Source organism: Archocentrus centrarchus, unplaced genomic scaffold (assembly GCF_007364275.1).
Source record: "Archocentrus centrarchus isolate MPI-CPG fArcCen1 unplaced genomic scaffold, fArcCen1 scaffold_104_ctg1, whole genome shotgun sequence".
In the NCBI taxonomy this organism is placed as follows: Eukaryota; Metazoa; Chordata; class Actinopteri; order Cichliformes; family Cichlidae; genus Archocentrus; species Archocentrus centrarchus.
This window is the reverse complement of record NW_022060149.1, coordinates 177-71422: the sequence shown is the minus strand read 5'-3', so window position 1 is coordinate 71422 and position 71246 is coordinate 177. Positions and strand designations below refer to the sequence as shown.

The 71246-nt window shown below is 41.9% G+C and overlaps 5 protein-coding genes across 5 annotated transcripts; 2 read left to right on the top strand and 3 right to left on the bottom strand.

Moving 5' to 3' along the window:
• Positions 1-28510: 28510 nt before the first annotated feature.
• Positions 28511-36734, top strand: LOC115775315 (tetraspanin-13-like). The gene is made up of 6 exons (XM_030722854.1): positions 28511-28739; positions 30462-30629; positions 31684-31764; positions 34326-34439; positions 34644-34754; positions 35996-36734. Exons 1-6 carry the CDS (start codon positions 28677-28679, stop codon positions 36068-36070), a joined length of 612 nt encoding a protein of 203 aa, XP_030578714.1. The 5' UTR covers positions 28511-28676; the 3' UTR covers positions 36071-36734.
• Positions 36735-40307: 3573 nt separating this feature from the next.
• Positions 40308-42541, bottom strand: LOC115775317 (anterior gradient protein 2 homolog). The gene is made up of 8 exons (XM_030722856.1): positions 42401-42541; positions 41963-42087; positions 41808-41871; positions 41663-41715; positions 41359-41435; positions 41112-41175; positions 40673-40756; positions 40308-40554 (listed from the first exon to the last, which is right to left on the bottom strand). Exons 2-8 carry the CDS (start codon positions 42072-42074, stop codon positions 40505-40507), a joined length of 504 nt encoding a protein of 167 aa, XP_030578716.1. The 5' UTR covers positions 42075-42087; positions 42401-42541; the 3' UTR covers positions 40308-40504.
• A 4752-nt stretch (positions 42542-47293) lies between these two features.
• On the bottom strand, positions 47294-56736 carry LOC115775316 (serine/threonine-protein phosphatase 1 regulatory subunit 10-like). The gene is given in 24 exon segments (XM_030722855.1): positions 47294-48474; positions 48609-48839; positions 48842-48967; positions 49075-49204; positions 49362-49568; positions 49674-49749; positions 50000-50037; positions 50039-50152; positions 50154-50248; positions 50342-50359; positions 50362-50440; positions 50443-50482; positions 50612-50766; positions 51061-51188; positions 51286-51389; positions 51531-51639; positions 51724-51852; positions 51937-52026; positions 52109-52160; positions 52247-52382; positions 52663-52749; positions 52863-52971; positions 56240-56520; positions 56693-56736. Coding segments are annotated over 22 exon segments (2412 nt in total). The 5' UTR covers positions 52970-52971; positions 56240-56520; positions 56693-56736; the 3' UTR covers positions 47294-48313.
• A 503-nt stretch (positions 56737-57239) lies between these two features.
• Positions 57240-64296, top strand: LOC115775313 (28S ribosomal protein S18b, mitochondrial-like). The gene is given in 8 exon segments (XM_030722852.1): positions 57240-57296; positions 57298-57336; positions 61072-61240; positions 61316-61413; positions 61513-61581; positions 63455-63521; positions 63604-63663; positions 63984-64296. Coding segments are annotated over 8 exon segments (741 nt in total). The 5' UTR covers positions 57240-57254; the 3' UTR covers positions 64181-64296.
• LOC115775314 (ATP-binding cassette sub-family F member 1-like) lies at positions 64287-70105 on the bottom strand. The gene is made up of 7 exons (XM_030722853.1): positions 69971-70105; positions 69335-69405; positions 69217-69249; positions 67858-68026; positions 67702-67766; positions 66923-66995; positions 64287-64660 (listed from the first exon to the last, which is right to left on the bottom strand). Exons 1-7 carry the CDS (start codon positions 70068-70070, stop codon positions 64443-64445), a joined length of 729 nt encoding a protein of 242 aa, XP_030578713.1. The 5' UTR covers positions 70071-70105; the 3' UTR covers positions 64287-64442.
• Between the last annotated feature and the right edge of the window lie 1141 nt (positions 70106-71246).

The window sequence follows — 71246 nt, the reverse complement described above, 5'->3', positions numbered from 1 at the left end:
ATTGTTATGCAGATGATACTCAGCCTTACCTATCAATGAAGCCAGATGACACACATCAATTAGTTAAACTGCAGGAATGTCTTAAAGATATTAAGGCCTGGATGACCTCTAATTTCCTGCTTCTAAATTCAGATAAAACTGAAATTCTTGTTCTCGGCCCCACAAATCTTAGAAACATGGTGTTTAACCAGATACTTACTCTGGATGGCATTACTTTGGCCTCCAGTAACACTGTGAGAAATCTTGGAGTCATTTTTGACCAGGATATGTCCTTCAATGCACATATTAAACAAATATGTAGGAAATTTGCGCATTGCGCATTTGCGCAATATTTCTAAAATTAGAAACATCCTTTCTCAGAGTGATGCTGAAAAGCTAATTCATGCATTTATTACTTCTAGGGTGGACTATTGTAATTCATTATTATCAGGCTGTCCTAAAAGCTCCCTGAAAAGCCTTCAGCTGATCCAAAATGCTGCAGCTAGAGTACTGACAGCGACTAGAAAGAGAGAGCAGATTTCTCCCATATTGGCTTCTCTTCATTGGCTCCCTGTTAAATCTAGAATAGAATTTAAAATTCTTTTCCTCACATACAAGGTCTTGAATAATCAGGCACCATCTTATCTCAAAGACCTCATAGTACCATATCACCCCAATAGAGCACTTCACGCTCAGACTGCTGGCTTACTTGTGGTTCCTAGGATACTTAAGAGTAGAATGGGAACACCACTCTTGAGTCAGAGGGACTATGCTGTAGTCACACGAGACTTTGTGAATCCCGGCAGTATCGTCAATGGCGGCGTGACTCTATCTGCAAACATTTGCGTGATTAGCCTTTTTTTTCGCCAATTTATAACTAGACAGGCTTAAAACTAAAAAATATAGGTAGTTTCTTACCCTAACTTAAATTATTTTCAACAATCTGGAGGACGGTGAAGAGGACCTGGATAGTTTGCTGCGGTACATCGACGGGTGTTTTGAGCGAGTCGTCATGGGGAAAACCGACAAGACGCCGACTCCCTCCACCAGCAAAGGAACTCCGTCCACAAAAAGAAGCCGCCCCAAAGATTCCCCAGAGGCAACTTCGCCACCCACCACCAATATTGTGGGCATTCTGGAGTCCATTAATAACAAATTGTCCAGCTTTGACGCCCACTTGGCCCTGGTTGAAATCCTCCACAAGGAGTTTCAGGCCCTGCGGGAGTCAGTTGAGTTCAGCCAGCATCAGGTGGAAACACTGGCTGCTGAAAACGCTGTCCTCAGAGAGTCGGTGAATTCCCTCACCGAGGAAACGACCCGGCTCTCAGAAGAAAATAAGAAAATTAAAGAATCGATTATCGAGCTTCAGGCCCGCAGCATGAGAGAAAATCTTGTGTTTTCAGGTATCCCGGAGAAGGCAGAGGAGGACCCGGAGGCTACAGTGAAGGAATTTATCCAAACTCACCTGAAGCTCCTGGAGGACGCCGTGAAGACCATCGCCTTCCATAGAGTCCACCGCCTGGGAGGGAAGCGACCCGGAGCACGCAGACCCAGACCGATCGTGGCCAAATTCGAACACTTCAAAGAAAAAGAGCTGGTGAAGAGCCGCGGCCGGGAGCTGAGAGGGACGGACTTCAGCGTCAACGACCAGTTTCCAAAGGAGATCCTGGAGCGACGCAAGGTCCTGTTCCCCATCCGGAAGAAGTTCATGCAGGGAGGCTCCCGGGCTGTCATCGCCGTGGACAAACTGTATGTAAACGGACAGCTTTACCGCGACAAAAACACCACGCCATGGCTCTACTGATCGATCAGGTGATCTGTGTCCATATTAACGTTCTTTTCTGAGTTTTTTTTCAACTATCTAAATAGTACCATTAAATAGTCTAAATAGTCTAAATCTGTCTAAGTAGTACCATTAACGCCGACGAGTCAGCATAGTGCCGTGATCGTTTGTTTGTTCGTTTGTTCTGTTTTGTTTTCCCCTCATCTAATTTCATTCTTATGTCACTTAGGTCACTTTTTTCACGTCTTTTCTCTTTCTGCACTCAGCAATATGCTTACATCACTTACAATGCTACAGTTTACTACACTAACATACAGCGCAGACGCACACACACCAACATACAGCGCACATACACACGCACACATCAATATAAAGCGCACACGCCAACATACAGAACATATGTACACACACACACACACACACACATCTTTAGTGAGCACACAACAGTCCATCAGTTAGTTTAAATATGAGCACACTTAGATTTGTCTCATGGAATGTGCACGGAGCTGGTTCGAGGGAAAAGAGACTAAAAATTTTTAATCGGTTAAAAGACTTAAAAGCAGATGTTGTTTTTCTACAGGAGACACATGTGTCCAAAACATCTGTGTTCACTCTTTCCTCTCCACAGTTCCCTCACACGTACTCAGCCTGCTATAACTCCAAACAAAGAGGTGTAGCTATATTGATTAACAAGAAGATAAACTTTAACATTAGCAACAGTACAATAGACCCTGAAGGTAGATTTATAATACTTAATTTATCTATACAGAATACAGATTTATGTATTGCTAGTATATATGGGCCAAATGTTGATGACCCCTCCTTCTTTCATGCTTTGTTCACTTCACTATCTGATCACTCTGACACCACACTTGTAATAGGAGGAGACTTCAACCTGGTACTTAATGCAGATATTGACAGGCTCAGTACAGCAGTGAGTCAGAGGAACTGGCAGTCTGCAGACATTCTTAAACAGTACATGAAGGATTTTGGTCTCTGCGATGCTTGGCGTTCACATCACCCCACTCTGAGAGATTATAGTTTTTTCTCACCAGTACACAAGTCTCACTCCCGCTTAGATTACTTTTTAGTTAGCAGCTCCATGATGATGGATATCACAGACACTCAGATTCACCCTATCACTATTAGTGATCATGCACAGGTGTCTATGTCTCTGACACAGAAAAGAGTCACACCACCAATCAGGAACTGGAGATTTAATACATCATTACTTAAAGAAGAAGATTTTATTAATTATTTCAAAAAGGAGTGGTCAGCATACTTAGAATATAATGATATTCCAGGAATATCACCATGTGTTCTTTGGGAAGCAGGAAAGGCAGTAATGCGGGGCAAAATAATATCTTACTGCTCGCATAGGAAAAATAAAGAAAAAGCACTTGTGTTAGAATTAGAACAAAAAATTAAATCTTTAGAAACTGCCTATGCTGCTTCACCACAAGAACATACAATTATCAGCCTGAGGAAACTGAAACTGGAGCTAAATGAAATAATTGATAAAAGGACACAATTTATGTTGCAGAGGCTGCGTTTGGAAAACTTTGAGCATGGAAATAAAGCTGGAAAATTCCTGGCCAACCAATTCAAACTGAATAAAGAAAAAACAGCTATTTTTTCTATTAAAGACTCGACTGGTATTATTACTCATGACCCACAACAAATAAATAACTCTTTCAAAGACTTCTATGAAGCCTTATATTCACCACAGATTAACCCATCTGATACTGAAATTGAAGAATTTCTTAATAATATAAATCTACCAAAAATAAATGACAGCCAGGCTGCAGCTCTGGATTTACCTCTTTCATTGTCTGAACTTAGTGAAGCCCTACAGCATCTCCCAAATAATAAAGCCCCAGGCCCAGATGGTTTTCCAGCCGAGTTTTATAAAGAATTTTGGTCTGAGCTAGCTCCCATTTTTTTCAGAATGGTAACTCAGATTCAGAATGATCACATCTTATCTCCAACCTTAAACTCTGCTAACATTAGCCTGCTTCTTAAACCAGGCAAAGACCCCACACTCCCATCCAGCTACAGGCCAATCTCTCTCATTAATGTAGATCTTAAAATAATTTGCAAAGCCCTTGCCAAAAGATTAGAAAGTATTACCCCATGTATTGTACATCCAGATCAAACAGGCTTTATCAAGGGTCGGCACTCAGCCAATAATACACGTCGACTGATAAATATAATAGACTATTGTTCTATTAACAAATTAGAGACGACAATCGTGTCTTTAGATGAAGAAAAGGCATTTGATCGGGTAAATTGGAAATTCTTACTAGCAGTTCTACAAAAATTTGGATTCGGTTCATCCTTTATAAACTGGATCAGAACACTACACAGCTCTCCGAATGCACGTGTTAGGACAAATGATCTCATTTCCCAAAGTTTCAGTCTGCAGAGGGGCACCAGGCAGGGCTGCCCACTCTCTCCCTCTCTTTTTGTAATTGTCAAAATGTAAATATTAAAGGGATTCAAACTGAAAATATGGACCATAAACTTAGCCTTTATGCTGATGATGTATTACTTTTCCTTGGGAATTCACAAGGCTCTCTTTTGAAGACTATCACACTGATAGATAAGTTCTCATCTATATCTGATTACTCTATCAATTGGAGTAAATCAACAGTTTTGCCTCTGAATTGTAATTTCCAGAGAACCTCTAGGACCCCACTAAAGTCAGGAAATATTAGATATTTAGGCATAAATTTTTCCGCCAGGCTCTCAGACTTGGTACGATTAAATCATATCCCCTTATTAAAAACAATAGAGGATGATCTCACACGTTGGAACAGTTTACCTATATCACTCATGGGGAGAGTTGCTGCCATTAAAATGATGGTTTTACCAAAAATTAATTATCTATTTTCATTGATCCCTAATAAACCTACTCTTCCTTGGTTTAAGTCACTAGATTCAAACATCTCAAAATTTTTATGGAAAAACAAACCGTCAAGAATAAGCTTAAAAACTTTACAAAAGCCAAAACACAGTGGCGGTCTAGAATTACCAAACTTTTATTACTATTTCTTAAGCAGTAGATTGCAGTATATTTCAAAGTGGATCAAATCCAATTCATTAGACAACCCATGACTGGATCTAGAACAGGCGTTCTGTGGAAAAATAAAAATCTCAGATCTACCTTTCATTAGTTCCAGTATTAAACATCATAACTGCTATAAAGTCCTTAGTATAAATAGCTCTCTGACAGCCTGGTGGGAATTTTTAAAAATAACTAAGTCTTCACTTATCCCCTGTAAACTAACACCCATTTGGAACAATCCAGATATTTGTCAGAAAAAGGAAATGCTGAATTTTCCGTTATGGCGTGATAAGGGTATAAATAACTTAGAACATATTATCCAAGATGGAAATCTTATCACGTTCCAAGAACTTATATCAAAATATAGAATTGGCAACGGTAGATTTCTGGAATATCAACAATTTAAGTCCGTCCTACAGGGAAGATTTAACCTTAATCAATTGAATCTAGAAATGCCTACTTGGGTAACAGAATTTCTTAACCTCTGTACCCCAAAATTGTTATCAAAATTATATAAATTATTAATAAAAACTGATGATTCAGTTTCCCTCCCAATTGCAAAATGGGAGCGTGATCTTTCTGTCAACCTGGATCAAAATTTATGGACAGAAATATGTTTAAATATCTTCAAAATGACTAAAAGACCCCAAATACAACTTGTACAATATAAGATTCTCCATAGAACATACTACACTGGACAAAGGATGTTCCAAATGGGCCTTACACACTCAAACATATGCACCCACTGTACAAGCAATTCAGAGGATAATCATCTACACGCTCTGTGGTCTTGTGTACCAGTTCAGAGATTTTGGCAGAGGATTTGTGAAGATCTATCCACATGGTTTAGCTGTCGTATCCCAACTTCCCCCAGACTATGCATCTTAGGTGATGTCAGCTCTGCTCCTGATGTGCTTTGTAGGCGGGTGGGTGAGGACTCCGGACGCCTATGTAGCTGGTAGCCTCCTGAGACTGGAGTCCTGGGGCGACCTTCTGGTGATGTCTGTGTGCCTGTCCTGGTTGATGGTGGTGGGGGCTTGGATGATGCTGCCTTCGGTCCTGGGGTGTGGGCGGGGTGCTTGGGGGGGGTGGTGCTGGCCCTCGGTCGGTTGGCTGGTCTTCCCTGTATGGCTTGGGGGCTGGGGTCTGGGGCCCCGACACTGGGGCCGTGCCGGCTCCCGGTGGGTCCCCCCTGGCGCGGGGGGGGCCTCTGCTGTCCCGGCCGCTCCACCGGGTGGGGTGGGTTGGCCTGGCGTCGGGATGTCCAGTCTACGCTTTTGGGGCCCTGGGGTGCCTGCATTGCGGGGGGGTGGGGTGGGGGATGGGGCCACGGTGGGGTGGTTGGGGGGGACTGGGCACTGTATTTCCATGCCCAGGCCAGTATGTCCTGTCGCTTGTTTGTGTCTATTGTTGAGTGAATGGGCATCTAGGGGGAGCGGGCCGCCCTCTGCAGTGGGGGCGGGGGCGCCAACCTCGGGTGCTGCAGTGCTCCGGGATGCTGTCACCACGGCCCTGGGCTCGCCTCCCCCTGCCCTGTGCTGGGGTGTGGGAGGTCGGGGTGCCTATTGAGCCAGCGGACAGCTGGCTCTCTTCTTCCAGGATTCTTCCTGGTCATATGCCCCCCCCCCCCCCCCCCCCCCCCCCTCCCCATACACAAACACACACACACACACACACACACAGAATACACATCACTCACAGATGTAGGATGGAGAGGCCATGTGGAGAGCTGCACCACCACTTGCCTCTCCGTTTTAATTGCACTTTAGTCATTATAACTCACAACACATACACACTCACAACCTGATACACATAGGACCTTTGGGGCAGGCATGTTACTCAGAGGTTGATGAGGTGGGGCCACTGAGGTGGCCCCACTCGGATCCTCGTCACTGTCTGTCCCCAAATTTTATTTGCACTTTAGACATGGAGGGTTTTGGGGGGGCAGTGTGGGCAAGCACTGACGACCAACAGTTGGTGCTTGTGGCATAACTGTCCCCTCAATTTTAACTGCACCCTATGCACCTCATTCACTCACAAACATTAACACATAGACCTACAAGTTGGGGAGGAGGAGGGGTGGATGGGTCATCTTACACCCCGATTTCTTACACCTCGCCCAGGGTAGGGGTCGGGTGGTTCCTTGGGGACCGGGCTGGTGGCATCCTGGGGTCGCTGTTGGCCCTGGGGTGGTTTCCACTTGCCCCGTCTTCAGAGGGTGGGTAGCTATGGATGAATGTGTGTCTTTGTGTATTTGTCACCGTCTCCGTGAGTATGGGTGGGTGAGTGAATGTGTATGTATGGCATATCTGTGTGTGGGTAAGTATGTATGGGCATGTATGAGTATCTGTGCATAAATGTGTACACGGGTGTCTGGGTGTGTTTGTATGTATGGCTGGACCTGGGTCTGGGCCTTGTGCCTTGCCTCCTGGCCGCTCCTTGCTGGTTGCCTCCTCCCCCCTACCCCCCTGGGATGGGGGTGCCTCAGGGTTCCTGGGTGGGGCTGGATGTTATGGCGTGGGTGCTGGCCTGCTCCCCTTGGGGGTGCGGTGCGGGGCTGCGTTGGCTTCTTCGGCGTGGGGGGGGGCTCTGTGGAGGGTCGGGCGGTCCTTGGGTGCCGTGGGCCCTGGGGCCCTGCCGCCAGCCAGTGCAGGGGGCTGGCCGCTGGGGGGGGACTGGCTTCTCATCGCCTTGGGTTCCCTGGAGCCCTTGCTCCTCGACTGGGGGGGCTCCGTCTGAGACCACCCTCTCCCGTCTGCTGGGGTGGGTGTGCGGTTGTCTTTGGACTGAGTGGCCATGGTTCTTCCTGGCTCTTGGTGGGCTGCTGGTGGCCTGGGTTTCCGGGGGCTTTCCGTACCTGCCTCTGGCTTCTGATGGGTGGAGCTGCAGCGTTTTGCCCTCATTGGTAAGTACGTTCCATGACACAGACACAAACATGACACAGACACAAACACCCACTCAATCACAACTCAACAAAATTGTTGGTGTGCGTAACATGCTTTGTTAGTTTTGTTTTTCACACACAAATTTATTTTTGCAAGTATTGATAGTATTTTTTATGTTAAAGTGATGAACTATCTGATTAATAGACTTGTGCTCTTTCCCCCTTTTTTTTTTTTTTTTTTTTTTTCTCTCCTTTTTTTGCTCCCTTTCTCTCTCCCTTTTTCTTTTCTTTATTTTCCTTTTCTTCAGCCTGTCAGCTCTGGCTGTTACATTGTATATGAAAAAATAACTCAGATAAATAAAATAAAGGGTTAAAACATCAACAAGAAGAGCCTATTGAGAACCTATAGAGCTCATCTTGAAATAGCAAATATGTTTGGCACAACAACGCATTCAGATCACAGTTCTGCTTGCAAGATCTACCAGACAAGACAGGCTTAAAAAAAAAAAAAAAAAAAAAAAAAAGAGTAGAATGGGAGGCAGAGCCTTCAGCTTTCAGGCGCCTCTTCTGTGGAACCAGCTTCCAGCTTGAATTCGGGAGACAGACACCCTCTCTATTTTTAAGATTAGGCTTAAAACTTTCCTTTATGATAAAGCTTATAGTTAGGGCTGGATCAGGTGACCCTGAACCCTCCCTTAGTTATGCTGCTATAGGCCTAGTCTGCTGGGGGGTTCCCATAATGCACTGTTTCTTTTTATTCACCTTATTTACTTTGTTTATACTCCACTCTGCATTTAATCATTAATTGATATTAATCTCTGGCTCTCTTCCACAGCATGTCTTTCTCTCCCCTCAGCCCAACCGGTCGCGGCAGATGACTGCCCCTCCCTGAGCCTGGTTCTGCTGGAGGTTTCTTCCTGTTAAAAGGGAGTTTTTCCTTTCCACTGTCGCCAAGTGCTGCTCATAGGGGGTCGTTTTGACTGTTGGGTTTTCTCTGTATTATTGTAGGGTCTTTACCCACAATACAAAGCGCCTTGAGGCGACAGTTTGTAAAACTGAATTGAATTGAAATTGAAATTGAATTGAATTGAAATTGTTTTTAGCATTTTTTTATCCTTATGAGATGGAAAATATTATGATTTGATTTTTTTCTTTTAATGTGAGAAGAAAAAGAAAGAAAGAGACAGAGAGAGTTGGAGCACACAGAGAGCAGTAGCTGAAGAAAAACAGGATCAGAGTCCCAGTGAGTCACATCAGGACTGGGAACACTGGTCTCTCCTCAGTGTCTCTGAGACCAGAGCCTGGGAGCCCTGGGTGGCCTCACAGGTCACAGAGCCCACCTTCCCCCACTGGTCTGCAGTGAGTGTCAGGGTGCTGCTCCAGCTGTAGCGGCCGTCATTGTGCAGCACTGCGGGAGTCCTGCTCTCCTCCCCTCTGATGCTGCCACTGCTGCCGTCCATCGTCCAGGACAGCCTCCAGTCTGAGGGGAAGCCCTTGTTGGCCAGACACATGAGCGTGGCCTTCCCCTGCTGCAGCTCCTCACTGGAGGGACCCAGCACCTTCAGGGCGGGGCGCACATCACCTAGGAGACACCAATCAGCTTAGAGCACAGGAACCACAACTTGATGTTCTCCTTGAAGAAGTTTCTGCCAGATGTTTTTCTGCTCCATCACTCACTCACTCACACATTGTTTCACTTCCTTTAAGAAAGCTCTCATGCACATCAGCACAGAGAGAATCATCACAGTTTGACCAACATTTAAACAACCAGAGAGCTTCACAGGCAGCAAAAATAACACACATTAAAAAACAAAACACATTTATCTGCAATTAAAGGCCTGAGAGTAGAAATGAGTCTTGAGCAAAGACTTAAAGGTAGAAACTGTTCGGGCAGCTCTAATATGAAATGGTAAGGCATTCCAGAGACTCGGGGCAACGACTGGAAAAGCTCGGTCAGCTCTATGTTTAAGTCTAAATCTTGGAATATTGAGGATGATCTGATTAGCAGACCTCAGTGCTCTGACAGGAGTGAGAACATGAAAAAGGTGCCAGCACATTTCAGAGCTTAAAAACCATCAATAAAATCTTCAAACGAATCCTAATATTGACAGCAAGCCAGTGAAGAGAAGCTAAAACTGGAGTAATATGCTCACTGACTGAAGGAATGAGTGGAAACAAGAACAACTACTCATCAGCATCAAATGTTCTTCATAGAGGTTTCAAATGTTACTGAACAGTTCACATAATTCCAAACTCCACAGACTGCGCAGAGCTCAGTTGCAAATCTCTGCAACTCCTACAATGTCCCCGTTTGCCCCACAGTCTGTGGACTAATGCTGGTTCCACAGTTACCATCTCTGAGGGTCATTCCCACTGCTTCTGCGGCCTTGTCCTCTCCCTCTGTTTGACCCCAGTGCAGAGCTCTGGGAGGTCTGACAGTTCTCACAGAGCAGTGGTAGTTGATGTGGTGCACTCTGTGAAGACCCCTCTGTCCCTTTGGCCTCACTGCTCCTGCTGCTGCTGCAGTTGTTCCTCTGATTTCCCTCATAGTCTTCTGGGAGGTGGGAGACAGTCGAGATCTGAATCCTGAGACGCAGATAAACTTTTTTCAGTCTTGTAGTAAATCCTTTTATTTTAGCATTTATTACTCCCCTCTCTTTTCTTTTATAAAAACATTTTCTTGATTTCAGATCACTAGGCTCATCATCCTATTGCCAAGTTTCTACTAAACCTCAGTGAAAAATATGTCGAGACGTCTCTCAAGATGGCAGTCAACCCAGTTAACCCTGTGACACAAAGACAATAAGTCTGAGATGATTCAACTTTTCGGGACCACTTAATATGGCTAAATTATGCAGTGACAAATCAACTGACCTGATCAGGCCAATCACAGAAAAAGAAATAAGAGAAACCATCCAGAAACTTAAAAATAACAAGTCTTTATAAATGGGATCACCTGAAGTTTATGTAAAATGATACACAAGAAACAGGAGAACTCATGTTGTTTCCCCCCTGGACACACTTGGTCTGAGCTCCTCACTCTGACACGGGGTCCTGAACTTTTTAACAAACAGGAAGCAGACGGTCCGAATCCACGACATCACCTCTTCCCCATCACCCTCAACACTGGCTCCCCTCAGGGATGTGTCCTCAGCCCTCTGCTGTACACGCTGCTTACTTATGACTGCTCATCCACATTCCCGAGCACCCACATCATTAGGTTTGCAGATGACAGCAGTGGTTGGACTCATCTCAAATAACAATGAGACGGAGTACCGACTGGAACACTTGGAGACCTGGTGCAAGCATAACAACCTTTGCATCAATGTGGCCGAGACCACGGAGATGATCGTGGATTTCAGGAGGAACATCATCTGCCGTCCCGCCCCACTGTGCATCAGAGGAGCAGCAGTCGAGCTTTTAAATATCTGGGGACTCACATCACTACCACCCTCACCTGGAACACGAACTCTGGCTGTCTTATCAAGAAAGCCCACCAAAGACTCTACTTCCTGAGGAAGTTAAAGAAGGCTGGCCTGGGGACCAAAATCCTCACCACCTTCTACAGGTGTGTGATTGAGAGCATCATAACATCATGCCTCAATGTGTGGTATGGGAACTGCTCTGCTTCTGACAGGAAGGCTCTGCAGAGGGTGGTCAAATCTGTGTTGTACCCTGCCTCTCACCCTGTGATAGCTGGGATAGGCTCCAGCCCCCCGCGACGCTGAACAGGATAAGTGGAAGAGGATGGATGGATAAAAAGAAAAAACAGCAACTTCCACTGGAGGGACCTCAGAAACTAAGTTTTGTTCCTGTCATGTTTCACATGAGAAGAATGACAATAAAGCTTTTTGAATCTAAATCAATGGGAAATTGCTATTATAGTAATAAAGGAGGGGAAGGAGCCCACCCTTTGCACAATCTACAGAACTAAAAGTATCTGATTTGTGGATTTAAAGATTTCAGCAAACATTCAAGTCAAAATAAACTAAAATTCAAGGCAATGCTATCTGGAATCTGACGACTGCAATTCAATGATCTGCTGTTCTTCAGACGCTCCCAGCAAAGCTTTGAATACCTTGGAATTACACTAACATCTAGCTCTACACAACTATTAGATTCAAATTATAAACAGCTAATAAAATAAATAAAAGATTTAACAAGGTGGAAGATTCTTCCACCTTCTCTCTTTGGATCGAAACAGTGAAAATGAACATACTGCTGAGGCTCCTATACCTGTTTCACTTCAATCTTGTATGCGTACCTATGTCTACTTTTGCCTTGTTAGATAAACTCGTATCCATTTTTTGACAGAATATTAAACCCAGAGTAAGATTAGAAAGACTGTGCTCAGCTGCTGTAACTTAGTTCACAATGAGATCAAAAGAGATAAAAAAGGTGGATTCAGACAGAATGTAATTCAGTAAAAGGTATTTGTGTGTCAGCCTCGCCTTTCCTGAATGAAAAACACTGGAATAAACTCAAAATAAGGAAAAAATAGATCAGGCACACCCACTGGCAGGGGTGGTTCATTTTAATTGACCCACAGCAAGTTCTAAAAATACACTATAGTGCCAAACGTATTCACTCACCCATCCTAATCATTGAATTCAGGCGTTCCAATCACTTCTTTGGCCACAGGTGTATAAACACGAGCACTTGGGCATGTAAACTGTTTCTACAAGCATTTGTGGGTCGCTCTCAGGAACTCAGTGAATTTCACTGTGGTACCGTGACAGGATGCCAGCTGTGCAACAAGTCCAGTCATGAAATTTCCTCACTACTAAATATTCTATCATAAACTCTTAGTGGTATTATAATATTACAACTCAACCATGAAGTGGTAGGTCAGCAGATGCTGAGGTGCATAGTGCACAGAGGTCACCAAGTTTCTGCAGAGTCACTCGCCACAAACATCCAAACTTCACGTGGCCTTCAGATTAGCTTAATAACAGTGCAGAGAGCTTCATGGAATGGGTTTCCATGGCCGAGCAGCTGCATCCAAGCCTTACATCAACCAGCGCAATGCAAAGTGTCGGATGCAGTGATATAAAGCACGCTGCCACTGGACTCTAGAGCAGTGGAGACGTGTTCTCAGACGTGAGGAATCAAGCTTCTCGGTCTGACAGTCTGATGGATGAGTCTGGGTTTGGTGGGTGCCAGGAGAACAGTACTTGTCTGACTGCATTGTGCCAAATGTAAAGTTTTTTGAAGGGGGTATTTTGGTGTGGGCTTGTTTTTCAGGAGTTGGGCTCAGCCCCTTAGTTCCAGTTAAAGGAACCCTTAATGCGTCAGCATGTCAAAATCCTTTTGGACAATTTCATACTCCCAACTTTGTGGGAACAGTTTGGGGATGGTCCCTTCCTGTTCCAACATGACTGTGAACCAGAGCACAAAGCAAAGTCCATAAAGACATGGATGAGAGAGTTTGGTGTGGAAGAACTTGACTGGCCTGCACAGAGTGCTGACCTCAACCCAACAGAACACCTTTGGGATGAATTAGAGCGGAGACTGCGAGCCAGCCATTAACACTCCTAAACCCTGTGGAAAGCCTTTCTAGAAGAGTTGAAGCTGTTCTAGCTGCAAAGGGTGGACCAACATCATATTAAACCCTATAGATCAAGAAAGGATGTCACTCAAGTTCATATGTGTGTGAAGGCAGATGAGTGAATAGTTCTGCAATATAGTGTATAACATGTCCCATACATGAAACTTGTGCTTAACTGTATATTACTCCTTTTTTCACTAGGTGGAGCTGTTGTCTTGAACAAGGCGGCTTCTACACATAAAATAGCACAAAGAAAACTTTTGCTATGTTTGACTAAAAATTGCAGAACCAAAGTCACACTGGATTAAAAGTGAGTGCAGAAAATTTTATTCATGGGAAAATGGATATTTCTTTACAACAAACTGGGAAGTTTGGGTATTTGATTTGCCATGAAACTGTCGCAGTCATGAAATATAATGTGCAGCAAACCTATGAACCCAAACATGTCAGGTGATGGAGGCTGTCTTCCAATCAGAGAAGAGGAAGACAAAAAGCAAACGTGTACACAATCAACCATCAACGTGAAAGAAATTATATAAATATACAAATAATTATACAAATATACAATAAATATTAAACATACCAATCCAGCTAATCATGCATATAAAAATACACACACACACGTACAAACACACATAAAATCAGTGCTCTCTTATAAACTATATGAGGTGGTGTGTAAGGGCATTTCAAAGTCGGATCGGAGCTGAAAATATGCCAGTGTTATTTAATCGTAGCTTCTAGGCCTTTAAAAAAGGAGAGTAGTGGAGAATGCAATTAAGGTTAGAAATGGTATTTCTAGGCTTGGAATTAGATAAACGTTTAGTTTGAGATATACCCATAAAATGTTGGCGTGTATGCGTAATCCAACTCTGTTTATATTGTCTCTCGATAAAACGTTTTTGAAGCTCATCTGCATGCAAAAAAAAAATCATCATTGGAGCTGCAGATACTGTGTATCCTATTAAATTGGGACACCGGCAGACTTTTTTAAGAGCAGAAGGGTGAAAAGATTGCCCATGAAGGATCATGTTTCTATTTGTGCTTTTACGAGAAAGGTTAGATCCCAATAAATTGCCCTTCCTATAAACACAGGTCAAAAGCCACAAGTGTGTCAGAGCGCAGCACCTGAAGCTTCAGGATCTGCTGGAAATAAATATTCTTGATTTCTTCCTCACCGCAAGGTGTTAAACACGGTCACGTTTGGAAAATGAAAATGGGAAAGGGAGGTGTGAATAAGATCATTTGTTAAGAGCAGAAAAAGAAATAATTATCTATTTTGTTTTAGAATCATAAATGGATGGATGGTTAATTTTCTGAGTTTGGATTATCAGTTGAACATGTGCTGAACCAAAGCGTCATGGTTAGGCTGTGTAATAACCCACAGGGTTAGAGAGATTTCCAGGCTGACGCTAAGGAAGACAACAAGGGGGTACGACGTGCTCTGCCCTTTCAACCTGCAGCTCCATTAGAACCAAAGGTAAGAGTCACCTGCTAAAACAATTAGGATGGTTTGGGTTGAGAGGTTCTGTATGTTTTTTGGTTTTTAAGCTATTTATGTGATTTGTCATTTTTACATACAATAAACATCCAGATGACTCTCCAAGCATCACAGACACAGGTAAGGCTTGTGCTGCCTTTCTGAGAGCTTCAACCCCTTCTCTAGTCCTGACTTTATCAAAAACAATTTGTAGCTGCAGTATCAAAATTTTTACAATTATTTCACTTAAAAATTACTCATGCACATTCTTTATGGCAGCTAGACCGCTACTTATGGTGACACTGGTTCCTGACGCCTCAGAAACCTGTGCATCAGATCCTCATTTTCCAGGCAGCAATAACAATGATAGCTTAAGTTCCTTTGAAATATCTGCTACACAAATTCCGACACCTCTTCAAAGATTCCAAAATGTTGTGGTCCTTTCAATCCATCAAGTGATTTTCCTAGGCCTCCTACACGCTTCGAACCGCCACAGGATGTATTTATTCCTTCAGAGCTAAATGTGATTGTTTCATCTCCACCTGTGGTACCACTGATGTGGGAACACTTAAAACAAATTGCAAACACCTTTGGGGTGTTCAGTGACAGTGAGTTCACTGCACTCAAATGGCCTCACTGTCACCAGATCTCCAATAGAGCACCTTCAGGATGTGGTGGAACAAGAGATTTGCATTGTGGATGTCAGTATGGACCAGAATCTCTGAGGAATTTTTCCAGCACCCTGCTGAATCTCTGACACGATGAATTAAGACAGTTCTGAGGGTAAAAGGGGTATTAGCGCGGTGTACTTAATAAAATGGCCGGTGAGCTGTTTTCAATTTCAGTGATCTGCAGCGCCATCTAACGGTCATATAAGCTTGCGTGTGCTGCTTGGGCTCTCCACCCGTTACCGGCACACAGGTAAATAGCGTGGAATGATCAGGACCATGTAACATGTTTCTGGCTCTGGTCCTATAACACACATTTTTATTTCATTCAGGAGCGCAGCTATATACTTTCTGAGGAGTACGCAGACACACACACACACACACACACAACGCACCCTCTCAATATAACTTATATATACAGCACACAGTTGCAGAACAGTGACCTGTTATTTTACTACCAGTAACTTAAGCTAACCTGAGTATTTAAAAGCCTCCTCTTAATACAAATGAAAACAGTCGCGATCGAGCGCGTTCTCGAAAGCGCCTAAAGAAGAGCGCCTAATCAGCGCCGTGCCTCTGTTACTGATCATATCATATGCACAGCTGTTAAATACAGAAAATGCCTACTAGAGAAATAATTTCCCCTCGTCGCTTTGGCGCCCCCCTGTGCCTTATATATGCATTACATATAGTTCATACCCACTTTTTGCGCCGCTGCTGCTGAGGCATATCTGTTGCGAGATGCCCCTCTTCAGATTAAGGACCAGAATAGGAAGTGCTGGCACAGCTGTTAGAGGGGACCTCAAAGTTACTGCGTTTGGCAGTCGGTCTTCAAATGGATACCTTTTAAATGTTGTTCAAAATAAATTCAATGAAATATAATCAAATATTTAAAGTGTTTACAATAGCTGTTCAGTTTTTTCATATTATCTTTACTTTACTGTTGCTCAAAAAGTTAAATTATTAGTTTAAACTAGATATTTTTGTTGGCTTGTCATTTTTTGCATTATTATTAGTATTTGCAGTGAACTGGTGAACAGTGTTCTGCACCGTAGGTCAAATGTGTACAACATGCAGTAGGTGGTGATATTACCGATTACTACTATAGTGGTAGGCAAGGAAATATATGCACCAGAAACGAATGGGTATTTGGAGGCATCGATCCCGCTACTTCTCGCATGCTAAGAGAGCGCTCTACCATTTGAGCTAATCCCCGCGATAAACAGCAAAAGGCCTGAGGTCAAACATCTCATAAGGATTTAAAAAGATTCTTTATCACCCTAAAATAATGCAGTACTGAGTGACTGAAATGTTCTGTGACACCTTATATAAAGGGTAGTATTGTGTTGTTAATAATAATAATAATAATAATAATAAGCCAGCCTCCAACATAACCAAACAAGTGCTTACCTGGAACCCCCAAGGCAAGAGAAACAGAGGATGGCCCAGAAAATCCCTGTGCCGTGACCTTGATGCTGACACCAAGAGATGGAAGCAGCTGGAGAGAAAAGTCCAGGACCAGGATGGCTGCAGATCGCTTGTTGACGGCCTGTGCCCCAGCACGGGTAGTAGGTAGAAGCCATGTTTGTAGGGTTTTCCCTTTCATTGTGCAAAATGTCTGGAGCAGAGCATGGGTTTATGGCAATTTACTGCAAGCTGGGCTCCATTTAGCTCTGATAAAAAGCATGTTTAAAGCACCACCAGCCAGAATTGTTAATACGAGGTATGATGGATCCATACTTTCATCTTGTTTATGCCAAATTCTGAACCTACCATCCGACTGTTGCTGCAGAAATCAAGACTCATCAGACCAGGCAATGTTTTTTATCTTGCGTTATCCAGTTTTGGTGAGCCCGTGTGAATTGTAGCCTCAGTTTCTTGTTCTTATCTGACAGTGGCACACAGTGTGGTCTACTGCTTCTGTAGCCCACTTGCTTAAAGGTTTGATAACTTGTGCATGACCTCTGTCATCAGCAGAGTGCCATTTCCTCTACCGACATTATGTGCTTTACGTAACGAAAACACTAGGTGGCGCAAGAGCTTCCGTGACGTCAGTTTTATTCAATATATTCAGACTTTCACTCAGTATATTCAAGTTTCATTTTAATATATATATAATATTTCCTAAGCCTCATTCCATTATTTATATATATATATATATATATATATATATATATATATATATATATATATATATATATATATACTGACTTTCAGACTTCTACTTCTACATGTTCATACAATGTTATCTGCTGCACAACAGAATCATGGCTAGAGATTAATGCCTAAAGCTGCTCTTTTATTCCTGCAGCAGGGTTCATATGCCTGTTTCCACGGTCTCTGTTTTTATTTCAGGTCTGAAAATATTTGTAACAACCACTGCTGGCTCATTACCGATAACATCAGCATCACCGAGAACAGACTGCCTCAGCACCATGGACAGTGTCTGTAAAGTCATGCTAGAGACACCGTGATTTAGGATTCGCTCTTTCACACACGCGCGCGCGCACGCACGCACATGCACACACGCACACACACACACACAGTCAGCAACATGCTCGTGAGACTTGAAGGTTTTTCAAAAAAGAACTCAAAAGTGCGACTGCAACTTAAATCTCTGTCCCCACAGCAACACTTTCCATCCATTTTTTTCACCTTGATAAGTAACAAACTGACACCATGTGTTTCCCAAAACTGCAACTTTGAATCATTTTCATTTAAAGAGAACATCTTAAAGTCTGGTTGAGAGCCCTGATGATGTATAAAGACTACAAGGACACTGGTTCAGTCTTCACACACAGTATGAGCACACGCATTCATAAAACTGCACACCAGCTTAGACACATATCTCCACAGTGTAGACGTACATCTGTCTAATATTGTGTTTCTCCTCTAATCTCGTTACTCTCTGTCTCTTTCTGTGTATCCAGAGAGTATTCAAGCCGTTTTAGCAGTGAGGACACTCTCTTATTTTGCGTGAGAGTCATGGTTGGAGTCATCTTTCTGTATAACCACGTCCACCCCAACAGCACCTTCAACAAGTCCTCCAAGATAGACATAACACACACACACACACACACACACACACACACAGTAGGATTTGCAGCTTTTGATTTGCTGACAATATTAATTTGTTTTCAAAAGGCTGCATAAAAGTGCTGAAGGACCAGCAGCAGACATTGTAGAAGGCCTCCTGAATGCACTCAAGAAGGTTAAAGAACTCTGCTTTGGATTCTTATGTGGGTTTGCTACTTAAATCTCAACGTGCTTCTGCCAAGGTAAGGACAAACTGTAACCATTTTCACACTTGTGTTGGAGGCAAACATCCAGTTGGACACTGGCTGGTCTTTAACCTCCCAGCCTCCTTATGATGATATTAGAAACTGCCATTACTCTGTTAGCAGGCTATGCTAATTTATTCTTCTCACTTTAAAAGTCAGGCCTATTTAAGAAAAAAATGAAGACCTCATGGGGTGTGAAATTTGGACCTGATGTTGGTGGACTTTTTGATCTTCAGACTACATTGTTGTTGTTGCTCTAATGTCCACTTTGATCTTCTTTTTTTCTCCTCAGATTCACCACAAAACACCTGAATGACGAGAAAACTCCCAAAAACATCTGAACACTGCTCCAGTAATATTTGTTCCTTCTTATATAAATAGATATATAAATAGATATGAAAAGGATCACAGGTCTGACTTCAGATCAGATGTATATGTTTACATTATTTAAACAGATCCAGAAAAACAAAAAAAACAAAGCTCATGTCCTACTTCAGTCAGATCTCCTTGTGCTCACACTGTAAAAGGTTTGTGACTGGAACGCACAGTTTCTGTGTGACAACCGTTTGTTTGGGGGTCGGTCAGCAGGGGTTTCTTCTCCACAGCCTAGTTCTGGGGGCAAAAAGGGCTGAGCACATCCACTAATAAGGAGCCAGCTGCTCTCAGGACCACAGTACTGGTGGTTTAGCTCTACCAGTTAAGAGTTAGGCTGAAGGTCATGAAGGTCAGCTTTGATGACCATTTTCTTCAAATGTCTGTTTTTGAAGTTTTGGCATAGAAACGTAGAAACACATTTACCATATTTTACCGTAAACCATGAATTCTTATACAGTATAAATGAACATATACACATTTACACAGATATTTAGTTTTTTTTTTTATTTTAATTTGATTTCAATGTCCTAGAAATTACATTTCTACACAACCATGTTTTACTCAGCAAAAATATAAATACATGATTCCTGTAGGAATCATGTATTTATATTTTTGCTGAGTCTCATATTTGATGCCAGTGAACTTATCAGTTTTTGGTTTAAAGACCCCCCAACAATCAGAAGATCCCCTGTGAGCGAGCGCTTGGCGACAGTGGCGAGGAAAAACTCCCTTTAAAAGGAAGAAACCTTGAGCAGAACCCGGCTCAGGGAGGGGCAGCCAGCTGCTGCGACCGGTTGGGAGGGCGTGATGGAAAAGAGGAATGGTGTTTTAACCTACCACTGATACGTTCAATGACATATTTATATAAATGTGATGTTTAGGACACGCTGTTGGTGAATGTTGTGGCCAATTAGGTAAAGCAGCCTGTGGCGCTTTTTCTTTTTAATCTCCTGAAAGGTGAAGAGATGGGAGAGGGGAAAATGAAGGAGGTGGAGGAAAGGTGGAGGAAGAGCAGCCTAATTTCTCCAGGCTGAGCTGGAGAAGCAGCAGAAACTTAGCTGAAAAAACAAAAGAAACGCTTTCTCTTCTTTTTCAGGCAGTATTCCTCTAAATCTTTGTTTTGGAGGATGAGTCTTTTGACCTCACTGAAGATTTGTGCATTCTCTTCTTCCAGTTTGGTACATCTTTTCTGGAGTTCTTCTAACTCTTCCTCCTTTTCTGAATACTTTCCCTTCAGGTCTTTATATTTCTCGTCCTGTGCTTTCATTGCCTGCCTAATCTCTTCTACCTGTTGCTCCTTCTCTCTGTGCAATTCAGCATTTCTCTGCAGTGCTTCATCAAGAGTTACCTGCAAACCTTCAGTTTCTTCCTCACTTTTCTGAAGCTTCTGCTCTGTGGCTTCGTACCTTTCTTCCACCTCTTTGAGCTTGTGTTGTGTCTGCTCATGTTTCTCCTCTAACTCTTGAAGCTTGGAAGAATAGCTTTCTTCCACATCCCGAAGCTTCTCTTGTGTCTCTTCATGCTTCGCTTTGAGGTCTTGAAGCTCGCACTCCATCTCCCTGTGCTCGGCTTCCTCTTTTATCATTTCTCTATTTATCTGCAGAGCTTCGTCAAGCTTTCTCTGCAAAATTTCATTTTTTTCCTCACTTTTTTCATACAGCTCTGCCATCTCATCAGCTAATGCTTCCACTTGTTATTTGTCTTCAGCTATGTTCTTTAATTCTTGGAGATTCAGCTGCAATTTTTTGTTTCCTACCAACAGGCCTGTGATATGCTGCTGTGATTTCTTGAGCAGAATTTCCAAACCTTCATTTAAGACCTTGTCGTCAGGCTTGTACTGCAGATCGTTACCTGTTTGGTCCTGTTGGGAAATTTCTCCAAGGTGTTTAATTTGGGCCTCCAGCTCTCTGGTCTTCTCCTCCAGCCTGTGTTGTGTCTTTCTGTGTATTTTTTCCAAGTTTTGGTACTTGTGTTTAGTCTCGTCATGTATTTCTTTCATGTCTTGAAGCTTCTCTTGTGTCTCTTGGTGTTTTGCTTTCATGTCTTGAAGCTCGCACGCCATCTCGCTGTGTTTGGCTTCCTGTTGTTGCTTCTCTTTTATCATTTTTCTATTTATCTGCAGAGCTTCTTCAAGCTTTTCCTGCAAAATTTCATTTTTTTCCTCACTTTTTTCATACAGCTCTGCCATCTCATCAGCTAATGCTTCCAGCTGTTTTTTCTCTTCAGCTATGCCCTCTAATTCTTGGAGACTCTGTTGCAATTTTTTGTTTCCTATCAACAGGCCTGTGATATGCTGCTGTGATTTTTTAAGCAGAATTTCCCAACCTTCGTTTAAGACCTGTAAGTCAGGCCTGTACTGTGGATCATTACCTGGTTGGTCCTGTGGGGAAATTTCCCAGAGGTTTTTAATTTGGGCCTCCATCTCTCTGTTTTTGTCCTCCAGCTGACTTTTCTCCTCCTGCATTTTTTAATTATATTGTGCAGGTCTTGGTTTTCCTTCTTCGTGCACTCTAATGCCCTTCTGAAGGATTCAGTGTCAGCATAATCACTCTGTCTTGGACGTGGGAAATAGAGGAAGTATTCTGGGTGATCTGAGGTCAGTCTGATCCATTGTTATAGCAGCATAATCAGAGGCACCTGGATCCTCACCTGTACACATTAGAACTGCAGTTTGAGTGCACCCCTGCCATCATCAGCATCACCAGGATTCACCATGGCAACTGGTAAATAAAGAGCAGCGCCGCTATTTGCATCCGGTGGATGGAGGTGCGCACGTGTCAGTGTGGAGCATAATGAGTCACTTTAATCATCTTGACCCACTCTGTCATCATCGTAAATTAAAAAGTTGTTATAAAAATTTCTGACCACTGTTCTCATTTACACGACTTTGAATTTCCATCAGATGAAGCTGAATCCTGATTTTACATTTAACATTAATTACTTACTAATTATTGAGCTGCAGCCTGACGGACAAAATGCAGGAGACAGAAAGTGAAGATAAAAATGTGGAGTTTGTGCAGTTTATGACAGTTCAGCCTCGCTTTATTAATTTTTTTTAATGGAGCATTTCATTTCATTATGCCATTACTGGATAAAAATGAGATTTACAGAAAAAACTATGTTTCCAATTTAACCGAATCTGATCTAAGGTCAGCTTCACATATGCACAGCTGTTAATTACAGAAAATGCGGACTAGAGAAACAATTTCCCCTCATCGCTTTGGCGCGCCCCTGTGCGGCGCTTCTATGCATTGCATATAGTGCATACCCACTTTTTGCGCCACTGATTTCATTCGCTGGTGAGCAGGTGATCTGGTCCCTGGCAATGATCAGTATGTATTTTTACTTTCTCACATTTGTAATGTGTGTGTGTGTGTGTGTGTGTGTGTGTGTGTGTGTGTGTGTGTGTGTGTGTGTGTGTGTGTGTGAACGTCACAGTCACGTTTCCGTTCAAGTAAATGACTCCTAATAATGTTTCTGGAATATTTTCAAAGGAAATTACAGCACTTCTCTTTAGCCAATCAGTGGATCGGATGTCCTGGCGTCCGTCCCTTACTGAGTCATATGTTGGCCAGGAGCTAAGTTAAAGATAAGACCACACTCACACTGGAAACCATTGTCATTTTGCCTTCACAATAAAAGCATGGATTTTCAACCTGTAACTGACCGACCAGGCACGTCCTGAACATACCATTAAACAATGAATGATTGTAAGTAGGGAGCTTGTCACATGATGTTTATACCCCAGAGGAAGACACTTCATAAAGCAGCCAAGCATCCATCAAAGTGTACTTTGTAATAATGTTGTAACTACTGCATTGTTACACAGGTATGTTCTCTGTGTTAGCCTAAATAGGACATAGGTTATTATGTCTATAGCTCCCATAACTTGTCACTTTATATCAGTTATTAGAGTTTTGTATTTTTGAATTTATTTTCATTTTAATTTTTCTTTTGAGTTTTGTTTTCAATTCAGTTCAGTTTCCAGTTTCCAGATTAATTTTATCTCATCAGATGCTTTAGAAATTAAGATGTAAGCAAGTGAAGGCAGATGCAAGGATTAAATGATGGACAATGAAGAAGGAAGAATCTTAGGCAGAGTTCAGGGAGGATGCTGGGAAAGTACAGCTGAAGCAGTGGCGGATCTAGGATTTTTCTGAGTAAGGGGCCATCAAGAGGCCACAGTATTCATAGAGGGGCCAAGTATTTGTGGTAGATGTGGTGATATACGGACCAATAAAAATTAAAGCCATTACATTAAAGTTATGGTAAATCTTATCACCATTACCATTATTATCACTCTTAGCTAACTTTGCTTCTTAAATTAATGTTTGTCAGACTTACGCTACATGACAGCTGTGAGTAAAAAGGGATTTATGACTTATCATTACCAACAAACACCTCAAAATATAGACTGGCATCTGTTGTCGGTTAAAAAACTTTCTCCGCGAGATTGTTCAAATCTTCTTTTTCCTCCGAAGCTTTATTCACGCTGAACATTCCTATTTGGCTCATTAGTGCTACTGGTGTTTCAGCATGGAATTGCATCCACCTATAATTTGATCCTCGCTCTCAGACAAAGGACAGATGAGTGACAGGACAGGGGCACTTCAGGGGGCCAATCAGATATCAGATGGGCCAATTCCCCTGTGGCCCCGCCCCTAGAACCGCCCCTGAGCTTAAGTGATAAGGGAAACTGCCAAGACGGTATTTAGTGTATACTTTGGACAGAGGAAAGAAGACAAGGAGACGTGGTGGAGGAATTAGGAAGTACAAAACAAAAAGGTATTCAAAGGCAGGTCAAAGAAAATGTGGGATAGTCAGGGAGATAAAGACAGGAGTACTGGGAGGCTCGGCGTACAGCAAAAGAGAGCGAAGTGGTGAAGGCAAAGGAAAAGACTTATAGTGATTTGTATGTGAAGCTTGACATTAAGGAAGGAGAAAAGGACTTATTTGTACTTATATTAATCACACACACTGGATTACTGGTCACATTTCATATTGTCTGTCACCTATATTGTCACACACATACTGGAACACTGCATGCTTTAGGTGAGTGGAAAGGACTGAGGCCTGCTCGGCTCAGGGCCTCATTTTTTCCCTCAGTAAAACCACACTCATTCATATTTAGAGTGTCACCTTTAAACACTGTGCACTTTTGACACTATATCACCAACTCAAGGTCAAGTTGATGGGCACTGTGTGTCCTGAAGTGGGAGCTGAAGTCACACCTGGGTTAATTTAATAATGTAAGGAAGTAAATTTGTATACTAAGATAAGACACACACACACACACACACACCCAAAAGTGTTGGGAAATTATGGACAGCTGTGTGGGGGATTGTTTCTGTGGGAGGTATTTTCATGTGGGAAAGTTGTTTGTTTTGACAGCCTCAGAGAACTGTGTCATGGACCCTCTGCAAAAGAATCAAACTAGTAAGTTCGTAGTGGATTGGAAGCACCGCTCTGTGCCTACCAACCTATGATAAACCAAGAGGGAGGGGTGAGCTTTGGGTATAAAATGCAGTGGTAAAGTTGGGAGAGAGCTCTTCTTGTTCTTCACACTCTCCTACTCACTCTCTACCTCCTTTGCTACGGCTCTGAGGCACTCACTCCCAGGATGGCTATTTGCTTTCTTGTACGCTGTTTAACTCTGGACTTCTACTTCTTCTTTCACCCCGTTTTACTCACTTTTTCACTCACTACTTTCTTCCACTCTTTTGTACTTTACTTCTCACTTCTTGCTTTTTAACTTCACTCACTTACAGTCCTGTCCTCTCCTTCTACTCCTCCTGTTCCTACATCTTTCTCTGTCTGTGTCTCTGTGTGTGGTTTATATATATCTTAGTCTTAACTATGTTACTGTCTGTGTTTTGTGTAACTAAGATATCTAATAAACAGCCTGCACCGGAACCTGTTCATCCCAGTGATTTATTGGAAACTTTGGATTTAATTGAGTTTGAATTTTTGGCCAAAAGGAGCATGGAGACCCTGAAAAATGTTACCAACAAGGGAAGAAGTACTTTCAGGAGTTAATGATGAATGAATAAAATGAGAGAGGAGGATGGATGAAGACCGTTAGTGAATCAGGAAGTACAGAGGATTAGTAAGGAGAAAGTGAGGGCAGCTATGAAGACAATGAAGAGTGGAAAGACAACTGGTCTAGATGACATACCTGTGGAGGTATGGAAATGTCTAAGAGAGAGAGCAGCGGACTTCTTAACCAGATTGTTTAACACAATCCTGGAGAGTGAGAGGATGCCTGAGGAATAGAGAAGAAGTGTACTGTAGAAATTTTCAAGAACAAGGGTGATGTACAGAGTAACTATAGAGGGATACAGTTGATGAGCCATAGCATGAAATTATGGGAAAGAGTTGTTGAAGCTGGGTTAAGAAGAAAGGCAGTGAGCAGCAGTATGGCTTCACGTCTACAGGTGTGATGTTTGCTTTGAGAGTGTCATGGTCCTAGGACTCATGCCCAGCGTTTTGTGTTTTTCCTTAGGTTAGGTTGTGTTTTCATTATGAAGCTGTTCTTGGTTTTTTTGGTCACAGTTTTCTTATGGTTTTGATTCTTTGCTCATTATAGGTTATTGGTCCTGTTTTTTGTTGTAGAGAGAGTACTGAGAAGGTCAGAAGGTGGTGCACTGTGTTTTTGTGGATCTAGAGAAAGCATATAATAGGGTGTCAAGAGAGGAACTGTGGCACTGCATGAGAATGTCAGGAGAGGCAAAGAAATATATGACAGTGGTGCAGGACAGTCATGAAGGCAGCGAGACAGTGGTGAGATGAGCCGCAGGAGTGACAGATGGGTTCAAAATGGGGTATGATTACCTCACGGATCTGCTCTGTGCCCCTTCTTGATTGCAGTGGTGATGGACAGGCTGACAGACGAGGTCAGGAAGGAATCTCCTTGGACTATGATGTTTGCAGACAGCATTGTGATCTGTGGTAAGAGTAGGGAGTGGGTGGAACAGAGCTTGGGAGGTGGAGGTATGCTGAGAAAAGGCAAGACAGAATACATGTGTGTAAATGAGGGAGACAGGTGCAATACTAAATACCTGGGGTCAACAATCCAAAGCAAAGGACAGTACATACATAGGCGTAGGAACCGGGGGGGTGGAGGGGATGTGTCCCCCCCAATATTGGAGACAGGAGCATTTGTCCCAAACAAAAATTACACAGCAGAGGAAAAAAATACTTGATTTTGAAATCTTTAACTCGCGTGTTTTTATTTTGAAGGAAAAACATGCCCTCCCCCCTTCCTCTGAACGGCTCTGAGTGTTTGGGAGGTGGGAGACAGCGGCAGGAGTCAGAAACTCTTGAATGAGGTAAAGCAGTCTGTCGGGATCGTTGCCATGAACAGAGCCAGACTGAGGCATAGGCGACATATGTGGCTACCACCACCAGGGGGCCCCCAAGCTCACATACATTTGTAATGAAACTTTATGCTAGTGCACTGGTAACAATTACTGTATCTGTTCATTGTAACATTTGTGCATTGGTAAGTATGTACTGGTAACATTTATCTGTGCACTGGTAACATTTATCTGTGCACTGGTAACATTTATCTGTGCACTGGTAACAATTATCTGTGCATTGGTAACATTTATCTGTGCACTGGTAACATTTATCTGTGCACTGGTAACAATTATCTGTGCACTGGTAACATTTATCTGTGCACTGGTAACAATTATCTGTGCATTGGTAACATTTATCTGTGCACTGGTAACAATTATCTGTGCACTGGTAACATTTATCTGTGCACTGGTAACATTTATCTGTGCAATGGTAACAATTATCTGTTCATTGTAACATTTATCTGTGCACTGGTAACATTTATCTGTGCACTGGTAACATTTATCTGTGCACTGGTAACAATTATCTGTGCACTGGTAACAATTATCTGTGCATTGGTAACATTTATCTGTGCACTGGTAACATTTATCTGTGCACTGGTAACATTTATCTGTGCATTGGTAACAATTATCTGTTCATTGTAACATTTATCTGTGCACTGGTAACATTTATCTGTGCACTGGTAACAATTATCTGTGCACTGGTAACATTTATCTGTGCACTGGTAACAATTATCTGTGCACTGGTAACATTTATCTGTGCACTGGTAACAATTATCTGTGCATTGGTAACATTTATCTGTGCACTGGTAACAATTATCTGTGCACTGGTAACATTTATCTGTGCACTGGTAACATTTATCTGTGCATTGGTAACAATTATCTGTTCATTGTAACATTTATCTGTGCACTGGTAACATTTATCTGTGCACTGGTAACATTTATCTGTGCACTGGTAACAATTATCTGTGCACTGGTAACATTTATCTGTGCACTGGTAACAATTATCTGTGCATTGGTAACATTTATCTGTGCACTGGTAACAATTATCTGTGCAATGGTAACATTTATCTGTGCACTGGTAACATTTATCTGTGCATTGGTAACAATTATCTGTTCATTGTAACATTTATCTGTGCACTGGTAACATTTATCTGTGCACTGGTAACATTTATCTGTGCACTGGTAACAATTATCTGTGCATTGGTATCATTTATCTGTGCACTGTGATCAAGCCAGTTTGCCCACGTCCTACGATTATAAAACATATACATATGTAAATTATACATGCAATCATATAAGTGTACACAACATTATTTTTCCAAAAAACATTTGAAAAATAAGAAAGTAAAAGATCAAATAGCATTTTTTAAATGCTTTTCTCAGAGTATTTATGGATCTGTCATGTTTCCAATATGTGTCCCCCCCCAATAGGAAACTCATTCCTACGCCCCTGAGTACACATGAGGTGAAGAAGAGAGTGCAGGCATGATTGAGTGGCTGGAGACGAGTGTCAGGGGGGATTTGAAAGTGAAAGGGGAGCTTTACACACTTGTAGTGAGACCTGCTATCGTGTATTGTTTTGGAAATGGTGGCACTAATAAAAACACAAGAGACTGAGCTGAAGATTTTCATTGGGAGTGAGCAGGATGGACAAGGTTGGTTAGTACATCAGAAGGTCAGCTCAGGTTGAGTGGTTTGCAGGCAAAGTTAGAGAGGCAAGACTGAGCCGGTTTGGACAAGTGCAGACGAGGGATAGTGGATATATCAGACAAAGGATGTTGAATATGGAGCTGCCAAGCAGGAGGAAAAGAGGAAGACCAAGAGAAGATTAATGGATGTTGAGGGCTGGTATGACAGAGGAGGATGCTGGGGACAGGGTCAGGTGGCTGCAGATGAACCACTGTGGCGACCCCTAAAGTGAACAGCCGAAAGAAGAAGCAGCTTGATACGAGACTGCAGTTAGCTAAATTGCAGACTACATTCAAATTCTTCTCAAAATACTGAGGTCATGTCCTGGTGTGTTCAGCCCTGTAAGTGAAAGTGTCAGAGCGATAGTGATTTTATTCTGAAGGGTCAGCATGTGACTTCCTCTGCACTCCTGCATTGACTGAAAACCTCATTGTTTCCTCACAGGTTGGACGGATCCTCTCTCCCGACGGGGTAACGGAATTAGTAGCTCAACGGGTCTTTGTCGGGTTTAATTTCTCGTGTCGAGATATTTATTCAAACACTCGTTTCAAGGATTTGCTGGTGGACATGGGCTGCGCTGGATTCACCTGCTCCAAGCACTCCCTGTGCGCGCTCAACATCCTCTATGTTGTGAGTATCCACATCACAGTTTACCATATGGATTGTTGAAGTGCCGGATTCATCAGCACAGGTGCTGTTTTAACCGCCCTCATAGTCTTAATGCAGTGTAGGAAACGTCCTGGTAAACACACTGATGAGGTCAGACGCTGCTTCAGTCAATTATTCATTGTGGTTCCAGGATCAGTTGGCCATTCCGTCCATGATGACCCAAATGAGAGACGAAGAGTTTAGAAAAGCATCTGTATCTGTAGGTGCCGGCTTTAACTGGGCTCCTGTTTCCTCCCGTTACCGTTTTTGTGAGTGCAGAGGTTGCCCTGTCTGTGGAAGCTTTTCCTGCAGCCTTACAGCTCCGATCATGTCTGCTTTGCCAGCTTGAACTAAGGTGTCTACATGATCCCTACAGGATCCAACCAGGTGTTAATTAAACACTGGACCTGGAGCCTTGCAGGCCTTTAAAGAGGGCGCTCCACAGATTTTGCACTTCAGTAGGGACACCCAGCTGGTCCTGAGTGTGATCTGTGAGGGTGCGGGAGATACTAATGATGCCACAGTGAGGTAATCTGCCTCACCTTTGACTGAGCTCTTTAGCATCATATCAGTTTGATATGTTGGCCTTTGCCTCTTGTGTAATCTCTCTTTGTGTAAGTGTGGTACTAAAGTGTTCATCGTGTGAAGGTGGGGAGGATAAAATGCACGTATACCTTTGAGCTCATATTAAAAATTTGCTTTTAAAGAAAAGATGAAATTACTTCACTACTGGGTTGATTTCTACATTTAAAAGGCCCCTTGTTTAAAAACATCTAGGATCTGTGAATCTGCAAATACCTTTAATTTTTTAAAGTGTTTGGGTAATGCTGGCTTCAGGTTTCCAATGGACCCAGACTCTTCCAAGATAGTTGTGCTTGTGCAAATCCTGCCCTGAGAAACTTTCCTATTCTCGGTCCAAACCTTTGAAACTCTGCGTTCTGGAGGTTAAACGTCCAAGAGAAGTGGGACTTTCAGATACACTGAACGGCTGGAGATCACTTAAGAAAAATAAGTAACATAGCAACACTGTGTGTCAGTGTTTCCACATGTACTGCAGTAGATGTGCTTTGAAAAGCCATCCAGTGGGGCAAATAGGACCCTCTGCCATGCTGGTCCTAGTCTCCTGACTGCATGTATGATAACAACTGAACACAAAACATCCCACCAAAAATGTCCCCAAAGCTTAATAACGCCCCTGGATTTCCCCACTGTAGAGGTCATGTTTTTCTTTTTATCTGTCACCTATCCTCTGTATCAGTGCTTCTGTACTATAAACTGAAATTCACGACTTTATGGGTAAGGAGTATTTTTACTTTCTATTTAAAATTTTTTGTTGTTTTATGACCACAATTTGACCCAAACTGCTGACACTGTGTCACTGCTTCACACCAAGATTTCTTGGCTGCTTCTTCATGAGCCATCAGATTATTTGTGATCAAAGTCCATGCAGACAGCACGACACAGGATAACACAATAAAGCTCTCCTCTAACCCAGAGCAGAATGTGAATAGGTAATCCAGCTATTGGTCTTCCTGATAGTGTATGATAATTACAAGTGGTGAATTTTTATTTGAAGCTGCCTGCTGCGATTGATTTCATATGCTCAAATTAGTCCATATGTGATTACATATATTACAAATTATATTTACGTCTGCCACACAATCAGTGTAGCTCTCACACTCAGCCTGTATGTCTGTCCTGCAGATGGTCAGTCTCCTGATGATTGGCATCGCAGCATGGGGAAAGTGGTTTGGTCTGGTCTCCAGTTTCCAGGTGGTGGGAGGCATCATCGGTGTGGGTGTCTTTCTTTTCTTTGTGGCTCTGACTGGCCTCATTGGGGCGATGAAGCATCACCAGGTCCTGCTCTTCTTTGTATCCTTCACAGATTCGTGCTGTGGCTGCTCTGACTGTTCTTTCATTCACAACTAATATAAAACACAGATTCAATTCCATTTTATTTGTATAGTGCCAGTTCACGATAACAGTCACCTCGAGGTGCTTTATATTGTAAGGGAAAGACCCTGCAATACAGAGAGGACCCCAACAATTAGACAATCCCCTATAAGCAAGCACTTGGTGACAGTAGGAAGAGTCTCTTTAACAGGAAGAGACCTCCAGCAGAACCAAGTGCTTGCTCACAGGGGTCGTCTGATTATTGGGTTTTCTTTGTAATTATTGTAGGGTCTTTACCTTACATTATAAAGCATCTTGAAGTGACTGTTTGTTGTGATTTGACGCTATATAAATACAATAAAATAAATTGAATTGCAAGGCAAGTATAAAACACAAATTAAACATAATAATATCACATACATACAGTACAAGTCAAAAGTTTGGACACAGTCAGCGATTCCTTTGAATGGGTGAGTGTGTCCTTTATGTTGTGGGCCTTGTTTTGTGCTCATTCAAAAATCTAAAAAAAAAAAAATGATGTGATTTATTTAGAATTAAGAATGTCAGGTTCCTCAGACAGACAAGAGGGTTTAAATAATAAAAAATAACCAGAGGAGAAAACATGATTGGCATAGGTCCAGAACCTTACAGTCTGTTCTTCCCTGAATAAAATAAGTGAAATTGTTTAGATTTATCTTTGTTAGTGATAAAAATATTTGTCCTGTTTCTGACCAAAAAGCTGTTTTTAACTCTCCTACAGTATCCTGTCTTTATTACTATTTTGGGAAATCCATTCTCTATTCACGAATGTATGTGGAAGAAGATCCAGAGCTGCACTGTATTTCATAGACAGCAGAGAGCCGAGCACACACGCTCCACTTTTACAGGCCTCACGATGAGCAGATATGATTCTACAAGTCAACACTTTCAACTGTATATGCAGTGCTTCAGTAACACTGACTGTCAGCAACAATATCTGTGCTAATGTGTGTAATGTGGTCCAATTTTGTTGTTCTTTAACAGTGAAGCTCAGTACATGATCATCCTGTTCGTGGTGTTCATTGTGCAGTTCTCTGTTTCCAGCGCTTGTCTGGCTATTAATAGAGAGCAGCAGGTAAGAGGTTCAGTTCAGAGTGAAGCAGCACAAACTGCTAACTATCCAACTTCATCAACTGCTTTTCCCAGGAAAAAGAAATAATCATTTCTATGCCTACATTACAGCATATATGTATACACATTGTTACATCTGACGGTGCCATTCATAAACTGTTTGTCATTCCTTGACTTCATGCACAGTACAGTTAGATAGCTCACATTTTATTGGAGCCACAGATAAAACATCCGCTATAAAGGGTGAGGAACAGAAGGATCAGGCAGCAATCCCAAGCAACAGCCGCATTAAGAGATGAGGAATGTTTGAATCTTATATAGACTTCCACACTGTAACAATGTGTTTTAGTAAGTAGCAGCAGTGCAGCTCAAGTTGGCTGCAAGTACTAGCTAAAATCTGCTGAATGTCTTGTATTAACACGCACATAATTAGATGGTATTAGCTCAGGATGGTTGCTTACTTATTGGAAGGTTGTTGGTTTGGTCCCTGGTTCCTCTAGTCTGCATGTTGACGTATTCTTGGGCATGTTACTTAACCCAGAGTTTCCCCTGTTGTACCCATTGGAGGGTGAGTGTGTGAATGTTTGGTTAAAGGTACCTAGGCATAGAAAAAGGTGCTGGTGTGAATGAGGCTTGTAGGAAGAAAGTGCTTTGAGTCCTCAAATAAAGCAGTGGGTAAATGGACTGGGTCTTATATAGCTCTTTTCTACTCTACCTGCACTCAGCACTTTATGCAACATCTCGAATTCACACACACATTCATACAAGCACTATTTTCTGTGTCTAAGTGCAACTCGAGGTTCAGTAACTTGCCCAAGGATACTTTGGCATGCAGGCAGGGATTGAACCACCACCCTTCTGATTAGTGGACAACCTGCTCTATTTACAAAATACATTGAGAACAAAATTTATTTAAGTAACTTAATCAATATTCCTATCACTGCTCAGAGTCACTCAGATAGCCTACCATGTCCAAGCTCAGACCTGGGTTATTATTTATAATATCCTTCCCAAATAAGAGGGGTTTTTTTTAAACAGTCTCATTATTGAAAAAGAATTAGATTTAATGTTTCTTGTTGAAACCTGACTCAAAGTATGATGTATGGCAGTCAATCAAACCTGTCCCCTACAGCTTTACAAGCTGTGAGACAAGATCAGATTGCAGTTCTCCACTCTCCAACTTGTGTGTGAAATGATGGACCTTGGTGCTTTCAGTTCATTTGAATACTTAGTCATTGATTTGCAAATTAAATCAAGTGTCCTCATTGTTATAATCTATAAACAACCAAAACCACTAATTTCCTACCACAGTTCTCAGAATTCATGGCTGTGGCCTAGCAAATTTAATTCTTGGTACAGGGATGGCTTTGAACCTGGCATCAGCTGACCCAGGCGGGGAAGCAGGCAAGTGGGGACTTGATGTTGGATGACGCAGGTGGAGGAATTGGCAGGGATGCAACTCTCATCCTCAGTGCTGGGACAGATGTGACCCTGGCATCAGTCACCTTTGGAGCAGGCTGGGACTTAGCTTCAGTTAACCCAGGCAAACGGACAGTCATAGGCCTGGTATCGGTCGCTCTCGGACCAGCCGGGCCTGGCGTAGACCGACCCAAATGAGGCACTGTCGCTGGCCAGGCATCAATCACTCTATGAGAAGGCTGGGATCTGGTGTCGACCAAACCAGGCAGATGGACCGTTGTGAGCATCGGTCAACCTTCAGCGCAGGCCCAGACCTGGTGTCGACTAACCCAAGTGGAAGGACAGGTGTGGAGCTGGCCAGTGCTGAGCACTGACGTCTCTGCCAAGCTCGGCTGCAGAGAGGATGATGAACAGCGTCTCTGGGGACCCCTTTTCCTCTTTGAAGATGACAAAGCAGAGGAAGTAGCCTCAGGCAGGTTGCTAGCAGTAGCTGCAGCAGGTTGGGTGGCTTGCTGACTGTAAACTTAATCAACCCAACCTGACCACAGCTGAGGAGGGACCTGAGGACCAGGCACCTGAGAGGCATGGCGTCCCCCTATAACCACACCTTCAAGTGGGGGCTCTCGTGGCCCCGCGTGTCCTGCTGACAACAGGGGGTCTCTTCAGTTCCACGGTCCTCTTCAGAAAGAAAGAGCCACGCGGATTAAGGATCCAAAAGAAAAACAAGATAAAGAAAAAATGTAAACAATAAGCAAGCTAAAAATTAAGCAGACAACTTACTGTTGTCTGAATGAGTGTCTCTTAAGAAAGCTGCATCAGACATGTTGTGAACAGACACACAATAACAACATACACATGTGGGGGGACATCTATAACTGTAGCAACACAAAATTTATGTGCTACATTCTCCCCAAAAGTATAATTCAGATAATGCCAGAAAGATAATTGAACAATAAGTATTCTGTCACCTCCTCTTTTTTACAAACTTTATTTGTGAATGTTTCTCCAAACTCCACTCTTGATCTTTTATTATGGTAAAACTTTTTTTTTTTTTAATTTTTGCAAATGCATTAAGAATTAAAAAAAAAAACTGAAAACCCTAATGTGGTCCAAAATGAACTACTAAAATGAACCACTGTGCTCCAGGATCACCTGTTGGAGGTGGGCTGGAACAACTCTAAGAGCACCCAGAGAGACGTGGAGAAGAGCCTCAACTGCTGTGGCTTCAAACACGTGGACCCCAACAGCACTTGTGATGCTGTGAGTGTGGATCAGTGCTTTTCACAAAGTGTTTCCTATTCCCTGTTACATCTGATTAGGTGCAAAGAGGCTGCTGATTGTGCTGTTTTTCAGATGTATAATTTGACTAAGAGCAGTAAAGTTCAGTTTTGAATAATAAAATCCCTTAACTGCTGTCAGAGGCATGTTTTTTTTTTTTTTAACCACGTGCTGTCTCTCTTGCAGGCCTGTTTCTCCAACAACTTCTGTTCACCCTGTGCAGATCAGATCCAGGAACACGCTGGAGATATTCTCCGCTTCGTTGGAGGAATTGGTCTCTTTTTCAGCTTCACTGAGGTGAGCCACCACAGATAGTGCTGGGGTTTGGTACATGCTGATACAAATGTTAATACTTGTGCACATGCTCTCCACAAGTATTAGCATTAGCTGTTTCCGTACTGTGATGAATTCTGAATCCTGAATGAAACTCTTCAAATAAACCGTAACTGTGCAACTGTACAGTATACAAATAAGAATCTGAGCTGCAAAAGGCTATGTACACATCTGTGTATTGTATCCTACATCAGTTGTATAGTGCAGTGTGCGCAATTGCACATGTGCAATTTGTAAAATGTAGATAGTGAAATATAGTTACAAGTTTCAATCTGTAGCTTTGGCATTGCCTTACCACACGGTGATGCATCTGGTCAAGATGCTCTCAGCTATGCAGCTGCAGAGGCTGCTGAGGATCTTGGTTGAGATAGCAAACTTCCTCAGCCTCTTTAGCAAGTACAGCCGCTGCTGAGCCCTCTTAACCAGCTGTGTGGTGTTAAATGTCCACGTAAGGTCCTCACTGATGTACACACCCGGGTATTTAAAGCAGCTCACCCCCTCCAATTCAAGCCCCCGAATGAACAGTGCCTGGAGGCAGCTCCTCTCCATCCCCATGTCCACTCTTGTCAGTGTTAAGGGTGAGGTTGTTCTCCTCACACATGACACCAGACTGGCGACGTCCCTCCTGTAGGCAGCTTCGTCCCTGCCAGCGATAGATCCTATCACTGCGGCATCGTCTGCAAACTTTAGAACTCTTTTCTCAAACTTTTCTCTCTAAGGGTTAAAATTTTATTGGTGAAGAAATTCATGAAGTCATTACTAGTTAATGTTACTGCAGCTGCCTTCAGTTGCTCCTTGTTGGCGGGTCTCTCTGCCTTCAGCTTTGTTATATTTTATTGAACTGCATGCTTTATTGGGTTGACATAGTTGACCAACTTGGAGACTGAAGAATCTATTTGCACTGGGAAGCACCATCCAATCCATTTTCAATCCATCAAGATGTTATTTAAATGCAGATTTTCAGCTTTAATTCAAGGTTTGTTTGTTTGTTTTTTTTGCAGAAATATTATATTAACAGGTCTGATATGTTAATGTAATATTTCTGCAACAGGTCTGATGTGTTATCTTTTTTAATATTTCCAAATAATTGTGGCTTCTAAATCCTTCTCATAACATAGTAGTGTTTGGGAACAGATTTGTAAATCTTTACATAGAATTTGTTGACATAAAGAAAATCTTACCCATGTACTGTGTACTCATGTCAGATTCTGGGAGTGTGGCTCACATATCGCTACAGGAACCAGAAGGACCCCCGAGCCAATCCCAGTGCTTTCCTGTGAGACGGTCACAGCTCCGGCCCCTCAACCACCATTGACCCCTCACGACCTCTGTGGACCTTCTCTGGGCTTTAACTGTAAATACAACACTGACATGTGCATTTCCACTGACCGCTGCAGTGATGCTGTTATAACCTGCTGTGTTTGGTTTTCACGAGTGAAGTGACATGTGAGGACATTTCTGCTGAAGTGAACATGTAAACGTATTTAGTACAATGGGCACTTGTGGTATGAGAAGAATGAATATTGTCTGCTGTGTAATCCAGAAGCATTTATGCAGCCTGCCTGAGTGTTAATTCTGAACACTTATGCCAATGACTTGTCTGCACACTGATATTAAAGATTTCATGTGTGAAAGTGTGAATGTTTGTAACATGCAGATGTTTTGCATATTTGAAAGTGTGTGTGTGTGTGTGTACGTGTGCGTGTGTACACATGCATGTGTCTTTCACTGGTCTGAGTTTTTCTCTGTATGCTGTGGATTTGCCCTTTTACATGACTCTGTCCATGAAATATGAGCTACTGTATGAAAAACTGAAACAATGATTCTGTAAACTGCCCCACTGAGCCTTTGTACTGTTATCCACAATATGATACTAATGGAGTAAAAGAATTCAGTGTCTTCATCATATGTCTTCTGTATCTTGGAAGGGAACTAAATAAAGGAATGCACCACTGGAAATGACTGTATTTTTATGCTATCTGAATTTTAATTGTAGGATATTCATCAGATGATGAACCAGTATAGCAGCCTCTGTCGTGTGACATTATATGTAATCCAGACTAGCACAATCATGGGGAAACTTCAGAGTATAAGTTAAGAGATTTTTATTTGTTAAGGTCATAGGATCAAAATTCACCTTTAACCTTGTTTATTAAGTGTTTTGTCACCTGTTTTTTTTGGGGGGGGGTTTGCTGATGAATTTCACTAAAAGTACAAATTTAGGGACAATTATTTCACAGTTGTTTCTGTTACATGCATTTAAACAAATTGTTAAATTAATACACTTATCATAAATACAGATCTAACTTAACACTTGAGCTGAAAGTAATAGATTCATATATAGAGAGGGAAGTTTTTGTTGAACCAAAAAGGAGTCACAGTGCCTTTATCACAAATGACCGCTCCTCTGTCAAACGCACCCAACCTGGGGGCAACCTGACCGGGATTGTGCCGTTGGAACGATGGAGGCAGGGCAGACCAACAGACAACCTGCCACAGCAGTGAGCCCTGATCTCAGTGGCTGAGAAAACCTGTGGAGTTGTTTGAGTGATGCAGTGTGGCAGTATACTCTTCCTCCATAGATTCAGCAGCAGCTCTGGGCAGCATTGACTGAAGACTGCGCTGCCATCAATAGAAACAGCCTCGGGTCTTTTTTGTCATTACGATGTGTGTGGCATTTTTAAAAATTTCCAGTCCCATTTGGGAGACACATGGGGCAATGGTGTCAGTTGAGACTCAGTAACCCAGCAACAGGAAGAAGCCTTCAGTGCTGGCAGTGTGGACCCGCCCATCCAGGATGTTAAACACACAAGATTTTACTGATTACACAGTCGTCTAGAACAGACTCGTCACCAGCTCGTTTGAATGAAGCACATTCTAACTGAGCAGATCAGTGAGAAAAATGAGAATCATCAATTATGATTCACTGCAAGGAGATTAAACTCAACTCACAATGTTTTTTTGTTTTATACCAAATATTACCTAAACTGATCATGTAACAGATGAACAAGAGGCCCACTGTTAGCTATTTGGCATACTTCCTGGGATGAATTGCATTTGAGCAAACTGCTCAGGGACCCTTTGTGCCTTCAGTGGGTGACTCAAACATCACTCCAAATGTTAATGCTGCTCTGTGTCTAACTGCTGTCTTACCAGGCACAGTCTTGCTAACACACCGTTAGGGCTGAGGTTACAGTATTGTGCAATACTGCCAGACATTATGTTTACAGACTGCACATCATCAACAACAGGGCCACTAAGTTTATCTTATTGTTAAGCATTAGTAGGCAAATCATGTCAGTCACTGATTAGAATTGCTTATTACATTAACTGTAGGTTCTTTACCTTACAATATAAAAGGCCTTGAGGCGACTGTTGTTGTTATTTTGGGTGGTAAATAAATAAAATTGAATTGAATTGAATTACAGTATCCAAGATCACCACAGAAGACAAAGTGGAACACTGTGTTGGCTAATAGTCACAAACACATCACTGAACCAGAGTTGGCACAGAAATATTAACGGATCCAAAATTAAATTGTCTGAAAGTTTGTTTCAGTGGAAGTTTGTTTCACAGTACAGATTCAGCTTTGTGAAAGCAGAATTTGATCTGTTGATCAATCCGACTGCCTAAAATTAAATGCTGTATGCGGTGCTGTATGCGGTGCTGTATGCGGTGATGATGCTGCAAGGCACTGGCCACCCTCACAACATAAAGCCTTGAGGACTGTCAGCGGTTGATAAAAATCTTTTCTCCTTCCCCATGTCCGTTATCATCTTCTTGGTCTAATCTTTATTTACTGCAACTTTCAGGACAGTGTTGTCCGTGTGTGATGCAGCAGAGTCATAGATGAGTAGCCTCTAGTGCCGAGGACTGAGGACACAGCCCTCTGGGGCGGGCGTTAGACATCACATTTCTTCACGGTTAGATTTCCAAATTTCCAGCAAATATTGACAGTTTAATTCTGTCCAGTGAAAACAGTCAATTACGAACAAATAACAGAATTATAAGATTACATTTCAATTAATGTTATTGAATCTGTTCTTTAAAATGAGTAAAAACTAAGTGCACCACATGGTACAGAAGCGTGTAGAACCACCTTTAGCAGTAATAACTTGTAGTAATAGTTTTCTGTATGACTTGATCAGTGTCTCACATCATTGGAATAATTTTGGCCCACTCTTCTTTTCTTTTTAACCTCCAGAGACCCAAGTTCCTGTTTGTGATGCATTTTCAATTTCTCCTAGATATTTGTGATTAGATGGACCTGAAATTTATATATACTAAGCTTCCTCTTTGAACAGGAAGTTGTATTTTGTTACATTGTCGTTACATACTTTTGTGGGAAAAAAGATGTCCTCAGATGTGGGCAATGGGATTATTTTATAGCATAACACAACAAAAACAACATGACTTAATAAAGTATAAAATACTCTTGACCACCATGAAGTATAAGGTGCAGCAAAGCCAAAATGTGATGTCCTCATATGTGGACGCAGGGTCTCTTAAGCCATTCTGCTGTAGATTTATTGCTGTGCTTGGGATTGTTGTCCCAATTTGGACCAAGCTTTAGTTGTTGGACAGATGGCCTCACATTTGACTCTAGTATATTTTGATATACAGAGGAGTTCATGGTTAACTCAATGACAGCAAGGTGTCCAGATCCTGTGGCTGCAAAACAAGCCCAAATCATCACCCCTCCACCATCATGTTTGTACTGATATGCTGTGTTTGGCTTTCACCAACACAGTAAATTGATTGGTCATCTATTAATTGGAAGGTTGGTGCTTCGATCCCTGGCTGCTCCAGTCTGCATGTCAAAGTATCCTTGGGCAAGACACTGAACCCCAAGTTGCTCTCCAATGTGTTCACTGGAGTGTGAATATCTGTGAATGAGATGAATACCGCTTATATCAGCTTATTGACATCCCGTGACATCATTTGTGTGCGACACAAACACAAACTGTTGCTCCGTCAGTGTTGGTTAGTGTGTAGCCATTTCTCTTGTTGCCAGGTTTCAAACACGGGGGTTTGATTCTTGTGAAGGAGTCACTCTCATGACTCATCTAGTGACACCACTGCCTGGCCAATCAGTGGCATGCATTCTGTTACCATCACATTCAGCTCGATTCAGCTCACTTGGAGCCCCAGCTGAGTAGGTACTAAGTAAGTACCTGGTACCACTTACCTTGCTATTAAGAGATGACCTGCTCTTCCTCATGTGTCAGAGCCACAGTCACTCCCGTGGTAGCCAGATATTGTGTATTATGGCCAAATAATATGTAGCTCGTTGGTCTTGTTCAGATGCATGTTCTTTTTAGAGAAAAAAGGCCTTCTCCTGACAAGCCTTCAAAAACAGCCATACCTGTCTTCTAATTTTAAAGCCATCATTTCTTTTCTTTTTTCTTTTTTTTTTACATTTTAATTCTATCTTAGCATGAAGATTTGTAGCAGTGAGTGTTTGTGAGTTTCATGTTTGCACACAGTCTTTTGGCAAATAAGAAGGCAGACTATCTGTCAGTATGAACAGTTCATTTTTATTCAAATGATATTCCTGCAATAATAACAAAGGCAAGCATCAGGAAGGAATTCAGAGGGAACAAAACATTTCAAGTGAAGGTGAAAAGAAGAAACTTTCCAGTGCGTGGTTTCTCATATGTAAACTGTGGTGACAGCATCTGTGGATCGGGGTCAGGATGTGTCCCTCCTGGTGCTCACAGCTCAGACTTTAGGAGCTTCTTAGCCTTCTGCATGTTGCTAATCACTGAAGAAGAGACAGGAGAGTTTTAATTACACATAAAGTGATCCAGATCATAATGCATGTATGCTTCACAGTGTGTGTGTGTGTGTGTGTGTGTGTGTGTGTGTGCTGCAGCTCTTACAAAGTTTGATGTCACCTGGTTCATAGGCATACATGCGGTTAGCATAGCGGCCAGTGACGTCAGCCCTCACTGTCATTGAGGGGTCTGCGGAGAAATCAAAAAAACCTGAGCTGTGTGCATCCACTGCTGCTGTACACTTGACTTTAATGCTGAGCATATTTGCACATGACAGTATGTGGTGACTGCTAGATTTGTATATTTGTAATCTGCACTGAGGTCCATTTAAATTTCAATTCAGTTTAAAATTCCATTTTTTGTCTGAACTTATTTCCCACAGCATCAATTTTTGGGGGAAAAAGTGTTGGAACTGACATTCAATTAAACTAGTTAGAGTTAATCTAATTTCCCGGAGAAAAAAGATTCAGTGTAATAAAACCCACTGATTAATGTGAAGGTAAAGAGATATATTAATTGTTAGCGGTGTCACTGAAACACTTACCAACAAAAAGGAGTCTGGGAACATACTGTCCATCAGGAGACAGATGTTTGTCAGTAGTTTCATACTGTAGGAGAGAAAGAACACTTTTTCAGCTTTTACAGACACTAAACCAACGTGTGACTGTGAGCATGAACATTTCATCTTAGTGCTGGACCACGAAGTGTAAAAATGTCAAAGTATCAGGGCAATTTTTTGTCTTTAAATCGTTTAATTTAGCTGTTCTGATCTCAAAAGCCTTGTAACCTACCACCAGATTGAGGACAATGAAGTCCTCATCGAGGATTTTCTGGATCTCGTTGTCCTCGGAGAACACTTTCTTCAGCGCTGTGGGAGAAACAAAACTCCTGAGTTTCATAGCTCACAGAACAACAACGAGATGAGTGAGGCGACACCACAGGTGAACAAACATATAAGTGCTCACTCTTTAAACAGAATAAAATTCCTTTCTCTCACACACGCACACACACATACACACATAGTGAATCACGCAATGAGTAACTTAATAACTCAAACAATAGCGGATACTTTCTTTTTTCCCTGGAGTTTCTTACCCTGACTGTGTGGGCAGTCTTCAAGGTGAAATATGACCATCAGAGGCTTGTTCCTGAAACACAAACCAGCACCATTTATTTAATCATCAGCTTCAGTGTAGCGTTAAGCCAACATTTGGACTTCCACTGTGAAACTACTTCTTACCTTGACCTGGACCAGTAGAGACCCTCCTCATAAGTCTGAGCCCATATCAGCTGATCACCCCATCCTGGACAGACAGGGACATCGTTAGAGCTCAAGGAGATATTTCTTTACCTCAGTAATAATCAGCTTTACAGGTGGAGATGACTCTCACAGACCTCTGGACAGAGTCTGAGGGACCCTCTTTCCACTCTTGGGGATGTATTTTGCAGCAAAAGCAGAAGAAATGGCTACCAGGACCAAGAGCACAGACAGTGCTGATTTGATCATCTTGAGAGGTTTCCTGAAACAGCAGACAAACACAAACCAATTACAAAATCTGTCCTTAATAGAAGAAATGTTTAGCAGCTGTCTAATGCTTCTAAGTCCTGAGGCATCGGCTTTTTGTGCATCTATGAGCTGTTAAAACGGAAAGGGAGGCAACGCTGAAGAGACACCTTTGCACACAGACTATTTTAACAAAAAAATCTAGAAACATTTCCTGTCATTATTTTTAAGCACAGAATTATTTGACACAGAATTAACAATATTCAAAAACTCCTACATAGTAGATGTAGCTAAGGACCAAAGGTACAGGGCCAGGCTCTTTGGCTTACCTGTTTCCGAATGATCAGGTAGAAAATGTGGGCAGACCGCAGCTCCTGGACTTGCACTCTCTCTAGCCTCACCTGTCCCATATTTAAGCACCTGTTCATAGAAAGCCCGCCTTCTTCCGTCCCCCGCCTCTCTGTGCACGAATGCCACAGTGACACAAAAGTTTGTTTGCGACCCAGCTCCATAGTGAAAGTGGATTATTTGCATTTTACGTGTATTAACAAAGATGCCCTGTTGACTTAAACATTTCTATGACTCAACAGACTTTTGTAACTGGCATAAGAGTGGATCCTTTTTAAATATTATCAAAGCTAAATGTGAGAGCTAATAACAGGAATTATTTATGAATTAAGTTTCTTTCTCCCGGCTGTTCAAAGATATGTAATCTACCATTCATGTGGCCGTGTTTGGACTCTCTTAAATTATCAGAATTTTTGAAGTAGTCATGCATTTGGTTCTCTTCAAATAATGGTTGTATTGTTCGTGTGTGCTGTGAGCAATTGTGTTTCCTTTGGCCACTACTTTAATAATTGTTTTTACACATATTTTGCACACATTCAGGTGTGAGTAGGATGAGTTGGGCAGTTTGGCTTGGCTCCAAGGCCAAGTCAGCAATAAGAGCCTGAATGGTGATTGGTCTGTATGTGATTGGCTCAACACACAAAGGTGCAACTCAACAGCCTCTTTGCTGCAAAGTAGATTACCGACATAGCTGTGCAGTCGCGCTGCGTGCAAAAAAGATTGTTCTGAGCTTTTACATTACAGCCGGCCGTTTTTCTGAGGTTTGTATCCTGCCTGAGTTTTATCTCAGAGCATCTCAAACGTCCCCTCTGAACTGCAGCAGGGAATTCATGGTCACCTAGCTGCTGTCAATGGCAGCTTTGTTCGGGCTCCAGCCGCTCCTGGCCTCCTGACAACCAGCCTACCTCTCTGATTGAATCGGCCCTTTCTCCGCAGAGCTGCCTGCAGTTTCTGCCCATCCTCACACACTCGCTCTCCTCTGCTCGGTTCCAGGAAGTAGTGCAACGCGTTCATTTGAATTCACCAATAGATCTCTTTATGGACATTAACATATTACTGAAAGCAGATAGTGGATGTGCTTGACACATGCTGAAAATTTGAATTTGTGTTTCTTGTTTTCCAATAAGAGACATATTTGGGTTTTTGTTAAAATGCTGAAGCTGGTAGTGATCGCACTCATGGTGACATTCCAATAAAGCAGCTTTTGTGAAGCTTGAAACAAATGGTTTATAAACTGTTAATAAAATGCTTAATAAATACAATAAATATATTGCAGGATCGTTACCTTACAATATAAAGTGCCTTGAGGTGACTGATGTTGTGATTTGGTGCTAAATAAATAAGATTAAAGTGAATATAATTTAATTAAAATATGTGTTCATAAGTCAGTAATAAACACAGTTGCCAGGTTGGTGAAAGTCCTCTCCAGGCAGGACATTTGCACCATCTTTTTAGCTCATTTTTCCATGAGGAGGACACGCCATGTCTCTGGAAATGCTGCAGCAGATTAAAGTAAAAACAATTTTAATCATTACACAATAACATGTGCATCTGGAGGACCTGAGATTTCATCAGCAGCTTACATCAACTTTTGGTGTGATTGTAAAAAGGAGGTGAACCCTCAGGTCCTCCTTTGGCAGCAAAACCCCCACAGAAATGTTTCTGCAGATCAGACCTGTTCAGCTCTTTTTTTCTCGCGGCTCTGCCTTTGTCCTCTCCTCATTCCTATGCTTTCCCTCTTTTCCTTTCCCTTCTGTCTCTTGTTGCTGGTTCACTTTTTTGTCAGTTTGTGTTGTGTGTGTTTTTCTGTCTGGGCGTGGTGCTTCTTTCCTACCCCTGCAGTCAAGTCACCTGTAAACCTGAGACACGTCCACTAATCATGACCTGCAGCATATATCTCAGATTAGCCCTCCAGTTCGATTGTCCAGTTCACCTATTGAACCAGCACAAAGGGTTATTCTGGCCCCTCTGAGGTTCTTCATGTTATTTGACCTTTTTAGTAACTCCCTGTTTCCCTGTGCCTCGGGTCCATGACCTCCACCAGCCTCACCCAGCTCCACTTCCACTCTGCGCCCCGCAGCATCATTTGCCTGAACCCTTCCCACCCATCAGTTCTCTTCACCACCCTGTCACACTTTATGCCCAGTTTACCTGGATCCACTCAGGCCACCTGCCAGCTCAGTAGTATACAGCTTTAGACTTTTTTTTTTTTTTTTGCTGTCGCTAGTTTTCACAGTATTTTCTAAAAGCACCCTCTGCTTCCTGTTTGTACCAGCATGAGCATGATTGTTTTCAGTCATCATTAACATTTTTGTTTTTGTTTTTGTTTTTTTTGGAAAATGACACCAAGAAATAAGAAATGCCAAAACTTAAACGTTAGCTTGTTACAGCTTCACTTTGTACAAACAGAATATTTTAAATGACACCAAGTTCACCAAAACAAAAACCAAAGAAAATAATAAATTAAGAATAAATTTTAAACATGGACAAAAATCTAGACAATGAATATATTAGACAATGATAATCATACCTCAGTTTGATCTTGGTTTACCTCGGGATTTTTCCATTTTTATTTATTTTTACATAGTAAACCACACAATCTTAATTCCTTGCCATGGCTATTCCACATGCTTACCCTTTTTACAAATATTCATCCTTTTTCATATCTGAGCTGTGCTTTTTGGACCTTTTCAGTCAGTTAGTTTTAGTTAGTTGGTTGTTAGTTCAAACAACCTCTGAATGCAGTTTGGGAGGATTGGAGATTATTTGGTGCTTTCTATATCATCACTGCAGTGTCAAAACCACCTGAATCAGTCAGAGTCAGAGATAGATGATGGAACAGTTAAATAAGGTTTATTGTGGCGCCCGGGTGGCTTAGTGGTGAAGCTGGGGCCCACATACATATGCCGTGTTGCGGTGCGCGTTCGAGTCCCAGCCTGTTGCCAATTTGCCTGCATGTCTTCCCCTGTATCTTTCCCCCATTTCCTGTCTCCCTCCACTGATGATAAAAAAGCTGCTGTGGCCAAAAAAGCAAAAAAAAAAAGGTTTATTGTAATTATTCTGTGGTCTTTACTTTACAATATAATGTGCCTTGAGGTGACTGTTTGTTGGGATTTTGGCGCTATGTAAATAAATATAGGATTAGGAAGCTGTATACTGATGGCTGAATGGGGGTCAGATAAGTGAGGATGCTGGAGGCAGAGTGGAAGTGAAGCTGGGTGAGGCTGGTGGCAGGTAAAAAAGGGGTCAACGACCTCAGGCACAAGGAAACAGGGTGTCACTAAATGGGTCACATAACACAAAAAGAGGGCTTGATTGATGCGTGCATCTCAGATGCACGAGTGAGTTTATTGAAGGAGCGGGAATGGAGCGCCACGCAGACCCGATCCCAGGATCCACAGTCACGGAAAAAAGATCTGTCAGTTCAATAAATGCGTTACTGATTTGAAAAATTAAATGCCTTTCAAATTCAGCACTACCCGTGCTTCAGCATAACAGCTCCCTCACACTCAGGATATGCAACAGAGTTATTTATAAGTTCTGCTCACATTTCTGAACGAGAAGTTTTTAATTTCCTTGACCTGTTGTGGTCAGCAATAATATTTAGAGGAATTAAGCATCCGTCTAACCAGATACTTCCTCTGGGTGGGATTACCTTGTGAGGAATCTTGATTGTTGACCAGGGTATGTCCTTCACACACATTAAACAAATCTGTAGGACTGCTTTCTTGAATTTGTGCAATATCACTAAAATTAGAAACATCCTGCCTCAGAGTGATGCTGAAAAACTAGTTCATGTATTTATTACTTCTAAACTCAACTGCTGTAATTCATTATTATCAGGTTATTCTTTAAAAAAAAAAAAAAAAAGCTTTCAGCTGATCCAAAATGCTGCAGCGAGAGCGCCGACAGGGACTAGAGACAGAGAGCAGATTTCTTGGTTTCGGGTCACATATCATCTGCTGGAACTGTCCATCAGGGACGTCTCTTTACTGCACTTCAATGTGAGCTTCTGATTGGTAGCAGTGATCCTCCAGTTCCTAAATATGGATGAATTCAGAGTCCTTTGATTATTTGAGGGTAGTAATATCTAACTGTATTTTGTCCTTGGTGGGATCTATAGATCTGCTGGGGTCCAGCCGTTAAGATATGACAGGTTTGTAACTCTGCCTCCCACACAAAACAATCCAAGCAGAAGTGCTTCAAAAAGCATACCTCTTATGACCTCGATTTTACAAAGTATCCCTCAACTTTTCCCAGGTTTGCTCCTACATGCAAGATTCACATTTCCTGCTTTGCAACTTTTATTTCATGTTGTGTGACATTCACATTGCGTGAGGTTCTGTATTCATTTACAGTATTCTTGCTTAATTTTTTTTTTTTTTTACCCTCACTGCAATTTTCTGGTGGAAACCTTCACATAGTACTGCATAAAGGTTTTCCATGCTGCTTCCAACAGGATGTGGGAGCAGCTTAGTGCTGAGGTGTCCTTAAGCCCCTGTTCTTTCTAGTTCACTCTGTCCCTCTCTCATTGTGTGCTCTATACACAACCGTCAATATTTGCACTAAAGGGCAGGGTTAAAGGCCACTCCTGTTAACACTTCACATCCACCAGATGCACTCAGCCCTGCCCTGATAACACGGATCTGACGTCAGCTCTCTACACACAGAGGTATGGATGGACCTGTATGGAACAGGATGCGTTTTCCTGATTTAAAATGAAGCACATCAAACAGCTCATAAACACCTGAGCTGACAAATATTCCCCAAAATGTTGCTCATTTCTACAGAGTGACTGAGGTTTCTGTGCGGCACTGAATTCACGTTTAATCCAAACCGCTCGCTGCTCATACCAAAACACACAGCAACACCTGTTCAGTATTTAAACATTTATTTAATACACTGTGTACAAAAAAACTCAACTGACGTGTATGAATTTATTATTCATACAGTTTATACTGTCAAAAGAAAAATGAACCACACTGCCAAGTTTGTATCAAAAAAATGTAGATGAAAGGTTCAAAAACAAAAATTCTCACAGTCCCACAAGAGACACATAAATGATTGTTTTCACAGAAAACACATAATAGAGGTGACCACAGAGGGATTCACCGTTCCTATCTTTAACACTGACAACACAAACCCCTCCTGGATTCAGATGAGTACAGAAGTGACAGGCAGCAGCTCTTCTGAGCATGTCACGATTGTCTCACGACACACATGGACCTGACTGAACCGATGAGCCTGAAAGCTTACATATGACAAATTACTGCTTAAGAAAAGCAAAAAAAAAAAAAAGAAAAAAAAAAAGCAAAGGTTCAGGTCAGCACAGTTAACAGACGCATTTCTTTAGGAGTAGGCAGAAAATTGGCCAGTTTAAGTGTCATGTTCCTTTACAGGCCCAGTTCAGCTGGGTCTTCCTAAAGTTTTGTCTCATGCAGGAAGGGAAAAACATTTGTGACTCTTCTGTACAATCCTTACTGATGCGTTAACAAAATTAGAGGAGAACATCAAACTGATATCACATTTGGTACAAAGAACGGTGGAACATTTCCATGTAGTCGACCGTGTTAGTGATTTGGAAAGTGGCAGAGCGGACAGGCAGCAAGCTGCAGCAGTTCACACATAGTGGTCAAAAATGGTGGCTTGTTTTATTCTCGCTGTTAAAACTGATCACAATAAAAACAGTCACATCAGTGATCACCTCACAGGCTTCAAGTCACTCGTTAACACTCATCTTCTCTCTTCTCGTTCTATCAGAGATTCTCTTCAGTCACTGGCAGCAAGGCTTCAGACACCTCACTGTGCGGGACAGGACGTCCTGCATTAACTGGATCACCATTAATGGCTGGTCTAGTGTCCTTCACTTGTTCCCAGGCTGGCAGCGGTGTCACCTAGTGCCCATGCTGTGAGTGCTGATTATGTTGGTTGTTAGCAGGGTACTTGGGGGGCAGTGGCGGTCCGTTTACCCCGGGGTGGTAAAACGCACAGCTGCTCTCATACCTGCAGCTTCCTTTCATCATAAAATGCCGACACACGGGTCTCTTGGACATGTCTGCCAGGAGAAAACAGCATGATGACAGATTAAAAGATGAAGTATGTGAATTAAACAGAGAAACAGAGCAGCAGATTGACTGTTGTAGATTAGCACATTGGAGTTTAACATCAAATAATTTGAAAATGAGGTACCATTCATGTTATTGTGTCCTCCTCTGGGGCCTCCTCGTCCTCTGCCCCTGAATCCTGGGTCTCCTCCTCCCCGACCCCGGCCTCCTCGGTGAAAGTGCCCACCTCTGTGTGGCCCTCCTCTCATCGACTCATCTCCCCAGTAGTTGCTTTCTCCTCTGCCCTGACCCGGCGGTGGTCCCATCATGCGTGGACCTCCGCCAGCATTGAACGGTGGTCCGTGGTTGTGAGGGGTGGGGGGTGATTAAAGCGAGGACCGCCAGGTGAATTGTTGGGTGGGTAGCCGGCATTCATGGGCATCTGCATGTGCATGTTGTTGATGTTATTCATCCCTGGACCGTGTCCCAGCAGACCCTGGTTGACTGCAGAGAAACAGCAGAAAGTGAGAAACAGAAGCAACTGAACAGATGCAGTCATCTGTTCAGGAGGACATGTGGAATTTTACAGAGGAAGCAGAAACTTCGTCTACCTGGTGGAGGCCCAGTCTGGTTCTGGTTCTGATTCTGGGTCTGCTGGAGGGAACCCAGTAACTGTTTAATTTTATCAGAGAAGTCAGGTTGTTTGATCAGTTCTTCAGTAGACTGGTTACCGGAGGCCCCCTGATGACAGAAAGCTGTATCAGCAACACTTTCCAACAACAAAAAATACATTTGAACCAACTGCAGAGACATTTGACAAATGGTGAAAAATTAAAACCTGATTTGGAGATTCTTTAATTTAAAAAGCCATTTTGTGACTCTCTTGTTGTATATTTACCATGATGGATGAGAGCAGCTCCTGTACATTGACAGTGGGGGCCACAGTGTTGCTGACAATGTTGGTGGCTTGCGGGCTGCGGGAGCTGTTGCTCAGGTTACCAATGAGGTTGGCCAAGACAGGGGGCAGCTTGGCGCTGTCACCGACACCTTGCTGTGATGTTGTGTCCATAGGCTCAATGTAGGCATCATCCAGCATCGAGGAGTCCTGGATTGGAGACCACACTGATAGCTTAGTAGGCTGGCAGTACACACATAGAAAATGAGTTAAGAAAGAATAGTAGAGAGTGTTTGTGTATTTTGGTGAGCTAACCTCGTCCAACGGGATGAGACGGGGGGGCATGGGCTCGTACGGCTCTGGATCTGGTTCGTGTGGACTGTCAGGCACGCTGATAATAAGAAAGAATGGAAAAAATCATCATCACTAAGTTCTTATGGACAAACCTTTTAACTTTCTGAGTTAGGGTGGACCTAAAGTGGCTTTTCCTCATTTTCTCTCATATCTGCACTGCTAAAATGTTGGCTGTTCATATTAAACAAGGTCAAATTCTAATAATATAATTTATGCAAATAATGGTTCAACGGGGGGGGGGGGGGGCAGTAATCACCACAGATAGCACATTTACTCTAGCGTCCTACCTCTCTTTGCTGAGAAAGATCTCTTGAAGAATGCCCATTCTCGCGGTCTCTTTGCGTCAGCTTCTCTGTGCTGTTTGCCCCGGGAGTGACCAGACTGCCTGCCAGTGTCAGAGGTCTTGGGGGTGTCCAGGGAACCCTTTCTTCCATTGTGTCCATGGGAAAGCCCGACGAGCCATCTCAAATGTTGCCTGTCCATCATCAGCTCTCGTTTCGCTGCTTCACCAAAGTCCTTAATCTTGTTGACATTGACTGTGAATTAAACACAACAGTATCATCAGTAATTAATACCTTTTGATGATTTACAGACCAACATTGGGGGTACTCAAAAACCTCCTCCTTTACCTCTCTCTGTCTCATCTAATCGAAGTAAAAATAGTGTTTCAGCTGCTCCTCTTCAGCCCAGTGAACGGTCTTCTTCTTCTTGCCTTTCTTGGTCAGCTTTCTTCTTCTTCCCCACGTGGTTCTGCCAGAGCATTTGCTTCTCACCTGCAAACAACAAGATGCAACGAGAAAAATATTTTATGCTCCTTTCCAATGAACTATAAACACAAGATATCATAACATATGCTCATTTAAAAAAAAATAAATAAATAAATAAAAATCATCAAGACCTTACCGTTGTCAGAAGCCTCTGGGTCCTCAGAGGGAACAGGAGTCCCGGGCTGCTCTGGTTCCTGATTTTCATCTGCTGGAGTGGTGGAAGCGGCATTTTCCGGCGATGAAGGTTTTGTGGATGAATACGCAGGTTTGCTGTCAAATGGGCTGGCCTGAAGGAGAAAAGGCAACAGACGTGAGTAATACATATTTGGTGTGAGAAACCCCACAGCTCTGTACTGTGTCTCAAAGTTCTGCACAGGAAGAAAAACTAAAGAATTCTACCATTTAGACCAGCAAGTAGAAACTGACAGCTTAGCAATGTATATAAATTTCTACCAAGCAAAAACAGACGTAGTGTGAGGATTTTGCAAATAAATAACATATCTTGAAAAACTGAATTAGATTATTAGTATTTTTTGGGGGGGGCCATACAGAGATCACACTGTCTTAAGATCTGTCAGTACCTTGTTAGTTGTGGGGGAGACCACCTTGGCATTAGCTGGAGTGTTAGCACCAGGTTTCTTCTTCTTAATTTTGATTCCAGGCACTGGGGCAGAGTTCAGAGCATCTAGGAATCCTGTACACTCCATCGCTACAAAGGGAGGAAAAAAAAAAAAAAAAGTTATGGATATGTCACCATCATGTCTATCTTAGAGCAAAGATTGACCTGCAGGTGTATGTGAACTCACGTTGTGCTGGAATTATTTTGACTTTAATCTCTTTGGCAGAGTTGGAGGGCGTATTCAGTGGCTTATATTTTTTCTCCAGAGGTGGAGCATCTCCTGAACCGGAGCTGTAGGTGGAAACATGAACACACAAGGAAGCATGTTAGTGATGTATTGTTAGTGCCACCTGAGGGCACCAGAGAGCCAGCTACACAGCTATGATGCAACATCATCACAAAGATGAGAACACTGTTGTGGGGGTGCAGTACCTGTGCCTTTTGAGGTCTGGAGGCTTAATGTTGTATTTGTCCCCAAGCTGTGGGGCAACTGGCGTCTTCTTAGCAGGGACTGGGTTGGGGGGGTCTCCAATTTCCAATCCTAAATAACACAAAACACTGATGCTCACACAAAACAAACACCATTCCTTATTAACTACAACAGCTCTCATCAGTTTAAGCTTACCTATGGAGCGAATCTTTGTGTGGCTGGGTGCGTGAGCCTTTGGTTTCTCCTTCCTCTTTTCCTCATCCCCACTTTTCTCCTTTATGTCACGCAGAGGCACCTTAGTCTCCTCTTTCTTCTTTTTCTTATCTAAAAATTACAGACAGAGCATCTTAAAATCTGCTGTTCAAAGGATATTATAAATTTTATTTTAAAACATATGTATATCTGTACCTGCAGGAGAGGTGCTACTGCTTGAGACACTCTGTGAGCGGATCGTAGCCATCCAGCCATCTACGAGCACAGCAGCCAGTTTCCTCAGGTCTAAAAACAAGAGGCAACATTATGAATGAAATCTACACTGCTGCCTGTATTTAAGAGCACTCATTTCTAATGTTTAACTCACCTTCAGTCTCTGCACTCTTGCTCAGCTGCTTCACCAGCTTGGCTGTGTTGTTCTAGGATAGATTACAAGCTGGTTAGATACCATCATTTCCTCTATAGAGCACAGGATGTATGTTGTGGAGACTAATGAGAAAAGTACCTGTTTTAGGTGGTCTACTTTGAGAGGCAACTTCTGCAGTGTTAGCAGGATGAGCTGAAGCAGAGGGGTGTTGTTGGTGGTTTTGGAGTAAGTGAGCCAGGAATTAAGCAGCTTGTAGCCTCCAACTCGGATAAACCTGGATAAAGGAGGGAACAACCAATTTATAGTACTGCAAGGATAGACAGAGGTTACATTTAACAAATCAGTGTTGCTACAACACTATTATAGATGGAAAAATTATTTAAAAACAACAGTTCAACAATTAATGGAAACATGACCCAAAACACACAATTGCTCCATAAACTGCTGTTTTCTTTTAAACATGTGTAAACAGCCATCATGCTTTTATCCAGCCTTGCGCATGTAGAGAGTTGCAGAATATGAACTGGAACCACAAAATGCAATGGACAGCATACCTGTTAAGAACATCGTGGGATCTAGTCTGCAGCAGGATGTTCAAGTAGATACATCTACTGACCATCTTAGTCGAAGCTTTCATCAGGCTGCATTGGGGGGGGGAAAGCAAAGGTGTTAAGGTATCATTAAGTCCTGAACTAGAGTCCACTGTCAACAGTGAAGGCAAAGAAATACATCCATTCTAATTTCAGTTCTTTACCTAAACACCTTTGGGACTCCTTCCAGACTGCGGAGCTCTCCATCTTTTCCCAGCAGAGCTTCCACACCTTTCAAGATCTCTCTTGGCTCTACTGGTCCCCCCGCCATATCTGAAACAGACACCCCACAGTAAATACACTCACCTACAGTACACAATTGTATTACAGTTTGTGTTACACGCAGAAAGACTTTTGTCTGTGGTAATCAGTATCGCATTAAGCGTAGACTATTTGCCTGCCAATAGAAGAAAAAAAAAAAGAAGTGGGGGGGCGCTCCATAAAACAGAATTCCACCCAGGATGTCTTTTTGACTTTGGACTCAAAAACTAAAACCTGGTCTCCTTAAAAAATATAATCACCACATCAAGGACACACAGTCACAGCTACATTAATCAGATTCCTTGTCCGACCAACAAAGTCGACGCTGATTCAGTCACCAATCACTAAAAACCAGCCAGACTCCACTCAAACAGCTCCAACCTGTTCAAGAACATTCCATCAACAGCATCTAAAGAGCATCTATGGAACACCATCTGCCAACAGACAAGGTCTCATCAGTCACTGCGGACTCGAGCAGCACTTTCCTCCAAATGGCAGACCAGTTTAAAAATGGCCCATTCCAGGGAAGGCCTCTATGACCAACTACCCAGCAAGTAATTTGAGTACAAGACTTTAATTATATGTATTTTATATATATATAAATATACGACATAGTTGCATACGTATCACCAAATACAGACAACAGCATTTTCATGCCACCTCAGTGCATGAAGGCTATAGTGCGCTGCCTCGTACTTCAGATGTTTGGAGTATTGAATGCAGTTAAGCAGCAACCACGTCAGGACGCTGCAACTTGCTCCTCAGTGCCACAGTTGTTCTGCTCTCTGGGACTTCCAGTTGCAGGACAGCACATAACCGTTAACAGGTTTCCTTTTGTGTGGGAGGGAACACTTTATGCTAGCTCAGGTTATGATTAAAGCAGCAGCAATGCAGACAGACAACACTGCACGTTTACAAAGTTGATGTACAAAGCATCACACCTGCTATAAATGATTTGCTTTTTATTTCAATATTTACCTAATACAAAAAGAATAGTGAAAACCTATTTACCTGTGTATTATGTATTATGCTTATTTTATTACATGTTTCTACATATTATAGCTATATGTATCAGATAAAAAAAAAAATAGCTCAGAATATGCAAAGAGAGGACTTTTAAAAAATGTTACTAATAATGATTTATCGGTTTGTTTGTTTTTAATATCACACATCTATCACTGTCATTTACATTTGTGCAAAACTGTAACTGGACAAAGAAAAACCAAACAAACACATACGTCATACAAACCAAATCTACTGCAATTAACTAATTAATATGGCAAGATGAAAGGTACAGAGTCAGATTATATTGAACAACAAATTAAAATATGATTGAAAATAACTGCATGAAGAATGAAATGCTTGGAAACTGTGACATTACTTTGTTAATCTTCACCTGTGGCCTGGAACATGTGATCACAGTGTCAGCTTCTCTATATCTGGATCTGTACTGGACTGTTTGGTTTCAATGACATAACTGCTAGCTATCCCAGCCAGAGGGTACAAGCCTGGCCACTTACTGCCACCTGCAGGTTAGTTTGTTTTTGCACACTGGCACTGTACTTTCTATGTAGTAACAGTATGAAAAATGAAAACAGTTGTTAGTGCCAATATCACATAGAGCTGTCACAAATTAAACTGACTGTAAAACAAATTGATGACTGAGAGGTGTTCGGTTTTTACTTACTTTCACCTTTGAAAAGTCCATATGAGCCAAATAAGAACAGCGAACACTCAAGCAGATGACGTTTCATTGTTTTGGAGTCTTATTTTGTTAAATTGAATAACCTTCAAATAAATTTATAACTGCCGGTTGACCTTTATAGTAAGCATGCACTTTATTTTCTATGCATTTGTTATGAAACTTTTGGTGCCAATTTGTCAATTTATGGAAATGTCATGATGTGAGGAATCAGTTAGGTCTTACCCGTGTAACTGTTGTAGTAGAAGTTTTAAATAGTCTCAGACCTCCACAACACTGCAAATAACTCAAATCCTGTAAATGTCACAATTGTTACACATATACACACAATCAGTTGTTAAACATGACCCAGGTTCCTGGTTCAGGAGGGGAAACATTGTTTTTTTTTGTTTTTTTAAGACATAATGTGGCGCTACTACATATCACCAGTACCTTATGTACAGCAAATGTATGGCTCCATTCAATGTCTAAGCTTTGAAACAAAAATATTTCCTGTAATGTTTATGATTGCTTAATAACAAAATTTGGGCTAGGAGTCCAGCAAAAAAGGTATATTATTAAATCAAGGAGACTCAGAAGGAATCAAGCCAACAGTGTAAAACGCCCTGTGTTATATAAGGGCAGCTGAGGTAGCCTATAAAAGGCTGGTTCTTAACCTGACATCTGTCACAGCTGAGGGCAGGCCTGCTCCTGCGCTCAGCTGCTTGACAAAGGGGAGGGAATTGGAGGCTGACTGCTAATCAGAGCCCTCCCTCTGTTAACCATGTCGGCGACAAACCAACTCGTTCACAAACAATGGCCGTCACGGCGAAGACCGCACTGATGGAAAAAACACAGCGAGCACCAAGTATATAGCGAACCAAATGCGCATATATAAGTCAGACAATGCGATGGAGTATGAGTCTAAACTTGTTCTGCAACACCGTTTGCCAGATACTCCAAATGTAGTTCCGAGGAAACAACGGTTTAACTCTCGGAGCTGTCCCGAGGACAAAAAGCAAACCACAACTAGTCCACATATTTGTCAGTCCTGTTTGTGCTTCGAGAGACCAGTTCGCCAGTCATCTTGCAATCTTTATCCTCAGATTGCCGAGTACCTGGTTTGGGCTTTTCAGGAAGTCCCTGCGCTATAATTATCGTCATTTCAACACACAGTGCTTCACAAAATGTCCACAATCCTCACACTAACGCAATCTTTATGTATAGATTGCGGTGGGTGTTCGTTCCGTGGAGCAGCCCCTACAAAACAAAATTTGGCAGGCAAAAAGTCCGGCTTCATGACCTGGAAAGTTCTCTTCTATGCCTATGGCATCTTTATGAACAGATTGCTTATGGTTATTTTACGAATTTTCCAGTTATATCTTTATTTATATAATTACTCAATTCCGTCTCACACACGAAGAAACGGAGCCTTTTGCTTCCGTCCACTTTCCTGTGTGAGCTCATACTACAGTCTATTCTCAAATTATTTGCAAAACCAAGCTACCGTACGGTGCCTGCTAGCCAGCTACCGCTAGCTAGCCTATTGTCTACGAATTTCGTTTGAGGAATTTCAATTCAACTTCAAAATCAACTTACTATTGATAATTAGATCCTCAGCGTCTCGGGTATATTATAGTGTGCTTTTAAGGCACTTATAGCTCCTATTTAATCAATTTTATGTCGTCAACCTTCATGGTTTTAATATCAACTGAAAAACTTCTTATGGGTGGGGCTGTGATAGCTAAATGCTAGCCTTTCCTTCAGGAACAAACTGGAGGCAAAAATAGTAATCAAATGTCCATTACTTGAAGAAAAAACATGAATTTGAGTTGTTCAAAGTCCTCGACGGTTCAGTCTTCGGGAAAGCAAACTCACACCTGCAAAACACACAGAAAGCCACATTTAATTTCATTTGTCTGGTAAAATTCCCATCCCTCATCAATATCAACGTCTTTGAATGTTCTGTTTTATACATTAGGAAGTAATTTCGCACTAAGAACCGAACAATGCGTTGAAAATAAGCCCCTCTGTTTTTCTGACTTCACTTACCTTTGACCAAATCCAGGAATGAGCGCAAGAAGGAGGGATTTACCTTTATACTACGTGACGTTTTTACGTCACATGAAACGTTTTTTTACGTTTTCGCTGAAACAAAATGGTGGACAGCCGTCATTCCCTGCCCATTCAAGGACAATATGGCGTATCTCACATTTTGGAAATGTCATTTTGACTCACTCCCTGAGATTAGCAGTAATATCTTGAATTTTTGTATAATTTAAAACATACCAAACTATAGCAATATATTTTATCAATAAAGTCCAGTTTTACCAATTCTTGATATACAAATTTAGTTTAGAATATTTCTTCAAAATGGCGACTGGTTTGTGCGTTTGTCACATGCCATAGATTCACATGCCCGTGCTGACAGAGAAGGCGACGTCATCAAAATAATAATCTGCACTCAACAAATTAAAATGAAAATGACTGCGTTCAGTTGTATATGGATTCAGATTGATTAATTACTGAAAAATCTTTTTTGATTAAAATTATATGCTTGGTATGGCAACTTAACCTTTCACCTTTCACCTGTAACCCTGGTGGGATCTCAAAAATGGCTACCTCCATGCAGCACATCGCGAAGGTTTTGTGTCGTCCTGTCGCCTTCAATTTTACATTCAGTTCGTCATTACCAGGTATTGCATTTATTAATAATGTTCATTTATATGACATGCTGGCTAACCCGTGAAAAGTATGCTCGAGTCTGAAGCGAGGGGGGAACGCTGGATGCTGCCTGGCCATTTGCTATAATACGTCTTAAGTGTTTTGTAGGATTGCAGCGATTGTGTAGTTCTGGACATCAGCTAAATAAAACTTATCCACTTCATAATACACCGCTCAGAAGGAAAAATATGAAGATTTGTACATCACAGTATAAAACGAATTCGGCTAAACTCCACACAACAACAATAAACTATTGGGAATGTATTTCACCTGGTTTGGTGCAAATCAAAGTGACAAAACCTGCACTGGAGACGCAGCAAGACGACTCTCCAAACAATAGTGCTTTGCAGAGACCACTGCGTTCTCTTTATCTCTCCGATTGATTATTCTGTAGGTTAGCTTATTGTTACTGCTGGTAGCAATGACACGGTACCAGCAGCCCATTCAGGTTTGCACAGGTAGTTCAGCTCCAGTGATGTCAGTAACGCGCTACTTAGTAACGCGTTACTCTAATCTGAATACTTTCTCTCATTTGCATTACTATTGCGTTACTATTTGCAGTCCAGTAATCAGATTAAAGTTACTTATCCAAGTAACTGTGCGTTACTATTTTTGTCATTTTCCTCAGTACAAAGTTATATTTTTGCTTTCTTCTGCATCTCGGGGAGTGACGTCTGACAGATGCGACAGTTAAGTCCCGTTTTCGGCATGAGGACAATAACAGCACAGCGACACAAACATAAACAATGGAGGGAGGAGAGAGATGCGCGTTTTCTAGCTGAAATACAGGCGCTATTGTGAGTCTGTGTCAGCTAAAGATGACAACATCAAGGTTAGTTGTGCGCTCTGTGCTGCCGACAAAGTGCTATCTAGTTTCAAAAACACTACGTCAAATATGAGGAAACATCTGGAGTCATGGCGCAGACAAACTTACAGAGCGAGTCGCAGCAGGTGGAGCGAAGCAGAGCTGCGGCTCATGCAGGAGCCCCCCAGCACCCAAACAACAAAAGCTGGACTTCGGTACACACTAGTAAGTGGGGGGAGAGCTGAAAAAGTTGAAAAGCCCTCTACGATAGTATGTAGTAGAGGCTGGTATTGTGCCAAAAAGTGATCGTCTGCCAATCAGCAATTTTCTTTATTTGCCAAAAAACTCATTCCCTGTATTTAAACGGCTGTAAATGACTTGTTGACCTATAATCTGTGAAGTATATAACAAACATATCTCTCATGAATGATATCAGGTCATTTTGAGTGAGAAACAGCATTTCTATCACAAGGTAGAAGCTGCACTCAGTTTTTGGCAAAGTGACTTTTATATATTCGTGTTTTTTTTAAGGTTAAAAACTGTCTGACATTAAAAATGTCTTTTTAAACAGAAATCTGTCTCAGAAAGCTGCAGAAATCACAACTAATATAAAATCACAGTTCTATAAAGATATTTGAAGTGCCCAAAAATCACTGGGTTGATTATAATGTAGGCACAATAACACAGACTCCTAAAGATTGTTGAAAAACAGGTTATTTCTGCGTTTTATATGAAAGCCCTTCATAAATCATGCTGACTGCACTCTGTTTACCAATATCAGCAAAGACATTACACATAAAAACACAGAAACATCTGAATCACTTTATGACAGACGATCACTTTTTGGCACAAGACCGGCCGCTGTTGAAAGTAACTGATAAAGTAACTTGTAATCTAACTTAGTTACTTCTAAAATTAAGTAATCAGTAAAGTAACTAAGTTACTTTTTAAAGGAGTAATCAGTAGTCGGACTGCTTTTTCAAGGTAACTATACCATCACTGTTCAGCTCCTTTAGGATGGCTCATCAGTCACACGAAGGTTTGTTGAATCTCCCAACACAGTCTTTCAAGTGTGGAAGAGATTCCAGGAGATGGCCTGTACGAGAGCATCAGCCCAGCAGCAGCAACTGGTATCTGCTCCTTTGAGCTAGGAGAAACTGGATCAGGGCCCTAAAAATGACCTATAATGACCTATCTTCACAATTCGCTAAAGCAATTTAACAATTGTCCCGTTCTTAGCAAGAACATTAATACAAAGGGTCCCCCCCCCCACACCCCGTTCAATACCATAAGATACTGAACCCCAAGTTGCTCTCTGATGTGTTCACTGGAGTGTGAATGTTAGGAAGTACTTAAGAATAGAAAAAGGTGCTTGTACGAATGGGTGGATGCGGTATGTTGCATAAAGTGCTTTAAGAGCTCAAAGTACAGTAGAAAAGCTCTACAGAAGAACCAGTCCATTTACTATTTATGTTCCCTAGACTTAAGGCCCGAATAAGCCTGCGATTTCAATTATTATTGAGGTTTGGTGTGATTGTTTAAGAGTTGATCATTTTGATTTCCACAGACTTATGTAATTTTGTTCTCAACAAATTACACACTGCATGTCAGTGAAGGTTTTCAACATGAATATTTCATTCATTAAGATCCAATAAATCTTCCTTATGTGTATGCTCAAAGCTATCTCTGATAGAAAAAGCTATAAGCCATAAAAGATACACAATAATAAAAACCTGTTTTTACACATAGAAAGTAACTAATTAACAGTCCCTGGTCAGTATTGCTTGAAAAGCACCAGCTTGAACCCAGTATCAACATGAAATCATGTTTTGATATTAACTGTGATGCTGATGTTTTTCATAATCAACAGATTTTTGAATTAATAGCAGTTTTTGGCATCATTTTCAGCACCAGGTCAGCAGTATGTTTCTATGTTGTGTGGTTTTTTTTTGGATATGATCTGCAGCACTGGTTTCAAAGGTGAAGAACTCGAACAAATTAGAACACATTGTGTCACCAGGCATTTTCTTAACAGGCATCATAAGACACTTTTTAGTGGTATTAATGCATAGTAAGCACATCTGATTTAGTTTCCACAATGAATGAATTATTTAAATATTTAATAAACTAGGAGACATGAATAGCATGTCCCAGTTTTTGTTCTTTTCCCACTCAGGGAGATTAATGTCAGTAGCAGGGTTCTGTCTCCCTGATTCTTCAGGCAAACATTTTACACTAACATTGTAATACATGATTAAGTATGCAGTTACCATTTTAACATACTAGGTCATACTCTCAGTGGATACATTTTCTTAAGAAGACCAGCCATATTTATGCCCATGTTATATTTAGTTAATATTTCACTCAGGTAACCCAGCAAAAAGTCATGCAGCCTTTTTTTCCTCCCAATTTCATAATTTTGTATGAAATAACATTAAAAATAATTAATAATGAGTTAGCTGTTCCTGGTTACTATTATGTGCCTGATGCATGTATTGGAGCAGTGAGGCCAGTCCCTTTATTTTTTGCTGTATCCTTAAAACATTTGGGTTTGACATTAAAACCTGAATTTAAGACAAAGACCAACATCTCAGCTTTTATTTCCTGGTATTTACATCTGGATCAGATACACAGGTCAGAAGATGGCGCCTTTTGTCTGAATCCACCCGTTTTATAAATAAAAGCTGAGATGTTGATCTTTTGTCTCATTTTTCATTTTTTTATGCCAAAAGTTTTCAGTCTGCAGCAACAATAAAGGGACTGGCCTCACTGTAACACGACTTCTGGGACACGTTCTTTAGAATTAGAGTCCAAAATGTTTCCCAAACCTCTTCAGGGTACATTTAAGATGATGATGATGATGTGTTGGTTTTGTAATGAGGTTGTCTTCCTGTGCTTTCAGTCCTATTTCCACAGGCTGCCCTTGAGGACATGCCCGTCTCTCTTGCCATATGTCCATCCCAGTCACGCTTACTGCAAAGCGGCATCGCTGCAGGACGAGCATGCTGCTCAGGCTGCGGAGGCTCTGACCCGTTACAAGGACAGGCCTTGGGATTACCTGGAGAGTGAAGGTACCTTAAAGGAAAATAATTGTTATCTTGAGATTTCAAATTTGTGGTCTCATTGTGTATTTCTTCCCCTGGCAGAGTATATTGAAAGGTATGGAAGAAATCCAGTGTGGGCTGGCTACAGGAGGAACCACAAAGGAGGCATTCCCCCACAGAAGACTCGCAAGACTTGCATTGTAATATTACAGTTTTATTTCCAGCTTTAATTTCCCACTGATCGCTCACATTAGTTTTGTCATGCAAAATAACTGGGGCACTTGTTCTGGTTTCTCTAGAGAGGCGACAAGATATGTGGAAACCCCTGCCCAATTTGTCGTGATCCAAACATCATTATTCACCATCAGGTGGGTTAATACCTCAGTCACGCTGCTGGTGTCATAACACACACAGAGGACATACCGGTAGTAGTTTTCTGGATTGAGACAGGGCTTTTGAGGCTGATAGATGCTTGCAGCAGATGGCTGCCCCTCCCTGAGCCTGGTTCTGCTGGAGGTTGCTTTCTGTTAAAGGAAGTTTTTCCTTCCCACTGTCATGAACAACAGACATGAGCACTGTCTGTTGTTGGGATTTTCTCTAATAGTGTTTGGTCTTTACAATGTTAAGTGCGTTGAGGTGAGTGGTGTTGTGAATTGGGACTATATAAATAAAACTGAAATAAACCAGAATGAGCTGCAGGTACAATCTCACGCTACCAGCAGCAACAAGGACACGAGCAAAAAACAAAACTCAAGAGCAGAGATCCTCAAATCCAGGCCTCGAGGTCCGGTGTCCTGCAGGTTTTAGATGTGTCCCCGATCAAACACACCTGAGTCAAATATAGAAGTCTTTAGCAGGACTCTGGAGAACTTGACTGCATACTGGGGAGGTAATTCAGCCATTTGAATCAGGTGTGTTGGATCAGAGACACATTCAAAAGCTGCAGGACACCAGACCTCGAGGCCTGGATTTGAGGATCTCTGCTCTAGAAAAATCAGTCGGGCAAGTTTCTTTCTGACTCCTCTCCTCCTGCTGCACCTGAACCAGCTGTATGAGTTGCTGAAAGTGCAAAGGGGAGTGACTTAACCTGCAGAAGTTTGCATTTTTACAAACACTGAAATCCCAATTAGATGATAGTTAGTGTGAGCACTTTTCCAATCATTCAGCCGACAGTATGTAAGGATGGAGACGACGATTGCGTCAGATTTATTATCAGCTCAGAATCAAATCCAAGTAGTCTTTCTAACTCTGTTAGTCTGTGGACAGTAATGCAGCAGTCAGACCATCAGCCCATTTTCTTGCACTGTAGACATTTACTGTAGCAGTCACTGTTTAAATAAAAAATGATCTGTATGAAGCTTTAGCCACATAAAACACTGATCAATCATTTGTCGTGATGGAAAAATGTCACAGTTGGATCTTGGAAATGACGTGAACGTCTCAGTGAAGATGAGGCTCAAATGACTTTAAAACTTAAACTGAACTAAATGTATTTAAAGTAACTTTCTAAATGCAGCTGCATGATTACATCAGACTGATTGCGTCACGTTTAGACTGAGATCCAGATAAACGAATATCTGAATCACTGGGGATTGAGAGTTCCCTTCATTTATTGGGAGTATTTTTGTTTAGCAAGAGTGCTTTTTATGTTTAATAAATATGGCATGTCTACATAAACCTTAGTGTACTAAATGTATCATTTATTCTTAATTAGACATTCTGATCAGTAAGCAAGAAGGATAAAATCTGTTTCCAGTAAGATCTAACAGGACCTAATGTACAAACCACGTCATTGGTGGCTCATCTGGCAGCTACAAGCTTTCTACGTTTCTTCACTATTAACAGGCTTGTGTAACTTTGTGACTTCGAGTCAATATTTGCAATAAGATGCTAAAAGCTTAAAGGTTAAAAACACAAGTTCCACCATCTTGCTTAGTTTTCACTGGCCTACAAGGCTGATGCAAACTGAGGGAACCAGAACTTTTCTGGAGGAAAACAGCCGAAGCTTAACTATTGCCATTTAGTTAAATGGTTTTTAACAGTAATTACTCTTGGGTATGGAGTTGTGCACAATGATCAAAGTGTGGAAGGAACTTTCTAAGGAGTTATTAACATGTTTCATGGTACAGGATTTTGCAGTCAAAGCATTTGTGGTTGTCTTGAGAGTAACCAAAGTGCATGTGTGGCTTTGCTGCAGTCCTGTTGGTTGCCCCGTCACCTGCATATTTTTGTACCTTGTAGAACGTCAAGTTGCTGCAGCAGTTCATCAGTCCCCACACTGGAATGGTGTTTGATTCCACTCAAACAGGTAAGCCACCCCACCACCAAAGTTAGTACACGTGTTACTGCAGCAGGATCTCCCACTCATGTTCTGATTCTGCTGTTTTCAGGCGTGTGTATGAAGCAGCAGAAGAAGCTAAATAAGGCAATTAACACAGCCAAAGATCATGGTACGTAACAGAGCGAGAGCTGACAGGAAAATCTTGAGCATCTTAGCTGTCACTCAGCCTACCTTCACTCAAGTGACTGTAGTCCTTTTTTCCTTTTCTTTTTTTAATTGATTAATTAATTAAACTGTTAAAAGTTCACACATTTTTTCTAAAAATATCTGGAGAACTAAATGATATTCTTTATTTGGGTGATCTGCTGTTGGAAACATGCTGGTAAAATCCACACCAGCACCAAAAAACCCCACTCATGAATGGTAAACTGTAGCTACGGATGCAATAAAACAATTCAATAATTTTTAAATCAAACTCTTCTCTTCTAGGTTTTCTTCCCTTTCAGATTCCACATGTGGAATTTTCAGGGGAGGACTACTCCAACTCCCATGATGCTGTGGGGACCACACCACCTCCCCCATTCCTATCCTTCGGTGACAACTGGTACAAATGGTATGGGGAAATAGTGCCTGATGAGAATGAAGTGGCTAAAGTCAAGAAGACATATAAAGCTTATTTAAAGTGATCGCGGTGCTGATCATGCTGTCAAAAAGTGAAAGTTGTTTGGACCATATGAAGATGTTTTTGTCTTATAAGTGTGCAAAAAAAATTGTACAATAAACCACATGATGAAAAATTTAATCATTTGTTTTACTTTAGCATAATTCAAGACATTTCATCACCTCCATATTTATAAAGCGGTGGTAGATTTATATTCCAGTATCTGTCCAACTTCAACCCCATAAAGATGGTGCAGTCCAGAGGAAGGTAATATACCTCTGAAAAACCTATATTACACATGCTCTACCAGCCAGTCCACAGGGAGTGTTTGGCAGCAGCTCATGGGTTGACTTTGCTGACCATGGTCTCTCCAAGGCCTCCAGCACCTCCCGCTTGTAGTCGTCAAAGTCTCCGTCAATCTGGTTGATGCTACAGTCCTCCACCACCCAGAGCTGGCACTGGGTCTCTGTGATGAGCCGCGCATCGTGACTCACAATGATCACAGCTGGACAAGAAAGACGGGGTGTTAATGTTCCAGTACATACTCAGCTCATACACTGTGATTTAAAGACTTATTGCTAAAGCCCAGGAGGCAAAAATGCACACGAGGCCCAGTGCCTCATTAAAACAACTCCATTTACACTCAGCAATACAAACTCATTCAAATATGCAATTAAGATTGTGTATGATGGAGTAGTGGCAATAAAATGTGCCTGAGCCCTTGCACCTGGACCACTCCTGGCTGGCTACTCCACATAGTTGCAAAAGGCCCTGCTTTTTAATGTATGACTTTAAAAACTACAATTACTTTTCTGTGTATGACTGTTTGACATAGAGCCTGACCAACACACACACACTGCAGCCTGATATGACCCATAAAATTAATAATAATGAGGTATCCGAGTTAAATATGGCTGATCTCCCTTTCAGACCATGTTGTGTGGCTGATATTTTCAGATCACTGCATCAGCCTGGTCTGCACTCTGCACACGAGTGAAGACCAGGCTGAAATTGTAAATATCAACTTCTGTTTCAAACTGTTTCAATTCCACAAGTTTTATTCTTGGTGCAGAAATGCTGAGCTTTGTTTGAAATAAAATGCTGCATCATATACGCGCCAGGTCTCAGCTTCAAGGGGCGTTCACACATCCATAAGCACATCCTGCCGGGATGCCCCTTTAAGAGTAAAGTTAGGCAGGTACACAGACACGCAGAGAGCTATGTTAAGGTCTCTGCAGTGGCTGCATTATTACTATAGGTCATGTTTTGTTCTGACTTGTGTGCCATTCTGTCTGTAAATACACAATAGCAAAAATTTTGAATTAACTCTGATAAAACTTTGTAGGTGAGCAGGGGGGGGGGGGGGTCGTGTTAACAATCCATTAAAATTAAAAAGTCTTCAAGCTCAATGATTTATTGGTTGAAATCTGACAAAAAGCCTTTAACTTAGAAACTATGATTCTTCCAAGTGTGGTGTTTAGTGTCAATATACAGAAATTATAATGACTTAAAATATGTCACCTCTGACCTCTCTTTCAATAGACTGATCTGAAGGTCAAAGTGATAATCATGCTATATAGAGCTATTTAAAACTATGTTTATTACTGTCTTTGTATTGACAACATATGGGCATGTAGGGAAAGATATATGAGGATTCTAAATATCACATTACTTTGGACATCTGACCTCATCTTCAAGGTCAAATAAGGTCAAACATTCATAAAATGTCTTTAAAACTATGTTTAAAATTCTGCTGCCTTTGTATCGGCAACATTTAGTAAATGATACTGATATATGGTAATATCACATTATAGTTTGCAGCAAATATGTCACATTTGACCCCTGATCTCACATTTATTCATTCACATCTGCCCTTCTTTCAAGGTGACCCCAAAACGTGTTACATCTTTATGGAAAGTATTGCCAAGAGAAAGAGAATGAGCTGCTTCGTTAGTGAGAAAAATCCATCCATCCTCTTCTGCTTATGAAATAAGCTCAAGTTATTCATGTCCAGTGTTTACAAATCAATACCTGTGTGTAATCAAAGTAAACATCTGTCATGCTGCCCTTATCTTATTTTTACTGAACTACAAACATCTTAATGTTTAAAAAGAACAGAAAAAATACTAAATGAATACTTTTCCCTTAAAAGCAAATGCTGCCCAGAAAGTGAGCTGCCTTTATGGAGGTTTGCTTCTTATTATCATTATTACTATGTCCACTGTGAACAACCATCATTGAACAGAGGAGGTGGATTACATCACCAACCCCCCCCGACCCCCCCCCCCCCCCCCCCCCCCCCCCCCCCCCCTGCTTACTGTCCTGAGCTCCCTTCCCAGCCCAACCCTCATTCACACCTTTGTTTCAGTCCTATTTTGGTTTCACCTGAAACCACTGATTGAAATGACCCACGCCTTCCTTCACACCTTGGCACATGTGATTATGCACATCAACAATAGAGGGTCATAACCACCTCCAGGGGACTACGCCCACAGGGGGTTAAAAACTCTCCACCTTTCAGGTGAGAAATGTCTTCAAGAAACAAAAAGAAGTCCAGTCGCCTTTGTTCAAGCTCCAGAGACTAAGTATCTATCCTAATTGTTCCAAAGACACCTTTCATAGTAATGCTTTCCATTTCACTCATTACTTAAGTATCTGAAATAGATGTATGCATCATTTGAATTTGTTGAGCACTTATGGAGGTCCTTGTGGTTCTGTCAGTTCAAGTATCACTTGTGACAATAAGCACTGAACCAACAAATCTTACCTCCTTTGTATTCATTGATGGCCTCTGATAAAGCATCGATTGACTCAATGTCCAGATTGTTGGTAGGTTCATCCTATGAGACAAAAAGATCACTCAATCAACAGGGTACCATTCACTAATCATCAGAGGGAGAACAAAAGACTGTTGCTACTTTCCCACCGCCGAGGAGCCGGTGCTCGTGACAGTGCTGGTTTCAATAAACCGGCGAAACGCTTAAGAACGGGCCCGCGTTTCCACCACGTTTCTGTGAACTGCTCCTTTACATACGAGTGTGGGCGGGTCCTCGTCTGGACACGGAAGCCGAAGCGCACAAACGTGGGAGAACACGCTCCCCTTTGTTGTGCTGCAAATACGTTTTACGGTCCAAAACAAACTACTGCAGCATCTGTGTGCAGCACAGAGGTAAACACAGACAGCGATTAGAGCAAGTCGACAAGTACGCACTTTGTGTCCTTTTATCTGTGACATGAACTGATACAAAGCAGCAAGTTCAGCCTTAGAGCCCAACCTAATTCACAGCTGTGAAAATCTCTTCGCTTTTCTCATGTAATACACACATAATATGGTAGAAAACTTGATGTTGAGATGGCAGAGTCACGCTCTTCTGCCGCTTTCGCCACGCGTTCTTGGTTCGAGACCACTAGTTTGCGGGGCCGGAGTTGAACATGTTTTTTGGCCGAGCACCGAGTGCTTCCGCAGTGGAAAACCTGCCTAACGGTTCAAAAAAGGCACCGGCTCCGGAACCCTGTTGGTGGGAAAGAGGCTTGAGTAGTGCTTACCAAAATCAGTACATCAGGCTGACGACAGGCCAGTTCAGCAAACACTACTCTGGCTTTCTGACCACCTGATGAAGGCAAAATCCAGACACTGTTAGCAAATATCTCCCTTACAAGACCCTGCAGTAAACATTCCTGTTGAGCGGTTCATGTTTATACCAGACAATTTGGAGATCTGAATGGTGTGGGCGTGGCTCTCGAGGCCAAAACGTCCTAGGCACTTCCTGCCATCCTGGTATGGAAGATTGAAGTTCCTCATTAAATATTCTGTGGCTGTTTCCTCCATGTTCAGCTGATCCGCATACTGCTGGTTAAAGAAGCCCACTTTCTGCAGACAGAAAAAAAAAAAAAACATGTTAACTGGTAAAACAGTGTTTCAGCTTTTCACACAGGCTATGCCTGCAGTATTTTCCACTAAAACAGGTGGCAGTGGTCTATAAACTGACAGCAGCTGGACTCCCCCACCCGATTATACAGAGGGAGACAGTCTGAAAAGATGAGACATTCTGGGGGGGTAAAAAAAAACAAAAGTGGGGAAAAGCACTTTATTTGCTTCCAGTTTTGACTTTTTCCTTTGCTTTGGTTTCCAGCCTGATGATTGCCTCCTTCACTTGCATTAACATCAACCCAGCAGCATAGGCCTATTTCAGCATAAGAGAGGGTTCAGGGTCACCCAACTATAAGCTTTATCAAAAGGGAACGTTTTAAGCTTAATCTTAAAAGCAGAGAGAGTGTCTGTCTTCCAAATCCAAACTGGGAGCTAGTTCCACAGAAGAGTGGCCTGAAAGCTGAAGATGCTGCCTCTCATTCCATTTTTAAAACCCGGAAGTCTGAAGTGCTCTATTCTGACAATAAGGTATGATGGGACCTGATTATTCAAGACCTCGTACGTGAGGAGAAGGATTTTTAATGCAATTATGAATTTAACAGGGACCCAGTGGAGAGATGCCAATATTTTCAGGGAGACTTTCAATTGATCTGATAATAATGAATTACAATAATCCAGCCTAGACGTAATAAATGCATGAACTAGCTTTTCAGCATCACTCTGAGATTATTCTAATTTTAGCAATACTGCACAAAGTTCTGTGCTTTAAAAGGTGCAGGTTTGTGAATTATACCAGTAAGTCAACTTTCTCTGATTTGATGCTTTCTTTAGCAGGGGAGCCACAGTATCCACTGACATATACAGTGAGGATGTAACACTGTTAAATTAATGAAACTATGTGGGAATAAAACTGAAAACTGAGCAGCTGCTCAACAATTTGGAAGAATTACTTCCTTAAACGTAGTTATACTAATGCCCAGTACTGTACAAGTTCAACACTTGCAATCATCTCCAGATCTTGTATCCGTTTAATCTCTCGTGGAATAATGAAGGAACACGCCTCACCTGGCCATAAAACTGTTTGTCAATTGTCCAATTACACTTGAGCTGCTGAAAATGTATCAAAACGGCTTAAACTGTAAACTGTTAATATGATAAACCCCTTAAAACACCAGCAGGAAGTTACTCACCAGGCGATGATTCTTCCTCATCTCACCTTTAGTCTAAAAAAGGAAAACATCCAGTTAAGTCAGCAGAGTGAAGGTTTTAGTAAAATGTAAAATTACAGTTGTTCATCACCAGCCTTACAGGATTTATTTTGCCAGTAAGCAGCAGCAGCAGGGTACTCTTCCCGACACCATTGGGTCCAACTATGCAAACTACAGCAGGAAGTGAAAAGAGACAAACATAAGACATTACAGAACGCTTCACACTGTACAACACAAAAACAACGGGAGTTAGGAATAAAAACTCATCCATAATAATGTATCTTTTTATGTCACAATCTGATTCCCAACAACACGGTGACCTCTCTCAGTGTATCCATGTTTACTTCTGTTTTCTTTGCAACAAAAGACTTTCTTGTGTTAGCAAAATTTTTTTTGTCAGCTTTGTGTCAGGCTATATCCACATGTACACAGGGATTTTTTTCACTTTGTTTTGAAAATGCAAAAAAACTGTCATGAGCATGCCAAAGCAACAGGTGGCATTATAATCTTCACTGTACAGAAATGTTGGCCAACAATAACAAAGTGTCGAAAAGGAGATTAAACGCAGGAATTGAGTTTCTGAAGAGCTTCATGGTGGAAGGAGTTTTTCAGTTACCTAAAGTGCTGTTTACATGTGGACGAGAAACCGAAACTCAGACACAGCTTTGTTTACCAAAGATACCCGTTTACATGTTGACTCTGTTCTCCCAAGTTAACACAGAAGCAGAATACTTACTCCTCGAGTCCATGTCAATGCCAAAGTCCACATTTTTGAACAGCAGCTTCTGACTCTCATAGCCAAAGTCTACACCTGCAGATGGAACAAATGGCTTCATCAACAAGATGATACGACTGTTACATTATTAAACAAGCTACAGTGACTCTTCCATATTACTGTTTTCAGATCGTTCAGATCAGACATCATTTAAACTGTTTAAACACACACACACACACACACACACACACACACACACACACCACACCACACACACACACACACACACACACACACACACAGTGTACACTTTGTTTATGTTAACATTTATACAGCATGGAACACATGTGGATGGAACAGGTAACCTGACACTGGAAAGAGTAGCAAATGAAGATATGAGTGCTTTAAAATGAAAGCGTCTCACAGAAATGGCTCCATTCTTTTATGTTACTTACACTGATCAAGCATAACATTATGACCACTGACTGGTGAAGTGGCTAACACTGATTATCTCTTCATCATTGCATCTGTTAGTGGGTGGGATATATTTAAGTCGATGTGTTAAAAGCAGAAAAAAATGGGCAAGTGTGAGGATTTGAGCGAGTTTGACAGAGACTGTGATGGCTAGACGACTGGGTCAGAGCATCTCCAAAACTGCAGCTGCTGTGTTCCTCGTCTGCAGTGGTCAGTATGTATTAAAAGTGGTCCAAGGAAGGAGCAGTGGTGACCCAGCGACAGGATCATGGGTGGCCAAGGCTCACTGACGCACGTGGGGAGGGCCAGCTGACCCGTGTGTAGTCCAATCCAATAGACAAGCTACTGTAGTTCAAACTGCCGAAAAGGTTAATTCTGGTTCTGATAGAAAGGTGTCAGAATACGCAGCGCATTGCAGTTTGTTGTGCAAGTCAGGGTGCCCCATGCTGACCCCTGTCTACCACCAAAAGCACCAACAATGGGCACGTAAGCATTAGAACTGGACCACAGAGCAATGGAAGAAGGAGCACTGGTCTCATGAGTCACATTTTCCTTTACATTACATGGATCACTGGATGCGTGGCCATCTCTTTCCTGGGGATTACCTGGCACCAGGATGCAGTATGGGAAGATGACGGAGGCTGACAGAGGCGGTGTGAGACTTTGGGCAATGTTCTGCTGGGAAACCTTGGGTCCTGCCATCCATGTGGATGTAACTTTGACACATACCATCTATCTAAGCACTGTTACAGACCATGGGGTGGCTGTAGCTCAGGAGGTAGAGCAGGCCACCTACTATCAGAAGGTTGGTGGTTTGACCCCC

Bases quoted from the DNA above. Each gene is read 5' to 3' on its own strand.
- LOC115775314 (XM_030722853.1), bottom strand. From the start codon at position 70,070: ATGAAGCCATTTGTTCCATCTGCAGGTGTAGACTTTGGCTATGAGAGT. The intron at 68,027-69,216 runs GTGAGTAACTTC...TTCTGTCTGCAG, and splicing joins TGAGGAAGAATCATCGCCTG to AAAGTGGGCTTCTTTAACCA. The intron at 67,767-67,857 runs GTATAAACATGA...TGCCTTCATCAG, and splicing joins TCAGATCTCCAAATTGTCTG to GTGGTCAGAAAGCCAGAGTA.
- LOC115775315 (XM_030722854.1), top strand. From the start codon at position 28,677: ATGGGCTGCGCTGGATTCACCTGCTCCAAGCACTCCCTGTGCGCGCTC. The intron at 28,740-30,461 runs GTGAGTATCCAC...TCTGTCCTGCAG, and splicing joins CGCTCAACATCCTCTATGTT to ATGGTCAGTCTCCTGATGAT. The intron at 30,630-31,683 runs GTATCCTTCACA...AGTGAAGCTCAG, and splicing joins ACCAGGTCCTGCTCTTCTTT to TACATGATCATCCTGTTCGT.
- LOC115775317 (XM_030722856.1), bottom strand. From the start codon at position 42,074: ATGATCAAATCAGCACTGTCTGTGCTCTTGGTCCTGGTAGCCATTTCT. The intron at 41,872-41,962 runs GTCTGTGAGAGT...CTGTCTGTCCAG, and splicing joins CCCTCAGACTCTGTCCAGAG to GATGGGGTGATCAGCTGATA. The intron at 41,716-41,807 runs GTAAGAAGTAGT...TTTGTGTTTCAG, and splicing joins CTCTACTGGTCCAGGTCAAG to GAACAAGCCTCTGATGGTCA.